The sequence below is a fragment of the Electrona antarctica genome (genome assembly GCF_951216825.1).
Source record: "Electrona antarctica genome assembly, chromosome: 16".
NCBI lineage: Eukaryota > Metazoa > Chordata > Actinopteri > Myctophiformes > Myctophidae > Electrona > Electrona antarctica.
In genome coordinates this window covers 29773939-29834886 of record NC_136797.1, presented here as the reverse complement: position 1 = coordinate 29834886, position 60948 = coordinate 29773939, and the positions used below count along the sequence as shown (strand labels likewise).

The following is a 60948-nucleotide window of genomic DNA, read 5'->3' as shown; positions in this document are numbered from 1 at the left end:
ATCTTTATGTGGTTAATCAGGCGAATCAATTTAATAAATTATACAAAAATCAATATTCTTTTTTTTTATGTTGATTCATTGATACGTATATAACAAATAAAAAAAGCACACTTCAAGTTTAATTGGGTAATCAAAAAAGTCATCCATAGAATAATTGCTAATAAAATAATCGATAACTGCAGACCTAATATTGACAATACTGATAATGCTGTGCGTCCGCCCCAGGTATTTATTTCTAATGGCCAAATAAGATGGCTTAACCTTCTGACATCTTGAAATATAGCACCAATTAGTAGTTTGCAAAAACACAGTGAGGAGGATAATTGCATGCTTGACCCTCTGGCTTGAAACAGTCTACTCTGCAACCCAGACGCCACAGTGAAGGCTCCAGACAATTAACTTACCTCTGACTGTGCATGGCTTGAAACAGCCATACTGTATCTTGACAGTTCAGTAAATGGAACCTTTAGCAAACAGCACGTTTTTGCCACCGTAGTCCATACACTTAATTGCACTGTGGTGCTGGAAAACGTGCTCAAACATTTCACTTAGAAGCAGGGTTAGATTTCCTGGTGTGTGTGTGTGTGTGTGTGTGTGTTGGGAGGGGTGGCAGGGGGTTTGCACACTTGAATAAAAGTCAACAGCATGAGTGAAATACAATGTAAAAAAAATATTACAAATACATTTTAACCATAATTGTTACAAAACCCCTAACCCGCACCAAACGTGCACGGCTTATGTGCATAAAATTACCTCCGGGGTTAGGTTGGGGTCACGACTCGCGAGTGCCTGTGAAGACAATATAAAAGAGGAAACCAAAACTCATAAATTCTAGGTTTCATTTTATACCAGAACTTTGGAAACCTTTAGACTCTGTGTTAGCAAACTTGAATCTATTCTGGGCATGTCATAGTCGAGGTCAAGTTTGTACATCGGCTAATTTCGGGGAAGAGATTTGTTGTACTGGGACAAAGGAGGGGTCTAAGTACAGTCCCCTGGAGGACGACAGTCAACAATGTTTTATAGGGTTTAAATTCCTGTTCACCAACAAGTACGCAAGTGTGTAATTATTTTATAAATTAGACACAGAGAATTATACTTTGCAGACATGCTTTATTTATAAGTCATGCTATGCATCAACAGTCCAAATATGTTGAAATTGCTACTCTTGCATAATGGTCTGCTGTCATAATCATTCTTCACATGTCATGTATTAATTAATGTATAAAACTCTGTCTGTATAAAAAGGTGATGCAATGGATGCCAGTTTCTGAATAAATGGTAAATGGTGCATTTATATAGCGCTTTCATCAAAAGCGCTTTACATAGATTGTGCATTACAATCATCCATTCACACACACATTCATACACCGATGGTGGAGGAAACCATGCAAGGTACCAACCTGCACATCAGGAGCAATTAGGGGTTCAGTGTCTCGCTCAAGGACACACTGGGGGGGCCCGGGATCGAACTTCGGCTGCTCGGGAAGTTCGATCCGGCTGCTCTACCGCATCATTCAAAACCCTACACGGCTTGACACGCTGTGATTGGTCAGTGCACTTGTGCAGGGACGCACTGCGATTGGCCAGAAGCCACTTTTTTGGTTCATTATTTTTGCCCACGATTTTGTAACCCTTTTTTAGGGCAACGGACTGACCTCATGCTTCCTTAAATGCATGAGCGTCCAAGCCACTTCTTTTCACCTGACGGGGGAGTTTCCCCGGTTGGACGTATGTGGAAGGAACACGTTATTCCAACCAGTTTAAGAGACCAGGTTTACTGCATGTTTTTGTGAAGGTACCTACCCTAGGGAACATGCAAGTAGGCCAGTAGCCACTTTGAGAGGCAGTCGGGGCAAACACTCCCGCCAGAACATGATTTACTATTCTGTGCCTATTGGGTCGCAACTCCAATGGCGCTGAGTCGGCTCCATCGAACTTCGCAACTCAAGTTCCCTTGAGACCCCCTCGTGGTCAAAAACTATTCGACCAAAAAAACAGTCTGCAGTTGTTGTAGGTGAGATGCACTTCCACGTTGGCCACAGAAGCGGGGCGTGGTTATAAGCACAAGCCGTCTAAGATTTAGAATGTCGCTGCTCTACCGGCCACTCCACCCCTGAGCCACTGCCACCCCCTGAATAAAATAAATACCTGAATTGTCACCATATATCGCTGCGTTTTTCTTTTCTCATGTGGACACCCGTAGACAAATGTAAGAAAAGAAAGTGTGGATTTGTGAACACAAACATGAATTAGCATAAATGCTACACACACACACACACACACACACATACTCTGCGGTATGTTAATGTCCCGTGCTAAATATAGCAAAATTACTAGCTCAAAAATGTACTACTAAATAAAGAAATTTTTTTATAATAATAAAAAAGGGAAAAGAAATCTAATATAACTATAACTACAACTGCCCACATCATACATTTCACCATTAGTATTAAGATGCATCGTGAAGAATTTACTAGGATTATTTACACCTTAGAAAATTGCATAATAAGCATGTCTGTGTATCAAAAATGCCACGTGTAAATCAGATGTTTGTATCAATACAAATCCATATTATAGATTGATAACCAATAAAATCATACCTCATGCAGAATGTATCTTACAAGCCACATTTATATAATATTTCCTCTTACTTACAGTGAATCAAAAATACATTAAATACAAGTAAGAAACCAACATAAAAAAGACTAAAACATGAGATACTACTGGTCCGTGGTCAGACTTAAAACTGCATTAACTAACTTTCCTCTTCCACCCCGGATTTGAACCCGGAGTGGATCTTTTTTTTGTCAGATCCTGTGTCTAGGTGAGACATGACCTTTGACCTGTGTCTAGGTGAGACATGACCTTTGACACAATCTAAATGTCTCAAATAGAAGGGCAGGGAGACACAATACAACCACCGCAATTATATAAGTTATATTGTATTAACATACTCTACCATACAGATTGCATAAGGTATATTGTATTAACATACAGATTGGACAAAATTACATATTATTAATTAAAAAAGGTTACATAGTGCGGCTCTAATGAATAGAAGGTTGCATTCAAAAACACATTTTGAAATGGAAATACATTTCCATTATTCAACAATAAAAGATGGTGTAAGTGATTTTAGGGTTAAAACTCAATGTCTTTGGTTTAAAAGCGCTCTATTGTGATAGTAATCATTGTTATAGAGTGTTTGTTCAGTAACAAGAGTCTCTCCGTCTCTCCAGGTCTTTAATACACATAAAATACTTTTATTTAGGTGGGTTGCCATTTTCACCCAATCCGAAGAGATTGCTTCAATTTAGGTAGGGTTACTATCACAATATAGAGCCATTTAACACTTACTTAACCCCAAAACACCACTTACAGCACCTTTTCATGCATGTTTACATTCCAGTACTAAGCATCGTGAACAGTCCGCCTCTCTAATCTTTGCATAGTTGTAATAGTCTTGAATGTTGGAAGGAAGACAAAGAGGGCCAAGAGGCTAAACTAATTAAAGCCTAAGTTATGCATTGTCGTACGACGGGGCAGCGCGACAAAGTATGAACGGGAATTAATTGTACGTGTCGTAATAATACTCCCGTAGCCTGGGCTCCACGACAGCAAAGGAAGGCCTCTCTTCTGAGCTGGAACGGACAACATGTGTACAATTAGTGCCTGTTTGTTATAACGTGAATGCTGTGCTCAGCCATTAAAAGGCGAAAATACTGGCTCAACCGTCTGGGCACCTAGGCTGCCAAGCCAGCCAGATGGCGTGCCGCGGGTTCGACTCCCGAGCCCGACGGCCTTTGCCGCGTGTCACTCCCCATCTCTCTCCCCCTTTTCCTGTCGAATTACTGTACCCTTTCAATCAAAGGCAAAAAAATCTTAATAAAAACAAATCACACTCTTGTGAAGTGAGGGGCTCCCACTGTGGCTGATCGTCCCAGATCATTTCCACTGTCATACGGTCTAAAAAGTAAATTTCCTTCTCGTGCTTTAGTGGTGTTAATACGTGTTAATATATGAAACAAAATTACTTACAAGTTGTATTTATATCGACCATATGAGGTCTCACGTCGTTTACAATAAAGTCCATGGACTTGGCTGGCACGCGTTTTTTTTGTAAAAAGTGCTCTAAACAAACATTAAAAGTCCATAGACTTGGCTGCCACATGACGTAATTTCTGTAAGCGATGCATTGGAAAATGCCAGTTTGAAAGCGTCACTCACCTGTACGTCCAGCAGTTCTTCATGAGTTCGTATATCTCCTTTGGACTGTTGGATGGGGGGTCCAGCCGAAGGCCTTGTTCGAGCATCTCCATCACTTCTGTCCCCTTCTTGCCCTGTGGACATACAGTGATGAGGTCGTCACTGATGTCAACACCCAGAAAAGGTGGGATCTGGGACCCCTAGGGGGTCCTCAGAGTTACTACAGGGGAGAGAGGGAGGGAGGGAGGGGTGGTGGTGCTGCTGCTTTTTTTTAGGGGTGCTAGCCCCTCCTATGCCCAGCTTTCTGGGTTTGTGTAAACACAAACATTGAAGATAAAAGCGAAGACGGAAAAGTGAGCACTCAAATTGTGATCGGCCAGATTGAGTATGATGATGTATGATGAGCTCCTCACTTCACTTCACTTAACCACTTGAACCCTAGCATCTCTATTCTGTGGGGAACATTATCCGAAAATAATCTACAAGCTCACAACAGCTTGTTGAGCTTGTTGATCTGCTATCTTCGGCAAAAAGGTTTGGTGTAGAGGGAAAAAGAACAGACCAAGTACAGAGCCAAAGGTAAGTTTACCGAGGACTGAGAGTTTTAATGTACAATAATTCTACACTTGTATGGTGTCTGTCCATAAGAGTAGGCCTCCTACCTTGTATGGTGTCTGTCCATAAGAGTAGGCCTCCTACCTTGTATGGTTTCTGTCCATAAGAGAAGGCCTCCCACATCAGCACCCCAAAGCTCCAGACATCACTCTTGGTGGAGAACTCCAGGTAGTTCATACACTCTGGAGCGTACCATTTAATGGGCCACTTCCCATGGTGGGTCGGCTGGAACGGAGGAGGGCACACAAATCTGGGAGTCAGCAACTAAAAGCCTACAAAAACACGCACCAACACACTATTAAGCCGCATGAGCGTTGGATATTTCGAAAATAGCAGATTGACGCTTTGTGAGCTTGCAGATCGGCCATTTCCAAAAGAAATCTTGAGAAATAAAAGTGAAACATTTTGAATATGTTTTGAAACCTTTCAAGAGCACAAATCTGGTACAGGGGTTACCCTAACCCTAACCCGAAATACCTTTAGATGGTAGTCCGCGGACATGAAAATGGTTTGAGAACCAATATTAGGAAACAAGCCCAAATAAAGAAACTACATTTTAAAAACAAGCCCAAAAACCTGCAACAAAATTTGCAAGCGACATTACAGGAAAAACAAGCCCAAAGTCGCTTAAAACAATTTTGGACGAGTTTTAAGCAAAATCACAGATCGCCTAAAACAACTTTGGACGAGGTATTAGGTTATTACAGTATTAATCCATAATAGCCTATTTTATATGTACCGTATAGTAGCGTTCCACATCGCTAGGCAACGCTCTGCTCTGTGTTTTGGACCTCACCAAGATGGTCACTACATAGACTCCTGTAATGGCGGCGATCGTTAGCTGTGTTTTTCTTGGAATTGAGGCTCATATTGAGGTAATTGAACAAAACGTCGTTGTTAGGAGATCAATACAAAACTCTGCGGTAACTCGCGGTTACTATATTAGCGCTTATGATGAAAGAGAAAGTACCAATCTGGACATCAGCAATGGCTCTTTACTTCCAGTCAATTTGGGCTGAATTTCAGGGTTTTCAAAATAAAAGGAACCTTTTCTACGGCCGGCGGTGTAGGGACATTTGACTGAATCGCGGGTGTCAGTCAAAGTTGATAAGCAGACATGGCAACACTGGTTGTATACCTTGTAGATGTCCTGCCCCTCCTTCAGGGCCTTGGACAGACCAAAGTCACTGATCTTGGCGTAGTGCTGAGTTACCAGCAGGACATTCCTGGCCGCCAGGTCCCTGTGCACAAACTTGTTTTCCTCCAGGTACTTCATGCCCATGGACACCTGGTGCACCAGCTCCGTGATGTTCTTCACTGTTAGATGCCTGTACAGAACAATGATGGCCATCGTTAGGGATCCGCGATGAAGTGGTCAACGAGCAGGCAGAACAGACTCAGGTGCCAAGGAATCTGCGCTGGATGAAGTCTCTCCCACAAATCTCTTAAAAGGACCCCTGGCTAATAAGACAAATATGCCTTGATACATTATAAGTGCCCTCTATAATTCAAATCTAAAAATTAAAAACACCTTAAATAGTTTATTTATTTTAGAATTAGGTCATTTTTCACTCAATAGGAACAACTCCCGTCGCAACATTGATGATGTAATTTGTCCATCTGTGGTCCAGCCCTATGGAATATATGGAATGCATGTGCTAATAAATAGTATTTAAAATATTGCTTTGATGCTCATGTTATCCTTAGGAAGAATTAAGTTGTTGAGTGTAGCATTTTACGCTCTCAAGAGTTAAAGATCTAATAAGGGTCCATTTGGTTACCAACTCTCCATCATTTAGCTGGGGACCGCCTGGAACCCCCTCGGGGACCACTGGTTGAAAATCACTGAGCTAGGGGGGACGGACGGACGGACGGACGGACGGACGGACAGACGCAGCACTCACTTGTTCTTCTGCAGGAACTTGTTGAGCGGGCCCAGGTCCGCCAGCTCCATGATGAGCATGAGGCTCTCGGCCTCGCAGATCCCGATCATCCTGACGATGTAGGGGTTGTCCAGCTGCTGCATGACGTCCGCCTCGCGCAGCATGTCCTCGCGCACCGCCGGGTCGTCGTTGTTGTTCTTCAGGATCTTCACCGCCACCGTCACCTCCTTCCTACAAAAGGACGGACGAGTAGTGTTGATTTTGACACGCAACATTTTGACAACATTTCGTCTCTTGAATAGTTTTCATTTAGATTTTGTCACATTTTAGTCACTTGTCACATGTTTTAGTGTTAATCTCGTTTTAGTCGACAAAATATACGATTTTAGCCGAATAAATCTACAGTTGATTTAGTCGACTAAAATGTATTTTTGGTGGGCCTTGATGCCGTCGTAATGGCTGATTTTACACTTGCTGAAAAAAGCTGATCAACAACGCGTCGCAGTGTGAGTCGTTGCAGTGCAGTGCGACACGTTGTGAGCTTGTAGATCGGCTAAAGGTTGTCGTGAGGTATCTGTTTTCAAGCAGCAGTGTCAGGAGTGTTGAAACTAGGAATGGAACCATAATCGTTATTATCGTTTATCGTGATAAAAGAAAGCGTCTGCAGTTTTTGGCGCAAGTTCCTCTCAGAACAGGGATGGAACTGGGGGTTCAAGTGGTTAAACAACAGTGGAATTTTGAGTGTTAATCCATTCAGGATGGGAACCCTTTTGGTGTTTTGAGCTTGTAGATCTGCTATTTGTTTTTAAATCGGGAAAATGTGCCTCAAATCTTTGAATATATATTCTTTCAGAGCGAAAGTTTTTAACTCAAATCTTTGCTTCTGGGGGGTCCCTGGAACAACATATTTTCAGATGGGGTCGATGGCCAAATACAGATAATTTTGTGGTCGAAATGGGTTAAGCATATTTTGATTATCGCGATAATAATCGCGTTAATCGCAATTACTTCTGCAACAATAATCATGACATGATAGCTTCCCGGGAAGAGAGCACCCAACTCCATTTTTTAGGTTTCTTTTTTTGCATAAATCAGTGCTATTGAACACCCTTTATGTCTGTGTGTTGGTTAAACAATATTGAACCAAAGAAAAGTAGTAAAAAGTGCTTCAGACAAAACCTCAACAACCTCACAGCTCTCATGCAAGTAATTAACAATATATAAAGTCACACTCACAACACCAACGTTGATGCCACAGTATTGCTTTGTTTTCAAAATATACGGTTTTCTTAATTTCCTGAACATTTTATATTTTTCATTTTCTGAACATACTTCCTCATCTTATAGACGCCCCGTATGACGGTGCCAAAGTTCCCGGAGCCCAGCTCTCTATCCTCGAGGATGATCTGGTGGCGTTCCACCTTGGCACTCCTCAGCTCGTCAGGGTCGGCGTAGGGGCTCTCATACACCTCCGTGTCCATGGGCATGGCTTCCGCTTTTCAACACACACACACACACACACACACACACACACACACACACACACACACACACACACACACACACACACACACACACACACACACACACACACACACACACACACACACACACACACACACACACACACACACACACACACACACACACACGTTAGGGAGGGACTAGTGGAGAAGAGATCCAGTGGAACTAAATGTATTTGAAAACAGCAGACCTACAAGCTCATTGTGAGCTTGTAGATTAGCTATTATCAGCATGCTACCAAGTGTAAAATCAGTCATTACAACACCAGCAATGATGGAATATTCCGTCAATGGCAAGTGAATGTGTTTCATAAATAAAATTAAAAAGATCTATTTAAACAAATAGTGAAAACAGCAATCTGCAATTTTCACTAGCTTGGGTCTCGGGCAAAAGTCTAATTTCTCTTTTGGGTCAGAAAAGCTCTTCGCCAAAAAAATATAATAAAAATAAAATGATATATTTATATATATTAGTGTCCCCTTAAAATGCATTCATTGGACCACAATTGCAATGAAAAATGGTGTTGCACAAAACTGCAGTGTGTGTGTGTGTGACACTGTGTGTGTGTGACACTGTGCGTGCGTGCGTGCGTGCGTGCGTGCGTGCGTGCGTGCGTGCGTGCGTGCGTGCGTGCGTGCGTGCGTGCGTGCGTGCGTACCTCTGTTGGCCACCCTGATAGCATACGGGTTGACGCTCTCCATGGGTTTGTGTGAGGGTTTCCAGTTCTGTGTCACAATATTAGACGGGATACAAAACAACACAGAACACCTTCACGCGTCAAGAAAATGTCTGAAAATCGAATCTATAATTATTTGATTTTATAAGTAATATAATCTCTTAACACGACTTCTGCCAAAATATGTGTTTACCCTCAAGATTGAGTTTTATTCATTCAGTATTCTATGGTGAAAGACACTACATCGCAACTAGTAATCAATCAATCAATGAATCAATCAATCAATCAATCAATCAATCAATCAATGATAATCAGTTACAGCACCTTTAATCGAGCGGCTAAGGAAGAGGGCATGAATCTCTCGAAGAGATCTGCGAAGGGTCCTCCCTGCAGAGAAGCACCAGGATATTATGTTATTGAACACATTCATATGAATTATTCATTTGGATTCATGTATTAGACAAATGTGGGAATCCGTCATGAGTCAAGTAGAGTTATTGTAACATGTTATGTGTAAATGTATGAATGATACTTACAGGGTGGTCGCCTGGAATCCCAGCAATACATTTAAAAAAAAAAAACACAATACATATATAGTCGTTAATAGACAACACAATGATGATCTATTCCATGACATTTAAAATTAGACGCCAGTTTTTTTTTTTTAATATATATTTTAATTTAGTGGATCCACATTTATTTTGTGGATAAAAATTGTATTTTGGCAGCACCTTGATGGCGTCACAATGCCTGATTTTCCACTTGGTTGCATGCTGGAAAACAGACGATCTACGTGTCGCCGAAATGTATATAGGGCTGAAGTGGTTAATGTATATTTTGTAATAATAATCCAAATCTAAAAAGTAACTAGTAACTAATGTTTTCAAATAAATGTACTGCAACGACTCGCACTGCGACGCGTTGTTGATCGGCTATTTTCGGCAAGTGTAAAATCAGCCATTACGACGGCATCAAGGCCCACCAAAAATACATTTTAAATCTTTGAACATCATGAACATCACATTTTAATATAAAAATGGATATCCGATGTTTATTTGATCTAAAAATCTAAAAACAATGTTTCAAGTTATAAAGTGTGTGTGTGTGTGTGTGTGTCTTACTTCGCTCAGGTCGTGCACATGGCTCTGTCAGCACACAGAGGAGACCGTCTGGTTTGTAGGAGTAGTGTTCTACCAACTGAGAGAGAGAGAGAGAGAGAGAGAGAGAGAGAGAGAGAGAGACACACACACAGACAGACAGACAGACAGACAGACAGACAGACAGACAGACAGACAGACAGACAGACAGACAGACAGACAGACAGACAGACAGACAGACAGACAGACAGACAGACAGACAGACAGACAGACAGACAGACAGACAGACAGACAGACAGACAGACAGACAGAGACCGACAGCAGGGATTAAAGCAAAAATGTAATCTCACGACTGTGAAAGGAGCCCTACACACTAGTGCTGTGTTTCATAAACAATTGGCACAATATGTAACTGATGTTTTAATATCCATACAGCCGACCAGTTGAAGAAATCGCAGACTGAGTTTTTAACCTATAACATTTGCATTTATGAAATGTCACTTCAGGGGTTTCTGGAGGATACGACATGTGCTGGTTTGACCACTTCAAATACTCTTCAATCTTCAAATAACTAATAAAAACTAGCCTAAAATAGCCTATTTTCACTGGCTCTCTAGCTGGCAGCAGAGACGTGGAGTTCTTATAATTGTCACTGTAGAGCTGTCCTCTGAATGAACCTCTTCTTGGCTGGTGGTGGTTGCATTGTGAACAAGTGAGCAGGGTACAGTACTGTATGCATCTTTTACCTGGCAGGTTAAAACAAAGCCTGAACTGCACGAATGTAAAAGAGCACACTCAGGACGGGCAACGACCACCCCCCACCACCCCCCGCCCCCAGACAGTGAGGACAAAAGAGGAGTTACAAATTCTTCATGGGGGCCCCAAGCCCTCCAGCACCCACAGAGTTGACGTCACTGGCTGGCAGCGAGAGTTTTATTCAAAAACTAAAACTATGTCGAACATTATGTCACAACACTGGTGAGTTGTGAAAGCCTGAAAAGTCAAACGAATCAATCCATTTACAAACTGGGCTCATATGGGTATACTATATATACAGTTGTAAGGTGTAATCTACTGACCTGCCACAAGGTGTCAAACTTCTTCCCGTCAGGAATGGACAGCTTGTCTTTTCGGTCTCTGTCGATGCGATAGTGTCTGACCTCTTCCTCGTGAAGCAGACACAGAGCGTACGAACCCTTCTCATCCCTGGGCCGGATTCTACACGCGCACACACACACACGCACACACACAATTCCCATAATGCTTTGGTACACTGCTCCTCCATGTGGATAGTGGCGGGGGATGTCTTACTGAGACAACATGTAGTCCAGGTAGTAAGTGAGCCCAGTGTCCATGACATCATGGACACTTTGAAATACTAGTCAAATATCTAAAAACACATATTACCCACATACAGTATAAACCCCAGGAACGTGTTTCTTGTCTCCCAAACATCATTAAAATAAGACCGGGTTGCAAAAGGGGCGAAGTGTTACTTTAAAAACAGCTGGAGAGACTCTTACATGGCCTTTCAGTTTGTTGCCGGATATAATAATGTGTAAATCGCACAAATCGTAATACATTTTCATAGTAACAATAATACATAGTACGGATTATAAACCAAAGTACACATGAAAGTAAAGTTGTGAAGCACAACAGTATTTAATGTCTTTCTAACCATAGTCAACCCCATCACCTTGGTTTCGAAGTGAAATAACAAATTCACAGAACGCAGAAAATCAGGCTGGAAAGCAGGCCATTTCCAAACAGCACTTCTGCTTTTTTGTTATCTATCAGAACAGGCCAGCGAAGGTTCCGCACATGCCATCTTGATGAGACTTTAGCTTACATGAATAGAAATACGAGTGACGTTAAAGAACGCAGCGGAGCGGAGAATAGGAGAAGAAACACCAGTCCAGCATCATTCGAGTGTGAGCTAGTCAGGAGGGGAGGGACTGCGCTGTGTATGTGTAATCTTGTGTTGTGTGTGCATGTATCGGCGCTGGCGTATGTCTCAACCAACGGGAGAGGTAGACTATCGATACACCGGAACTATGGAAAAGTCAAGAATTCAGAATTGAAATGACCGACAAATCTATATTTTTGACAACACTAACGTGAGCCACTGTGCTACATATAATGTTTGGAAAATCTTGAAATCTTGATTATTATGGCAAACATTTTCACTCAATTATTTGCTTCTGGGGGGGTCCCTCTGGAACAAAATATTTTGAGATGGGGGTCGGCGACAAAATACATATAATTATGGGGCTCCTTGACACAAAGAGGTTTTTAGCAGCAAACAAATCCTGTTTTTCAGAAAACTGACATTTTGTAGAATCGGCCTCTGCAGGGCAGCTCCATTCTGGTCTCTAATATTGTCAGTGAAAATATAATGCAATGTATATAGAATATCTCTACCTATGAGGAAGTCTCACATTCAGTTCCATAAACTCAGTTTACCGACACTATTTAGCAGCCTGCCAGCCAAATATAGTGTTTTCAGCCGTTATCCCCAATAAGCAATCACCTGAATGAAGAAATAAGTGAATTAATAAGCACTGTGGTGTGGATGACGGCTAACGTATGCAGTCACCTAACTTCTTTCGCGCCAAGGAGGACCCCCAAATCGATATATATTTGGCCGTGAAACAAGTTCAACAACACAACTCTTGTATGGTGGGGAACTGGGGATCGCTGGCACAAAATATTTTCAGATGGGGGTCCTTGACATGAAAGTCTGAGAAGCACTGATGTACAATGTACCCACATGAAGCCAGATTGTGTCCAGTGTTGTCATGTCCGCTTTATAAGCAACTTTGGGCTTCTTTTTCTGTAAATATTGGTAGTTGCATGTATTTGTCACTAACCCCCATCTGAACATGTTTTGTGCCAGGGAGCCCCGTACCAGATTTTGTGAAAATAGTCGATCATAGACAGTATAGGTTTAAAGTGCTCATGTGGCCTATTATAGTGGCTTCTTTTGTGCTTGTTTTCAAACATGCTTTCATGACAGCCAGTTACAGTTAGCTCATTAGCATGTATTTGGTCACTATACAGGAAGTTATTTGCAACCTGTCACAGCGGAAACCACAGTGCTTCTGTACTGTATGTCTCTCTGCCACCTCCCACTCACTCTCTCTTGTTGGCACCACACACACACACACACACACACACACACACACACACACACACACACACACACACACACACACACACACACACACACACACACACACACACAAATGTAATACGGGGGAATAATAAGGGGAAGAGTTACTACAGGGGGGGCGGCCAATCTTTGTGTGAAATATATTTTTACCTTAACCTGTTGAACCCTAGCAGATCTACAGGCTCACAATGCCTTGCACTACTTGGTGTTGTGAGCGTGTAGATCGCCTATTTCCAGCAAAGAGGTTTGGCGTAGAAGGAAAAAGAGCAGGCCAAGTTTTGAGGGTTTAAGTGGACTGTCTGAAAATACACATTAACATTTATGCAACACAACACTACACAATGATAGTGCTAGTCTATGAAGCTATCTATGAAATCTATGAAAATATTTAATCTGCAACATAAACAAATTATGTAGTGGGGTTCTCTGCTTCATCTCTCTCTCTGCTAAGGGGTCCTCAGCCCGCAATCGTTGAAGACCCTTGCTTTAGAGGGTGGGTGGACGCTGGTACCATGACTTCCGCACCAAACTTGGCACAAACACTGTTCAGGGGTCTGCCATCAGAGGGACACACCAGAAACATCTGGTTTAAAACGACATATTTAAATGTATCGTCATCAGTGAAAGTACAGCTCTAAACTTAGAAACTCAAAACCAACAGGCCATACTTTAGTGGAACTCTATTCCCAAGGGACACACTGCCGAACACAGTTAATCTACCAGCTCACAACGCGTTGAGAAAAGGGATGCTATAGGGTTCAAGTGGTTAAAGCCTAATTTTATGCTTTGTAGAAAAGTGCTCTGTGTCTTTGATTGAAAATGAGTTGATGCTACGTTGATGCTACAGTTGGAAAAAAAGGGTTTTTTTGGGTCACTGTCGTAGACATCCTTCCAGGGTAGTGGTTCTCAACCGGTGGCTCTGGATCCCCAGAGAGATCCCCACATGATTTTGGGGGGTGCATCAAATGTAATCAGAAACTATATAATAAAAACTGGTTAAACATCGGCCAAATTGTCAAATATAAGAAAAAGACAAAAACTGTGAGAATAGCCAATCTGCTATTTTCACATTTTGTCGTCTGTGGAACCGAATCATACTAAATGTAATGCCTCAACTCCTACAAGTCCAAGTGCTTGTCAGGGTGGGGGCTCCCCAGTTCACATATGATTATTTTGGGGCCTGCCTGAAAAGGTTTAGAACCAATGTTCTAGGGCACAGAGGGAACGCCTTCAACTAGGGATGCACCAAATATTCGGCCACCGTAACTATTCGGCAGAATAGTGGCAAAACAATGCATATTCGGTATTCGGTTCGGTTGATTTTAGAGCCGAAACCGAATAGTCAAAGAACCCTGGGTTACCTTTCGTAACCTACCGTTTTGTTATTATCATGTAGCTCTACAACAAAGGTACGGCCATGACAGCAGGAAAAATGATATATAATATTAATCATATTCGGCTATTCGGCATTCGTTTTCCGGCCAAATGTTTCCTATATTCGGTATTTGGTTTCGGCCAAGAATTTCCCATTAGGTGCATCCCTGCCTTCAACTCATTATGAACTGAGCCACCATGAATACTGTAACAATACTATTATCATGAGGCTGGCTATTATGTGTGTAGTGTATCTACCGGTAATTTAATATTTATTACTCTGGCCCATTTCCACCTAGGTTGAACCGGTTCCGTTATTTTGAAACCAGTTCAGAGTTTTCATGAATTGGTTAAGAACCCTAAAAGTTGATTCAGAACTGGAAAAAAAACTGAAAACTGAATCCCTGAACTGGGAACCATAGTGGGCGTGTCACTATTCTACAGGTTGGAAGTTGCAGATGGGATTTAACCCATGAAGACCTTAGACCTTCTACAAAATGTCTTCTAAATCCTGACAGTTTTCTGAAAAACCCTATGTTCTCAAAGTATTTCATGTCAAGGTCCAAGAACCCCCAAAATTATATGTATTTGGCCACCGACCCCCATGGCCCCATATGAAAATATGTTGTTCCAGGGAATATTCGCTGTGAAAGATTATATATTCAAAGATTTGCACCACATTTTCATGATTTTTCAAAAATAGCAGATCTACAAGCTCGCAGCACGATGAAAAATCATCATAAAAAAAAGAAAAGCGGTTATCAGCATAATAACCGTAACAAGCGCCACATTTGTTCTCAAATTAACACATCAAAAAACGTAACAAAAAAACAAGGGAATGGATAATTATCTGAGAAATTCTTACAGGAATTTTCCGTTAGTGCGGGAGCCATTTTGTAGGCGTGGCTCTGCGTCCGTGCGTGAGATGGCGCTGTGGAACCAGGGCATCTTTTCGTGGGCGGTGGTGGCAATCAGCTTCTCCAGTTGAGGCCTCTGGCTGATGATGGCCTGCTCCAACGCCGGCCCCTGTACGCACAACACAGTCATATCCTTCATGTTGGGCAGAAAGGAGCCTCTTATGTCCATATCTTTTTACTTTTTGTGGGGTTTTTTCCCCTGTAAATTAATGCCCTACTTGATGACTAGTGACTACAGTACAGCATCACACAAACGTGTCAAAAGTAGCAGGTCTACAAGCTCGAAACGCGTTTTGAATTTTAATCCCGAAAGTAACAGTTTTGGACACAGAGACCATTATACTCACTGTTCTACTATAAAATGAAAATAAAATGATACAATGGTGGTGAACTGACCACAGGACACAGTCTAAAGAAGGATAAATGTTGTGAGGGTGGTGAACTGACCACTGGCCACAGGACACAGTCTAAAGAAGGATACATGTTGTGAGGGTGGTGAACTGACCACTGGCCAAAGGACACAGTCTAAAGAAGGGTACATGTTGTGAGGGTGGTGAACTGACCACTGGCCACAGGACACAGTCTAATGAAGGGTACATGTTGTGAGGGTGGTGAACTGACCACAGGACACAGTCTAAAGAAGGATACATGTTGTGAGGGTGGTGAACTGACCACTGGCCACAGGACACAGTCTAAAGAAGGGTACATGTTGTGAGGGTGGTGAACTGACCACAGGACACAGTCTAAAGAAGGGTAGGGAGGGTGGTGAACTGACCTGCAGGTTCCAGGTCTGCTTGACGTACTCCTTGATGAGCTTCTCCTTCAGGTCCTCAAACGGACCCACCTTGGGCTGCATGTTCTTGGGCCGGCTGCACGGCCTCCGCAGCAGACACACCAGGCCATCTGGCTCCTGACAGGTACAATATAGGGGTCAGAATCGAATCAGCTTTATTGTCACATCGCAGGTTCACAGAAGTAAAAAAAACAAAACAAGAAAAGAAAACCGAAAGGGAAGAAGAAGGGGCAAGGTGGGAGAGAGATCATTCAAAGAAAAGAAACCAACGGGTTATCTACATATTTAAACATAGTACCTGCGCTAAGATGTAAATGTATCAAGTACGGTCGCCCCTAAACCATCTCACCCGACCTCACGCCGACCACTCGGTGCCACGGTTCTTGTATAGTCTTACTGGGGTTAAGTTTAGGTATAGGGTTAGGTTTAGGCATAGTTTTACTGCGGTTAAGGTTAGGAATAAGGTTAGGTTTAACCGTTTAAGCATAATTTACCTAGGTAATTTAGGAATACCAGGCCGCGCAGTTCCGCCGGCTGTACGCCCGGGGCGAGTTGGTAAAGGGGCGACTCGTCTGGTTTTCATATAAAAGATGTGTGAGCATAGCAGCAGATGATATACCGTACTGTGGGTTGGGGTGTAACTGATACAGTAACTGCATTGATATATATATTGAGTATATTGATATGTAAACAGCAAATTATCATATCGTTTGACTTTGTATCGTAGTGGTTTGCAATGGAAATAGTCGGTATAAATGCAATGCAAATAATACATTTGATCAATACTAAGTAGCCTACGTGTGCATTATTTTGCAGTTTAATTACTTTTCCATTCCATATCGCTACTGGTCTATCGATAAATGTGTGTATTCTCTGCATTCATGTCCAAGTGCGGGTTCGTCCATATGTGTTCAAATACAATGTCCATGTACTGTATATGCCAGATAATCACTGTGTTCATGCTGCCAAACCTATGGGTTTTTTTCAGGAATTGAAAAATATATTTTTTTCAGGAAATGAAGAAAAACCTTTTTTAAATTTTAAAACAAAGCTATACTGCCTCATCAAAGTTGGTGTTGTGACTTTATATATTGTCAATTACTTACATGAGAGGGGGTGGAGTTAGCTGGTTTTGTCAGAAGCACTTTTTAATGCTTTTCATTGCTTCAATATATTTTTAACAACATAATATAAAATGTAATGCCTCAACTCCTACAATGTCAAGTGCTTGTGAGGGTGAGGGAGTCCCCAGTTCAAATATGATTCTCCTTGAGAGGTTCGTTGGGGAACCTTTGCTCTATAATACCTGCGAGTGGTAGTCGATCACGCCTATGGGGTCACGGTGGCTCTTCCCTCCCACGATGGCAAACTTTTCGTTGGGCTGCCTCTCGATGGTGTAGTGGTAGATGGCCTGCTTGTAGGCCACCGACAGAGCGTAGCCGCCCAGGTAGTTACGGCTCTGTCGCAGCAGGTACAGGCCGTTGGTCATGCCACCCTGTGTCACATCACACAGGCAACCGTCATTGTCAACAGTTGGTGGAAAGTAACTACGTACATTTACTTAAGTACTGTACTTAAGTACAATTATGAGGTTTTTGTACATTAGTTGAGTACTTCGGATTTCCAGTACTTTTACTTCCACTCCACTACATCTCAGAGGCAAATATTGTACTCCACTACAATAAATATTACATTGCAAAATATTGTACTCCACTACATATATTTGAAAACTTTGGTTACTAGTTACTTTGCAGATTTTGATTAATATTACAAAACATACACTAACCATTTCAGCCCTATATACATTTCGGCAATTTGAAAATAGCCTATCTACATTAAAGCTCACAATGCGTCACGATGAGACACATTGTGCGCTTGTAGATCTTCTATTTTCAAAAGATTTGTTATTTGAAAACTTGAAATGAGACATTCTGCATAATGAGTACTTTTACTTTTGGTACTTTAAGTACATTTCAATGCCAAAACCTTTGTACTTTTTTAATTCCTGACTTTTACTTAAAGGGGCATTCCACTCATTTTCAACATTTTACTATGTCATTAATGTACCTTAGAGCTGTTGTGTGGACATAATAAAAAAGTTCCCCCATTCTGTGTTTCCTAGAACTAGAGGTCTGAAAAAAATCATTAACATGGTGAAACACATCTTGATGATGTCATCAAGATGTGTTTCACCATGTTAATGATTTTTTTCATAATTACAGTTCTAGTTAATACAAAATGGGGGGACTTTTTTATTATTTCCACACAACAGGTCTAAGGTATATTAATGACATAGTAAAATGTTGAAAATGGGTGGTTTTCCCCTTTAAGTAAAACATTTCAGTACTTTTTCCACCACTGATTGTCAGACCACAGGTTTAACAGGTGCAAAGCATTGGTTCTCAAAGTGGGGTGCGGGGAGTCCGGGGACCGCCCAGGGGGTCCCTGCGGCGGTTGTTCCCGGGGGTCCCCGGCTAAATGTGTTAAAGGAGTACAAGCTTGTACATCTGCTTTGGCAATGTTGTTAGTCTGTTTTCTCAGGGGCGGTAACCGTCACAGGTAGATCATCTACCTGTCGCAGGTAGTCCTCGGCCTCCTCCCGCGTAATGTTGCCATAGAAGAACGGGGCTTTGTCGGCCATCTTGGCTCGCGAACGTCTCTTTTTGACGGAGCTGGAACGACTCCAACTTGAGTCACCTGGAAATAAAGAATTACAGAATTAAGTGACAATAAATATTACCCTGTTTGTTTTGTGTGTGTTTTTAAACTTATTGCAACTGTATAGGGTTATGATGTTTACAGTATTTTATAACGAGGCTCAAAAGGTCAAGCACATGACCCTAGCATCCCTATTCTGGGGGTGAACATTCGACATAAATTGTTAATCTCCAAAATCCAAAATAATCATATTTGATCTGGGGAGTGGGGACCCCCAAAAATAATCATATTTGATCTGGGGAGTGGGGACCCCCAAAAATAATCATATTTGATCTGGGGAGTGGGGACCCCCCAAAATAATCATATTTGAAATGGGGACTCCCCCACCCTGACAAGCACTTGGAATTGTAGTGCATTACATTTCGTTTGTTCCACAGATAAACATTGTGACAATAGCCGATATAGAAGCTTGCAACTCCTCATAGGCACCCTTTCCACCAAAAGAACTTTGGTTCTAGCACTGCATGGTTCTGTTCTAGAGTCTTGGAACCTTGGTGCTTTCACGGAACAACTTTTTGGTTCCAGTTTCAAACCAACTTTTAGGGTTCTGAACTCATTTCATTGTCAACTCTGAACTGGTTCAATATTAGGTGGGAAAAAATAAGCAAACCGGTTCAACCCCAGTGGAAAAGGGGCCACAGTGCAAGGTGTTGTGAGCAGCATGTCGAAGATCGGCTATTGTCACAATGTTTGCCTCTTTCTTAGGCAATATTTGGCAATTTGGCTTTTTATTGTATTAAAAAGGTCTTAAAAGTCATGAAATGGTAACTTTAGAAATATGCAGATACCCTGTACTGTATGTTGGTTAGTTTGGGAACCACTGGTTTAGACGAGGGGAAAGGGGAGGGGACCAAGGATGGAGCCCTGAGGAACCAACTCATTATTTAGGGTTAGCGTTTTTGTCTATTATTTCCCCACATCTCTCTCTCACACACACACACACACACACACACACACACACACACACACACACACACACACACACACACACACACACACACACACACACACACACACACACACACACACACACACACACACACACACACACACACACACACACACACACACCATTTTTGCCTAAAAAAGCTTAGTCAGTGTGGTTATTGTGTTAAACAAACTGAGAACTCCAGATCTGCAGACTAACACACTTTGGTGCCCACAGACACGCGATACATGATTAGATCCATGTTCCTGTTTTCATTATATTTCATTTCTGTATTACTGGTTATTGCTATTGGCGTTCTCTTATCAAGCCTATACTGTATGTAGTCTGAAGACTCACCTCTTCAGACTACCCTTCAGCACTTGACCTAGCCCTGACCAGACAGAAGCCAGGTTCATTTGTTGACCTGGCATTGATTGATTGATTGAAAAATGTATTAACAGTTTGCAGAATTAGAGTACATTTCAAGCACAAACTCAATACAAAGGCTGTTAACTGTGAGTGGACGACCCAATTAAGCATTACACTTGTTTACAACAGGGTCCACCATGTTCAATTCATCAAAACATTTAGAGACGTACAAATAGACACTTCATCCTATAGTTTGTAAAGTTTAAATAGGCAGATTTTTTTTATTCTTTTATATTACGGTAAAATGTTTAGACTAGGGATGTCCCGATCACATTTTTTCGCTCCCGATCCGATTCCGATCATTTGATTTTGAGTATCTGCCGATACCGATTTTTCCCGATCCGATATTTATAGTTTTATTATAGAACACTGATATCACAATAGTACAATATCCAAAATCACAGACAATATCCAGTCTAATATCATGATATGGATGTAATATTGATAGTAGGGATGCCGCGATCACGTTTTTTGCTCCCGATCCGATTCCGCTCATTTGAAAATGATGTGATCTGCCCGGGGGGGTCCACGGCCAAATACATATACATTTGATCACCAAAAACCAAAAACGTTTTTCAGAAAACTGTTGGATTACATTGGTCTTAATGGGCCAAGAAAGAGTGTCTGCTAAATGCATACATTGTAAATTATAAATTGTAAGCCCCTCGTCTAAGGAATCATCTCCCCATCCATCCACATCCCAGAGTCTAGCTCAGATCTTGAAATAATCTGGTCCAGTAGGTCTCAAACAAATAGTTATGGGTGGTTCCATTTGTACACTCCCACACACACACACACACACACACACACACACACACACACACACACACACACACACACACACACACACACACACACACACACACACACACACACACACACACACACACACACACACACACACACACACACATTTATATAGCACCTTTATCCAAGGCGCTTTACATAGATTGTGCATTACATTCACCCATTCACACACACATTCATACACCGATTGCGGTGGAAGCCATGCAAGGCACCAACCAGCACATCGGGATCAATTTGGGGTTCAGTGTCTTGCCCAAGGACACTTCGACATGTAGACAGGAGGAGCCGGGATTCGAACCACCGACCCATGGATCATTGGACGACCTGCTCTACCTCCTGAGCCACAGTCGCCTCAAGAGTTACAGACCTATAAGGGTCAATTTTGTTCCATTTGTTCACTCTCAGAGTTACAGACCCATGTTATTAAAATGTTATTAATGTCATAAAGCATATGGAGGCTGATCAAAATAAAAGAAAAAGAAAATGGCACAACTTTTACCCAACCCATCTGATATCATCTGGTGGACCATGAAGGGATGATTAAATACAAATGCATCGTAGTGTCTATTCTATTCAAAAAAGAATAAAACGTTTCATACATCCCCTGTACAATATTTATAGATACAGTAATTTTGGGTAGTTTAAAGAATAGGAAATAAGTATGTTTAACCACAGATACTTTTGATAGCAATATTTTCATGGCTGGAGAATGGCTCTTTCATCCGAGTCACTTTAGTCCTTGTTTTAATTCTTCGGCAATTCCAAAATAGCCGATCTACAAGCTCACAATGCATCGCAATTGTGACACGTTGTGAGCTTGTAGATCGGCTATTTCCAGTGATGAAATGAATGAAACGTGAAGAATATTTCCAAGCTATTACAAATAAATAAATAAACATGCCAAAGCAAGCCAAAGCAAAAAACTAAGTGTACTCACAGTATCTGGTGTGGAGGTCAGTGAGCTGAAATAAACGCACCCTCTCCCCCTGTCACTTTGTATAGTTCTTTCAACAACATGCAAGTCGGTCAACCTTAACAGCCTTTTGCATCCTAAACGACTACCTTTATGCTGAAGAACAGCTTCCAAACGGGCCAACAAAGTGAAAAAGAAGCTGGACTTTCTTTACAGGCGATGCATGAGATGAACTATCCTTTTTAGAGTCAACCATGAAGTGATGCTTCCTCATTTCAACGCACTTCCTTGAGTTGTGAGTGGCCTCGACTTCCCTTAATTTATTTTAAAACGCTGCAATAGGCCAAATACTCCCTCAACACCACAACAGGAAAAAGCGCAGACACCAATTAATTGATAACAGGGCCGGCTAATGCCTATACACACAATTCTACCTTTATCCTTCTCAATTACTCAATGTACTTTGTTACAACTAACTATTGATAAAATAGTAAAATACCTTAAAAGGATCCCTGGCTAATAAGACAAATATGCCTTAAAACATTATACTTGCCCTCTACAACTAAAATTAAAAAAGAAACACCTTAATTATTTAATTTTTTTCATAAAATCACACCCGTGTGAAGTGAGTGGTGCAACTCCTTGTGGGGGTCCCGCGTCCGAAACGGTTGAGAAATTACAGAGTTACCGTGTGGGGGTCCCCAGGCGGTCCCTCTACTGTACTGTACTGTCGGTGTACTGTACTCTCGTACTGTCACACCCGAAATCACGTAATGGCCACTAAAAACCTAGCTTCCCATCTTGCAGCTGTGCAGTGTGAAGCCCAAGAGGAGAATTAGCAAGAGAGACCACTTTGCTTTACTTCCTGTATCTGCGTGAGGTGGGCGGTAACATTATTAGGAGACAGGAAGAATGTTGGAGTCTATTCATTTCCAATGGGAGAGTGAACGTGAACACAGCTTCTGAACCATTCCTTAACTCCATGGTCACTGAACTAAATACTGGACCAAATCATCACAAGGCACACAATATTTACAAGATATTCATAGTAAAATGGCTTCTTTTAGCGAGACAAATCAGGAGAAAATCGACTTTGTTAATGACATTTCTTTATCCCAGCAACAAACTCTCGCGAGATTTGAGATGAGTCCGGAAGCCTCTCTCTGTCCATCTGCAATTTCACGGACAACACATAGGGGGCTCTGACCCCATATTTAAGATGATAATATGTGAATATTATAATGTGAAATGAATGGACATATTTAAAACGATTAGAAATGATCCTTATGTGCCCAAATTAGAGCTGGCATACTTGGTCTGCATATTGAGACAGGCAGATATGTAGGCACGGTTGAGGAGGATAGATTATGTAGTCTGTGTGATCTAAAGGAAATTTTTATTGTCCATTCTACAACTCTATTAGGGAGAGACTTTTTAATGAGATAGATACAAATCATGAATTTATATGGTTGGAGGACTTCGAGAAACTAAAACGACTATTTCAAAAGTACACCTTGTCAGTTGTTTTCAATGTACTTTGTTAAATGACTTGTCAGTGTTGTTGTCTTCTTCTTCTATCAGGTTTCATGGCGGTCGGCAAACCTAAATGGTGCATTACCGCCACCTACTAGACTGAGTGTGGACTGGAAACAGTGTTGTTGTCAGGGGGGGAGGGTGGAGGTCGGGGAGAAGCAAACCACGCCTACTATATTTAGGAGACCATTTGTAGGCTTTGTGTACCATTTCGCCTCTAGTGGTTCCAATGAAGGTGGCCCATCTTCATACATAAACCATCTTTGGTGAAGCTCAACAGTGCCATATGGCTGCTAAAAACTCAGCTTCCCATCATGCACCTGTGCACAGTGTGAAGCTTTTACAGCACCACTTTGTCACCTGTTGGTACTCTAAACAGACATACATATACACGTATACAAAGGGACATACATTGCTGGGCATTGGAGTTCTGCACCCTATGGTTGCACCACACAAAAAGAGAATCTTTCACTCAATAGGAACTGCTCCTGTCGCACGTTGATGATGTCATATGTGGTCCAGCCCTATGGAATATATGGAATGCACATGGTAATACAAATATTTAAAATATTGCTTTGATGCTCATATTAACCTTAGGAAGTATTAAGGGCCTTTCAAACGTGAAGCGATTTAACGCACCTATAGTTCGTTTTCAATGAGACCTGAGTTTTTGCGCAGAGCACTGGGGAGTTCCTATTGAAAGAAAGATTCTCTATTTATAAAATAAATAAAATATATATTTTTGAGTGGTCCAACCACTCCCTTACGGACTTATGTGTGTGGGTGGCTGGGTGGGTGCCTTCCTGCCTGCCTGCCTGGCTGGGTATGAGCATGAAAATATTATGGTTGTTTTTCACCACCTGTGCGCAACCACAGACACAAACACACACGCACATATTAACTGTATATGATGATTTCGGGTAATGATTTTATTTTAGTTGTAGAGGGCAAGTATAATGTTTTAAGGCATATTTGTCTTATTAGCCAGGGATCCTTTTAACATTGTCTGTAACTCTGATTTACCAATTTGCCAATGAGATGTAAATGGAGATTTATAAAAGAAATACAATATATATTTTTTTATTTTAGTTGTAGAGGGCAAGTATAATGTTTTAAGGCATATTTGTCTTTATATTAGCCAGGGATCCTTTTAACATGGTCTGTAACTCTAATTTACCAATTTGCCAATGAGATGTAAATGGAGGAGAAATGTAAATGTACTCAAGTCATAAAAGTACCTAAAAGTACTTTTAAGTCAATGGTTTTCAAAATAGGTTAGTAATAGTATAGGCCAGGGGTGCCCAAACTTTTTTCACTGAGGGCCACATACAGAAAAATATAGGAAGGGCTGGGCCACCCACTAGAGATGAGGTATATCGCCTCACCTGTCGTGTATTAAAGTTAGCAAAATCAATGAAATGTAGGTAAATTATGCTTGATAATTGAATATGCTTACAGAAATAAAACAGCCTACATCACAACTTTCCATAAATGGGTTTTCATTTATTTTGTATCCAGCATATGGCCAAAGCATTAGTAGTGAGTATAGGCCTAGTGTCACAATCATTTTAATCACCTTTATACTTTGGCTATTCAAAGATAGCAGAAAATAGCATTAATTGCGTTAAAACAATCACATTAATTTCACTAACTGAGTTAACTAACTCCATCAACTCAGTTATTTTGACAGGCCTAGATTTCACACTGCTATTTTCAGCATGTAACCAAGCATAAAATGACATCTTTTAGTTCTACTGGATCTCTTCTCCACTACTAGTCCCTCCCTAACATTTTAGTCTAGTATTTATTTGTTGACAACATTGTCAATCTATTTAGTCTTAGCTTTAGTCATTGTAGATTCGTTTTTGTCAGTGAAAAAAAGGTAGCCGACGGATATTTTTTTCGTCACAGTTTTTGTCGACGAAATCAACCCTGACAGGCCGTCAGACAGTGATGGTGCAACAGATTGACTTTTTTTTTTTTTTTTTGATATTTTTTTTGCGGCTTACGCCTTTTATTGGTTTTTGAAGGGACAGACAGTAGGCTGACAGGAAACGGGAGAGAGATGGGGGAAGACATGCAGTAAAGGCCGTGTCGGGCTCGGGAGTCGAACCCGCGGCACACTGCGACTGGATTACCAGTCGGGTGCCCAGACGGTTACGCCACCGCCTGGGCAACAGATTGACCTTTATTCTACAGATCTTTACATGAACCCATTTAGACCTGAGGACGCATCTGTGTCACCTCATATGTAACGGTTGTAACCACTTTAACCTTTATCTGTTGAAAAATTGTGAAAATGTGTGCACATCTTTGAATATGTTCTTTTCTTTCACAACGAACGTTCAAATATTTGCTTCTTGGGGTCCCTGGTAGCAACATATTTTCAGATGGGGGTCGGCGGCCAATTACATATAGTTTTGGGTCCTTGATAGTGCTGCACGATTCTTGCTCAAATGTGAATCTCGATTTTCCTACACAGAATTGAGATCGCGATTCAACATTTTTCCCTGAAAATATGTATTAAAGAAACATAAACATAACTAAAATGAATTGGACAGCCAACTAGTGCTGCACGATTGTTCACAAAATGAGATTGCATAGGTGTCTGAATCTACATCTCGATCTTTTTTCGATTAATTCTGCAGCACTAGTCCTTGACATAAAACAGTTTGAGAACCACGTCTGATACAGACATTTGTAGAATCTGGTATCAGGTCTTAATGGGTTATACAAAATAGCCTAGCTAGCAGGGCCTCTGTTCTCTTCTCACCCAGATACATCATCGCGTTTATCCTTCCAACGTACGTCGGCCGTACGTTGGAAGGATAAACCAGGTCAAGGGGTCGTTGTGTTGTTTCAAATCTTATCTTGTTGTAGCAACATCGTTTTTTAAGTGGTGCAACCACTTCCTTAAGTGACTATGTGTGTCTCTGGGTGGGTGGCTGGCTGGGTGGCTGGGTGGGTGGGTGCGTCTGAGCACGAAAACAGCATGGTTGTTTTTCACCACCTGTGCGCAACACACGCACATATTTAACTGTATATATGGTGATTTCGGGTGTGCCAGTACAGTACAGTACAGTGACAGTACAGTACAGTACAGTAGAGGGTACAGTAGAGGGACCCCCACACGGTAACTCAACCGTTTCGTACGCGGGGCGGTTCGCCGGAATCGGGCCAGCACCCTGAGTGAGTTCCTGTGGGTCTGGAACCCCGCCACCCGGGGACCCCCACACGGAGTTGCACCACTTACTTCACACAGGTGTGATTTTTTATTACCATCTGCACATCTGTCATTTAAAAAATAGAGTGAGCTTTTGAAAACACAAATCTTCTCGTTAAGATTGGATTGTCCACACGACCAAATACATATAATTTTTTTGTTTGGGGGGGGGGGGGGGGGGGGGGGCTCCTTGGCACGAAAACATTTGAAAACTACTGATTTACATTAAGGCATCTGTAGAATCGGCCTCAGGTCTTAATGGGTTAAATTGTAAAAATGGGGTCACCTGGCTTGCTTCTACGAATCTACGCGCTCTCCTAAAACGCTGAAAGGTCACGTTTTGGGGGGAGTCGCCGTGAGAACCCAAGCCTCACGTCTGAAGCTGTGATTGCTCGTCTCGTGGCCTCGACCAGCTGCCGAGACACACTTTGACCAAGTCGTCAGAAGTTTTGAACCAACAGGAAGTGGAGGCGCTCGAGGCAGTTGCAGAGCGGTTGTGTTTTCCACTGCGTTTGTACACACACACACACACACACACACACACACACACACACACACACACACACACACACACACACACACACACACACACACACACACACACACACACACACACACACACACACACACACACACACACACACACACACACCTCTGAGGACATGAAGGTGTGCGTTTGTACCACGGAATGTGATGATTTGATTGGCTGAGCACGGAATGTGAGGATGTATGATGATAAGAGCGCTCCTCACTTCACACAAATGTGATTTTTCTTGTTAACCCATTAAGACTTGAGGCTGTAAACCTCATATGTCCAGACCAGAACTGCTACTTTTCGGGAAGACTCCTGAACAATTAAAAACTTTATTTTTGCTGACTTAACTGTGTGCTGCTGTAGCAGAGCATACGAGCGGAGCGGACGAGTGAGAGCGGAGTGGGATGAGATTGATTTGAGCATGGAGCTGTTTGGAGCCGTTTTTAAAATGGCTTAGAGAGGCTTTGGAGCGAGGACCAGTCCACGTACCACTCCAAGCCGCCTTGAAAAAATAGCCGATCCACATTTTCAAAATAATGTTATATATATTGTATACATAAAGTACATTTTGATACCATTGCTGTTGTACTTTTACTCAAGTAAATTCAGAATTCCGGACTTTTACCAATTTTTACATTGTCAGTATTGAAAAGAAATTAGAGTTGGGTTTTTTTCATCACTGGAAGCTACACACCTGATGTACCAAGAGCCAACATACATTCAGTGAAAATAGGCAGAGTATCTAGGAGTTGACAGCGATGCTAGCATAGACCCCTGGGGAACTCCAGTCAATGACGCATGCTACAGGATATAGGGTTTAAGAGGCTTCCACTTCATTCAATGGCAACTGATGCTTTCACTTAATGGCCAGTGTTGAGAGAGAGAGAGAGAGAGAGAGAGAGAGAGAGAGAGAGAGAGAGAGAGAGAGAGAGGAGAGAGAAGAAAGAAAGACAGAAACACAGGGTCAAGAGAGAGATCGGGAGATAATGAGAGAGAGAGAGAAGGGGGGAGATGGGGGGCATAGAAAGGGAGGGGAGAAAGAGGGAGGGGAGAGAGACAGACACAGGGGAGGGACGGGTTAGAGAGAGAGAGAGAGAGAGAGAGAGGGAGAGAGGGAGAGAGAGAGGGAGATGAAGAGAGCGAGCGAGAGGAAGAGAAAGAGAGAAACACAGGGTTAGAGAGATGGAAAAAAGGAGAGAGAGAGAGAGAGAGAGAGAGAGAGAGAGAGAGAGAGAGAGAGAGAGAGAGAGAGAGATGGGGAGATAATGAGAGAGAGGGGGAGATGGGGGGCATAGAAAGGGAGGGCAGAAAGAGGGAGGGGAGAGGCGGAGAGAGGGAGGGGAGAGAGACAGACACGGGGGAGGGACGGGATAGAGAGAGAAAGAGAGAGAGAGAGAGTGAGAGTGAGAGAGATCGGGAGATAATGAGAGAGATGAGAGAGACAGAGAGAGATGAGGTGGGAGAGCTGGAGAGAGAGAGAGAGAGAGATAATGAGAGAGATGAGAGAGACAGAGAGAGATGAGGGGGTTAGAGAGAGAGAGAGAGAGAGAGAGAGAGAGACCCCCACATCGTGACGCATGCGCTGAGCCTCCAGTCAGTCAGGTTGCATGCATGCCTTTGCATGGTGTTATTATGGTCAGGTGTGTCATCCATTCCATCCTCCACAAAGACATCAAACAATAACATGATGAAACATATAGCTATACTCACCGTCCATGATGTGTGCACTGTCCCCATCGGCCCACATGAATACACCTTCATGTGCTCTGTATGTATCCTTATTAGAAAGAGCAACAAGGCAGCAGCTGGCAGTATCTGTATGATGATCACATCATCACTGCTTCACAGCCAATAGCGTCGCAGAATGCTCAGTGTTGCCAGGTTCTGCGAAAGAAACAAGCAACCAGGTCATTGGAAACAAACCCAAAAGAAGTGACTATAATAGGCCAGTGGTTCCCAAAGTGGGTCCCCCAGGGGTCTTTCAGGGAGTTCCATGGGGTCCTCAACTAAATGATAGTTTGGAACCAAATGGACCCTTATGGATCTGTAACTCTGAGAGTGTACAAATGGGTCCATTTGGTTCCATTTGTACACTCTCAGAGTTAAATTAACATTGTACAATATAAATTGGGGGTCCCAGAGATAGAAATGCCCTTAAATGGGGGTCTGTAGACTAATATGCATGCCAAACGGGGGGTCCTTGAAATTAAACGGGTTGAGAATCACTGCTAGAGCCATACAAAAATCTTCTCTTATGGGGGTCTCTGGCATATCTTTTCAAATGGGGGTCCGTGGGCTAATTAGTGTCAATTTGGGGGTCCTTGACGTGAAAGTTTGGGAACCACTGCAATAGGCCACATCATAGAGCACTTTAAACCTATATGCATCGGATATTTGAAAGTAGCAGGGATACACTGCCACACGGTCAAACACCGTCTCCACACCATAGCGCAAAACTTTCTTAAGCTGCGCACTTCTTAAGCTGCGCGCAGCTTAAAGCTTGAGTTTTTAGACAGCTGGTGGATGGAAATTAAGCTCCACCTCCGCGGAAGACTTGAGCGGAGGAGAGCGTTTCCGGGAATCTGGCCGTCGCGCAAGTATTCGGCGGAGGTGGAGCTTAATTTCCATCCACCAGCTGTCTAAAAACTCAAGCATTAAGCAGCGCGCAGCCGAGAACGTGCGCAGCTCTTTTGACCGTGTGGCAGCACCTAATAGAGCTGCGCACGTTCTCGGCTGCGCGTAGCTTAAAGCTTGAGTTTTTAGACAGCTGGTGGATGGAAATTAAGCTCCACCTCCGCCGAATACTTGCGCGACGGCCAGATTCCAAGGACAGTCTAAGAAGGATGAGACGCGAAGACCGTACGGGCGACGCCATGTTGCTTTGGAAGGAAAGAAACATGCGCAATGGGCTATATGCAGCCAACACTTCCGCGTTCAGCTTCCTTGGTCTCAACTGCGCATGTTTCTTTCCTTCCAAAGCAACATGGCGTCGCCCGTACGGTCTTCGCGTCTCATCCTTCTTAGACTGTCCTTGCCAGATTCCCGGAAACGCTCTCCTCCGCTCAAGTCTTCCGCGGAGGTGGAGCTTCTTTTCCATCCACCAGCTGTCTAAAAACTCAAGCTTTAAGCTGCGCGCAGCTTGAGAAGTGCGCAGCTTAAGAAAGTTTTGCGCTATGGTGTGGAGACGGTGACAGCCGTTGTGAGCTTGTACATCTGCTATTTTCAAAATAAAATCTTGGAGAAAAAAAAACATCTGGTAGGCTATATGCCTGTAGCCTATATCACAATGGTCAAGAGGAGGACGCATATCCACACATTTCAACGGGTGCAGGATCCAAAAGGTAACTAAGAAAGGAGAGAGGAGATCCGCACACCGTTTTAAAAGCTCCCAAAATAATTAATTGACAACAGAGCGGAAAAAAGACAATGTTTCGGCCTCAGGGGCCTTCGTCAGGTAGGCCTATCTGACGAACAGTGTTGGAACTAACGCCCTTACTTTTAGTTACTTTACATAACGAAACTACTTTTTGCTGTAACTTGTAACGTAACTCTTTACATTTTCACATTCAGTAACGCCATTATAGTTACTGTGTTTTCAATGGGTGAGTTAGTAGTTACCCACGTTATGTAATGTAATCCAAAAGAACCGTCTGCTAGTGCGGAGTCTGTCATGTAAACTGACATGATGTGCTGAGTGCGCTCCCAGAGTGAAACACGTACATTCCACATGAAAAAGAGAAAGTGGCTTCCACAGGGCATAACGTCATCATAATGATGATGATTGATTGGTCAGCATAGGGTAACATAGGGTCATTTCTTTAGGCCTGTCTGTGCATGGGCAGGGCATCAGTACTATATCCATATCTTAGACTGGATATTGTAGATATATATTGTTCTATTCCTGTTTTTTAGTACAGCTTAAAACAAACCACAACTGGACCAGTGACATTAGGGAATATTTTGTCTGAATTGTAAAATTGAACAACACTGCTGACCAAGGCCTTGGTCAGGTATCTGACCAATGCCTTCGTCAGGTATCTGACCAAGGCCTTCGTCAGGTATCTGACCAAGGCCTTCGTCAGGTATCTGACGAAAGCCCCTGAGGCCGAAACGTTGTATTTTTTCGCTCTGTTGTCAGTAGGCTATAAATCACCCAGATTCGGTTTAAACAAGGGATTAAATTAATTTAGCTCCTATGCCACTAAAATGTGGAACGCCCTACCAACAGCCACTAAAACATGTTAATCCCTTGACTCCTTCAAAATCGCTCTTAAAGAGCACCTACGGACGGCTGCAATTCAATCAATGCAATCAATCAATCAAAAATAGGGTCCCTGGCACAAATATTTCAAGATGGGGGTCCGTGAACAAATACATAGCCTACCAGTAAGACGCCCTGAGGGCGAGGTCTCGTGCACGCATCCGCCTGTGTGACGGAAGACTGCTGGGCGAGCACTGGCGCTTTGGCATGGGGGGGGGGGGTCAGATCAACATATGGAATGAATTCTGTACTGGGAGTGTCTTGAGTGTACAGGGTTTGATGAGGTCAGATCAACATATGGAAACAGGTCAGTTCCATATATGGAGATCTAAAGTTTGAGTCTTGGGTTAGGTGAGGTCAGTGTCGTAATCTTCATATATGGAGATGGCCATATATGATGGCCTGATGTGTCATGAGGCGTGATGTCACGAGGTGTGGCCATATATGGAGGCGTGATGTCACGAGGCGTGACCAATATGGAGGCGTGGGTGACTAACTGACAGATGGGAGATGCAGGTTTTCATAATAAATATGACCTATGGTCGCAATTAATTTGGGGGCTCCTTGATATGAAAATGTTGAGACCCTGAACTACTGGTTTAAACAACTAGGAAGCAAGCCCAAATAAGCAACTACACTTTAGAAACAAGCCCAAAAAAGCAAGGCAACGACCATAAAAACAAAATACCAATAATTTACAAGCAACTTTACAGAAAAACAAGCCCGAGGTCGCTTATAATAAGCAGACATGGCAACACTGATAATGCTTCAAGTCAACCACTCAACACTCGGTGTCCGATCTGGGACTTCAAAATAAAGTGTGTGTTTATTTGTGTATTTTTCTTCCCCGAGGCCAGGGCTATATATATCATGATGCAAAAACAGTGTTCTTTTTTAAATCAAGGGTAGCCTTAAGATTACACAAGGGTTATGATGTTACATTATGATTTTGTAAAGATAATTGTGAACAATGTTAATCAATGATAACTGAGGGGAAGTAGTAAAATGCTCAGTGGCCGCCGGTTGCACGCATCATGCTGTGGTTATCGTAATTAGCCTGAATAAACACTGTAGCAATTCGAATAATTTATCATAATTATAAAGCCCAGTAAGCACAGACCCCAACATATAGAATTCATAGAATTATATGTCTACAGATTCGGCACAAACAAGGGACTAAATTATTTTCGCTCCTATGCCACCAAAATGTGGAACGCCCTACCAACAGTCATTAAGACATGTGAATCCCTTGACTCCTTCAAAACCGCTCTCAAAGGGCACCTACGGACGGCTGCAATTCGAAACTGGCCCTCGTAAAATCTGAATCCCCCCCCCCACCGCCCCACCCTTTTCCCCTCACAGTATGTTTCTTTTCCCTTTTTACCTCCTTTATGATGAATTCCTGTTCTGTTATTTGACTATATAGTAGTGTCTATCTGTACGTCCCTAAATGTTTTGATGAATTGAACATGGTGGACCCTCTTGTAAACAAGTGTAATGCTTAATTGGGTCGTCCACTCACAGTTAACAGTCTTTGTATTGAGTTTGTGCTTGAAATGTACTGTAATTCTGCAAACTGTTAATAAATATTTCAATCAATCAATCAATCAATACATATCCAGTGGTGAGCTGGCGGTAGGACAATCATCTATTTAAAGCCTATTTATAGCCTACTTCAACTTCCAACTATAAGTTAAGTATTGTTATATAACTGTTATTATTTGAGTTCTGCCTTTCTTTTCCCTTGATACAACAAGCACATCTTTATTTAATGTAATCTAGTCATTAATGACTGTAGGAAAAAATAAGGCATATTCAATCTAAACCTATTTGTTGAATAAAACATTTATAATGCAGATTTTTACATTATTCGAGTGTATTTTGGTTATTGTGGGCAGTGGCCCAACAAGATTAATATTAGTCTCCACTGGTATGTGGGAGAAAAATGTAAATAAAAATGTAAATAAAATTAACAGATAGGTTTGCCACCACAGATAGCAATGACCACCACAATCCACCTGGGGGAGGAGTTGAGCTTCTTGTTGGTTTAGAATAGTTGAGCTTGTTGTTGGTCAAAACAAACTAACTAACCAGACAGATAATTCTACTCCACTACATGATCTGATCTCAGAGGCAAATATTGTAGTTTTACTCCGCTATAAGAATTTTAAAAGTTTAGTTACAACTTACTTTGCAGATTTTGATTATTACAAGGCTATTACTGTCTCTCCAGCTCTTACACAGAAGTGACAGAAAGTACATTTTCAGGTGAAAATCTCAAAAGTGTTGGCCGCCCACGCATCACATGGGTTGGCCTGGCATTTCCAGAGCATTTCGTTTATTTCAACGATTAATCGACCGATTGCGTTCCGGTTTGAACCAATATAGTCTAGTATATACTGTAAGAAGTTCCTATAGAACAGGGGTCATCTCCATGCTGGCTTCAGTGGCTTGTGGTGGACAAATGGACCATATTGGTCCATTTGGTTCCATCAGAGTTAGGCCTATATGGGGGTCCTTGAAAATAAAACGTTTGAGAACAGCCATGTCTTGATTTTAGTTTAATATTTAATATGTTTAATATGCCAGTTTAATATGCCACATAGCGTAAATCAGTGTCATACATATTCTGATCTGTCCCCAGTTCAAATATGATTATTTTGGGGGTGTCACGGCCTGCATGGAATGTTTGAGAAGCACTGATCTAATGGACGCCATGCAGTTTGCCACTGGCAGGCAGTGTGTCCTACTCCCTACCAAGGTAACAGGCTTCACACTGATCTCACAAGTTCACGAGATTAGACGTGTTAAGCTGCTTTAGGATGAGAATAGACACTATAAGCCACAATGTGGGGTTGTCTCGAGCGCTGCAGTTCACCATCCACCAGCGTTTGGATTTCTGATACTGAAGACATCTGGTAAGCAGACACATTTAAGTGATGTATAATGTGTTTATCATTTCTCTGTAAAGGCATATAGGCTATTATCTAGACGTATAGACTTTGACATTCTACCATGCTCATGAAACCCAAAGTTTTGATTGTATAACTTGTTGCCAAATGCATATACTGTACATGTTAGAAGGTGCATTAAGTGATATGTTTTTGTTAGAATAAGTGGCTCTATATTCTGCTCTATATTGTGGCCCTATATTCTAGCCCTCTGAAATCAGTCATTGAGTGTGTGTTCAGTAACAGGGGGTCCCTGTCTCTCTATCTCTGTAGTAAACAAGAAAATGCATTTTCAGGTCGGGATGTCAATGTTATCCAAACAGGAGTGAGACTCATACAGGATACAGAATTAACACGTGCAATTGGTGCTTTAACACAAATAGCCAAATTGGAACTGGAACTGTATCAAATCAATGCTGATAAATGAGTACTCTCTTGATTGGCTGAAATTTGGCACTTCACATACAAATATTTTTTCTTTTCACTATAGGTATAGAGCAGGGCTTTTTTTTTTAACTTGAGAGCTACTTTCAAAATGACTAAACAAGATCTACCCATTGCTGAAAATAGTATAAAAATAAATCTGCGGGGGCTTTGGAATAGCGGCGATGGTGTTGCATAAAAGACAAATCCACTTGGAATGGGAAATAGAGGGGAGGAAATATAACTTTGTAATGCTACTACTGAAGTTTGTGCAAAACACTCTTGAAAATACAGTATTGCATTGTGGGTTTGAGCTGACAGGCCCTTTTTGATGTCAATCAAGTCAACTTATTTTTTTTAAATATATTTAAATTATATATTTTTAGGGGAATGTCATGTGATCTACATCTGCCTTTGTGATCTACTGGTAGATCATGATCTACATTTTGGGTACCTCATAGAGCTTTTATAGAGCTTAGATTGTGTTGTTGTTTATTTACAGATCTATTGACTGATCCATTAGACTTTGAGCTGCCAGACTGATTCAATAATCTGATCAATGGTTCATCCAGGAACGCCTGCATAGGTAAATACATTATTTTTGACCAATGAGTGTAAGCACATTACAGTAGTAGGTCATGGAAAATGCTACCTCATGTCACCAAAGCTTTCTGCCGTAGGCCTACCTCTTTACCTGTTTGGTTGCTTGAATACTTATTAGTCAAGGCTAAAAGGATACCACAAACTCTTTGTGTTATCCTTATGCTTTGAATCACCAAACCAACACGTAGTGATAATTTGTTTTGTTTTGCTGTCCAGTTGGTGGGAGGCTGGCTGGTCACTGAGCTCCAGTGGATAATGAGCAGGCGTGGGCGGAGGAGGAACAGCAGACGGAAGAGCTCCGGCGGCAGTAAACGTATGTAAGAGACTTTAATGACATGTGCATGGGGGAGGTTCATCTCATACTTAGCACACGGCTTCTCAAGCTTTTTCGTGCCAAGGACCTCCACATTGATATGTATTTGGCTACGGACCCCCAGCTGAAAATGTTTTGTGCCATAGGGATGAAGCGACGCAACATTTAATTTAATTTTGTTCTTATAAGCTGGTAAAATAAATTGCAAGTTAATGTTGAACTATGCAATAGCATCATATACATTTAAATACTCTTCAGACTGTTTTTATTGAGTCAAATCAAACCAAATGAACAATTTAGTAAAAATAATAAATATGTCTATATCATTTTTACATTTCTTTATAATAATTATGATCAGCCTAACCATGCTTTTCATTTGCTTTCTTTTTGCAGGGGGCACTTCCCCACTTGCCTTTCAAAGGAACAGCAAAAGCAACAGTGTGAGTTACAAAGATGATGTAGTTGAAAAGGGTGAAACAGACTCCTTCACAAAGGAGAACTTCACATCCGAATCAGGCGACGAGGACAACAAATGTGACAAACTACCAGAATCAGACGAAGAGGACAACACATGTGACAAACCACCAAGCAAGGAAAACAAACACCACCAGCACCTGGATACATCTGAAAACAATGTGAATCCTCCTGACCTCACAAAGCCAGAGGCCAAAGTAAGGACGATTAAGATCACAACAACGGTGTCCGTTGAAAACCTACAAAGGTCATCTTCGAACGGCACATTGCAGCAAACAGATCATTCCTCCAGTTCACCATCGACAGTCACTAACATACGAAAAATTGAGTGCATTGGATCGAGTGTGAAGTTTGAAATTCAGGAAACTCTAGAAGTTGATACATCGGGCGTTAAGGCTAAATTGGTTCTCCTGAATCGAAAGACTGATGGTACGGAACCTTGTCTACAGAGCAAATGTGATAGCGTGTGCGCACCAAATATCTCTTTGGAGCGAAACGTCATCAGTAAAAGCCAGAATGAAAGCACCATCAGTTATACTTTTAGCTTCAGTGAGGAATGCCAACAACATGATGTACAGGAAGACGCCAGGAGAGGAGTTGGTGACACGTCGATTTGTCGCAAAAGTTGTTGCACTAACAACCCAGACTTTATATCAACACTGCCCCCACTCTCGTATATAAGGCCTCAAAGAAAAAGACAGTTTTTATACAAGAGTTTAAGCTGTGACTTTACGCAAAACATAGCCTCTTTAAATATTGCTACCAGTCTTTGTACCGGCAAACAGGAAGGGTATTTCTACCCGACACTCAACATTAGGAAGAAGGATACATGTTGCCCAAATTCACTGGATGAAGGACAGCATCTTGATATAGCACCTTGCTTCGATCAGTTATGCATATCTGACAATTTGGAGCCAATGCTCGTCAGACACTCATCCTCCATTGGCAGTTTCAGCTTTACCAATGACTTCATCAACAATCACGAGATGAAGGCGTGGATGCGAAGCAATAGCATTGCTACTGTGGAACGTAGAATGTGTTCTGTGCCATTAAAAAGGCGACAGACTTTCCCCGGACTCTACGAATGCCCGAAGTCCATGCTAGAGGGTCGACCTTATAGGATATTTTTCTCTGTAAGTAGCCTGTCTTCCTTAATAATGCGGGACGACATGTTTTCTTTATTTGGTACAGGATGTCAAAAGTCTTGTCAAACTGGCGGTAGTCGCCGGCCTAGTTCAGAGATTCAAAATGACCACAATGAGATCCAAAGGCACCTCAGTCCCTTCAATGATGCAAATTTTGAGCCAAAAGCCGAGGACGTTTCCACAGTCTATGCTCAAGAAAAGAGAGATCATCCCGCAAAATACAACTTGAGGACTGAGAATATTGAGGACATCACTGCTCGAGGAGATCATGACAGCAGTGAGCAGCAGGTGCTGGAAAGTGGAATCGACGAAGACATTGGCGAGGTAGCAGCATCTAAAGCGGACAAACTCTCTAAAGGAAACCTACTCATACAGGTCATCCCTCCATCTCGCTGCGGCTCCGAAGAACACATGCCCAAAGAAGGCAGCGGCTCAGCAGTTGCCGCTTCGAACCAAAGTCCTCCGGGAGCGCAGGCGGCCGTCGAATCGTCAGCGGACGGTTCTCTGGAAAGAAGAGGTCAACTGGACAGTCAGAGTTTATGTTCAGGAGAACCCACCGTGTTATGGGACAACATGGCAGAGAAAGATTCACTAAGCACGAATGACATCACAGAGGATGATGATCACATGAGAAAGCATCTCGCTGTGAGAGAAAGCATCTCCAGCCCTGCGATCTCACAGGTTACTGAAGAACCTAATGGCCAACGGCTAGTTAATGGAAGAAGAAATGGCAGCGAAGGAACAAACGGCTCCTCGGTGGCTGCTGTTCTACATCTTGCCAGCAGCCCAGGGCACCAAGAGACCCAGTCCCACAGCGAAGTGCAACTCTGTACAGCCGAGGAGACGGAAAAACAGGATGCATCTAAATGTGAGTCGCATATCATTATACTACAGCGTGTACAAAAGCACCAAAAGTAGCTTTCGTGTGACTACTAACCAGTAAGACGCCTGGCACACATCCGCCTGGGTGACAGCAGACTTTGGCATGGGGGGTCAGATCAACATATGGAATGAATTCTGTACTGGCCATATATGGAGCGTGTCTTGAGTGTACAGGGTTTGATGTGGTCAGATCAACATATGGAATGTCAGAACAGGTCAGCTTCATATGGAGAGAAGGGTGGCAGTGGGGGCAGTGTCTTGAGTGTACAGGGTTTGATGAGGGCCCAGGTAGGGCCCGGCCTTAATTTTTGGGTCTGTTGAGAACTCTAGTTTTCGCCGGCTGCAAGGCGCGGCTGCACTAATAACTTTGGGGCAGGCCCGTCTAGAGTTTAAATGGACAGGTATCAGTCAAAAGGGAGACATCGAAGAGGAAGTATGGATGGGGAAGGATCAACATATGGAATGTCAGAACAGGTCAGCTCCATATATGGAGATCTAAGGGTTTGAGGTCAGATGTAGAGTTGCTGGCCAATATTGATGACATCAGGGATCTCCATATATGGGCATTCATGGACTTAATATTGTGATCTCCATCCCTGATGATGTCACGTGATATTTTTAACAGCTTCCTTCTGGGTGAACAAGTGCCTGAGATCTTCTCCTCATAAAGAGCAGAACAGTGGTTCTACTGACCACTGGGCCAAGAGACGCAAGTTCTTCAAGGAGAGCAGGGCGTGGAGCTCTACCGGAGCAGCTTCTAACACCAGCGACATTGTGACAGAAGACTCGGGTAAAGTTTAATGAATGCACAAATGTATTTGGTGATAAAAGTAAAGAGCACATTGTCAGCACTCCCACAAAATCCAGCGGACACAAGATCGCAGAGGATTCATTCAAGCCTTTATGTATTCTTGAAAGACATTGAGGTTGCCCTCATTTGCAGTGTCATAGTACAATTTCATTTTCACATACATTTTCACATCAATGATAAAACAAAACAAAACGTTCCCATATCGTGTGATACAACACAAGTTTAAAAGCAGCTGCAGACTCAAATGTTTTATGGTCATGATTCACCAGGGAAAAATGAATGGGGTCTGGTATGGATCGATGGAACCAGAAAATGGCCACCACTCCTATGCCCTGTAAAGAATGTTGGACTCACTTCTGAAGCAATTTTGTTTTCTTATTTTGTGCAGTGTCAGAAGAAACGCCCCCGGTGGACCTGACAGTGCAGCACCTTGAAGACAGAGGGTTCTACACGGAGACGTTCCACTCGGCTCCCTGGTTTTTCAGAGGAGACAAGGCCGGTTCAGACACCAGTCCCCCCAGCGGCCTTGCCGCCACCAGACCGCACCAAGTGTCAAGTAAGTATAGTCTCGCGAGCCAGACTGTTGGCTCCCACAGTTTTATTATTATTATTATTAGCTTATTTTCTTTTTTGACACAATTCAGTAACCCATTTTTCACCCGGTGCCAATTGCCTACGCTGTGGTCCTGGGTGCTACTCTTCCTCTGCCAGCGTGGGGAGAGCCCCGAACTGAGCTCATGCTTCCTTCAATGCATGAGGAGTGAATTCTTGTCACCTGACAGGGGGGAGTTCCCCCGGTAGGACGTAGTCAATTCTGCCACCTCCAGCTGAGCTTCCTGTCTTTTCTTCAGTGCTATACCGTTTCCAAGCCGTACAGCATAGCTGGTCTCACTACTGTTTTATACATCTTCCCTTTCACTGGAATAGTGGAGTTAAATGAACAGTGTGGATGGTGGTTCTTCTTTCTTTTAGATCGAGAAAGGACCATCAGAATCAATAAAGGGATGGGGGACTACCCATGGGGCTTCCGAATCCAGTTCTCCAAACCAATTGTGGTCACTGAGGTCGACACAAGTAAGACTTTCTTTCCATTATTACAAGATTAATTGAATGCAAATGCATTGTGAGCTTGTAGATCTGCTATATTCTCGAAAAGCTAAAGTATAAATTAGGGCTAATGACAGATTTTTATGTAACGTAATTTTGCTGGGGAACCTATAGCTGGAACGCCCTCAAGGACCCCTGGGAGTCCCAGACCAAGACTTTTAGAAATCGGATGTGTCGGGCGGAAACCTCATAATTATGTCCAAAACGGATTCAAATTCCTATATAGCAAAAGTAGCAGATCTACAAGCTAAAAACACATCAATCGTTTATTTTATTTATTATATGTCTGCTGTCGGGAATAAACCACCCTTTATATTTTATAAAAACATTTCATGAACTGAAGAAAACCTTATATTTTGAAAACAAAGCAATACTGCCTCATCAAAGTTTGTGTTGTGACTTTATATATTGTCAATTACTTCCATGAGAGGGGGAGAGGTGGTGGAGTTAGTTGCTTTAGCAGACAGTTTGAGGGTCCAATGGAGTTAAGAGTTTTTTCCCGAAGCGCTCTTTACTACTTTTCATTGGTTCAATATTTGCAAAACAACACACAGACGTAAAGGGTGTTTAATAGCACTGATTTATTCAAACAATCCAAAACCTAAAAAATGGAGTTAGGTGGTTTCCTCCCAACAGCAACAGAATATTTTTTTCCCCCTTCTGAATAACATGTAATTTCGTCCAATCTCCATGTAGAGTGCCGGTATGTTGTTAATATAACTTACAATCTGTATGGTAGAGTATGTTAATATAATATAACTTATACAATATGGTAGATTATGTTAATATAATTTAACTTACGTATACGTATATTTTAAAACAATATAACTTATACAATCTGTATGGTACAGAAAACAATATAATATATAATATATATAAAACAAATATAATAATATAATATAATAAAATATAATATAAAACAATATAACATACAGTTGGGGTAGTTGGTTGTGTTTTGTCTCCCTGCTCTTCTATTGAGACATTTAGATCGTGTCAAAGGTCATGTCTCACCTAGACACAGGATCTGAAACGAATTTCGACCTCATGGTCAAGATTCAATTTATCCCCTGAGCAAGCAGGCAGGCTCTATTTGGTCAATGTTTATACTTTTTTTTTAAAAATTTATCAGCACTGGCTCTTGTAAATGATTTTCTTTCCATGGTTTCAGACGGACCTGCTGAAGAGTCCGGCCTGACAGTGGGAGACTATGTGATGGCTGTTAACGGGACAGATGTAACCAGCATGCCTCACTCTGAGGCGGCGGAATTGGCCCAGACAGGTATGTATTGTAGTGGCAATATTGTGTGCCAGCCTGGACCTCCTGCAAGCAGAGATTTGAGTTTAAAATGGTTGCTTAAAAAAAGAATTCTGGGGACCCTATGAGGCTATAATACATGTTTATTGTAAATTACAACAATCATTCTCTAATGGCCGTGGTTCTCTAACCAAAGCAGGTCCCCATCTAAACATACAGTATATGTGCCATGGACCTCCATTCAAGATTTGTGCTTGTGGGTTTTTGAGTGGTGCAAACCACTCCAACAACCAGCTTTGTCTGTACCCGTGTATGTACCCGTGTACCTGTACGTGTGTGTACCTGTACGTGGGACCCAAACAAAATGAGCATGGTTACTATGGTCACTGACATTACGTCAGACCACATCTGATCAGGCTATATAAGACCTTGCACCACTCAGTTCACACGGGTGTGATTTTTTAATAACCACTGTATATAAAGTAAAGTATATCTTGTTTGTAGATTTTGTAGATCTGCTATTTTCATTATTATTGCATGACAGCATTGTGTGGCGATGTATAACATAATAATGCTTAAATGGTTAACTTGTTGATTAGATTACCTCGCGTTTTCTTTGCTTACTGTAATTGCTCTGAATTAAGAGCGTCTGCTAAATTGTAATTCCTGTAAATAACCTCCACCCCTTGAATTACACTGTTAATTTTTAGAATCGTATGTCGTATTACGGTAGCCTGCAGTTCAACCACTCAATGTGATTTCAAGGTGTGGTTAAACCAGGCTAATATTTCGGTACGTACATATGCAAATCTTTCCCCACTAAAATACAGTATATCACAAAGAATATTTTAGAGAATGTCTGTTTCCATTATAGAACCAATTGAAAGTAAGTTGACGTTTAACCACTTGAACCGGGAAGCTCACTCACAATGCGTCACGTGACGCTTTGGCTATTTTTGGTTAGAGCTTTGGTGTAGATTGAAAAATAACTCACTAAGTAGTAAAGTACAGTGCAACTCAGGTCTGTTTTATTTAGTCTAGAGAGTCTAAGAAGTGGTTAAACTGATGTGATATCCATCCATCCATTCCATCCATCCATCCATCCATCTTCAAGCGCTTATTCGTAGTCGGGTCGCGGGGGCAACAGCTCCACCAGAGAGCTCCAGATTTCCCTCTCCAGAGCAACATTAGTAACTTCCTCCTGGGGGATCTTGAGGCGTTCCAAGGCCAGTGAGTCGATGTAATCCCTCCAACTGCGCCTTGGGTTGTGATGTGATATAGATAAATAAAATATCAACGAAACCCTGCTATAATCTGTACGTTTATGATGCTGTGCTGTTTTGGAACAGGCCCAGACGTCCTGACTCTGACCATTGGGTCAGACATCGCCAGCACCCCCAACACCCCCAGACCCACATGCAGGGGCTACCTGTATAAGCGCACCCACTGTGGGCTCATCAAAGGCTGGAGGAAGAGGTGGTTTGTGCTCTCAACCGACGGCTGCCTTTATTACTACACACACAAACGGGTGAGTTATTATTACTAGGGATGGGGGCGATAATCGTTATCATTTCTTGTGGGTAAAGAAATAAAACGTGAATAGTCGTGAATTAGCTTTTGTTGAGCTGCAAATCCAGGACCACTTAAACACAGTAAACACTATACTTTCTTTTACACCTTTTGTGTAGAGAGCGCACTTGGTGTCTTATTTCACTCTACACAAATCAACTCGCCAAAAAAATGCTGATCTACAAAGCTCACAGCGTGTTGCAACGCGAGCTTGTAGATCAGCTATTTTTGGCGAACATTATCAGGGTTCAATTGGTTAAACAAAAGTGGCATTTAAAGTTTTAAGATTATTAATTGCGATTTCGTTAATCACAATTATTTTTGCCACAATAATCGTGACATTTTCATATCGTCCCATCCCTAGTTATTACTACAGACACAAACGGCTGCTATTCTATAGAGACATTTTTTATAGATGGATGGGTGGATAGATAGATAGATAGATAGATAGATAGATAGATAGATGGATAGATAGATGGATATACGTGTCAATATGTATTATACATTTCTAAGGTGATTGAATGTGATTCCAGGATGAGGGAAGACGGGATGCTTTATCGGTGGTGAAGATGGAAGGAGCCGATGTGAGACCAGACGTGACCCTGGGCAAACCTTTTGTGTTCAAGTGTTGCCCCCTGTCTGCCAGCCGAGCGTATTACTTCTGTACCACGTCCAAACTGGACATGAAAAGGTACTGTTTGAAGAAACCCTGTTTAGAGCAGCAATACTTTGAGTGTAGTTATAACCACTTATTTTATATTTTAAACTAGCAGATATACAAGCTCATACGCTCATAGTCACTTCATGCCGTGCAGCTGCTAGTTTTTGACATTCTTTTTAAGATGTATGCAAATCTTTTAATACAAATATTTTCTTCTGGGGGGTCCCTGGCACAAACACTTTTCAGATGGGGGGGTCAACGGACAAATACAGTATGATAGCCTATAGGCCTATATAAGCTTACACGCCACTACATTCAAAGCCAAATATTGTGCTTTTCACTCCACTATAGGACTCAAACTTACAACAAATACATTATGAATTAACCACTTAAGCTCTATTTAAAAATAAATTGTGAAATTAGCCAACACATCACCATAATGTCAATCATCAGGTTGAGGGATATGATTCCGACACATTTCAGAAAAGATTTAGCGCCATTTAATCATTCATGTAAAACAATCTATAGGCTACTCAAGTAGTACAGTACGCCTAATAAATATACTTTGTTGCTGTCCACTATACTAACTGCGTGCCTGCATGCATGACATAGATATTCCACTGTTAGGTTCTTAGCATACGTATGATTCATGATGACATTTGATGTATTACCAACCATGTCTTTTGTTCCTGTAAGTCGCTCTAGATTCATGAGCATCTGCTAATTGCCTAAATTGTAAATTTGCAGGTGGTTGGAGACCATGCAGAAAGCTGTACATCCCATTATTCAGGTAACAGCCACCTCTTTTTTAATATTGCCCCTTGCGGGTCTTCATTTTCAATTTGTACTTAATCAACTACAGGAACCAATCACTTTTCTTATCCAATTGTTTGAGATATAGGGAGGGGACAATGTAGAAAGCCATTTTACTGTTTTTGTTTATTTTAATATTATGATTGCTGTTGTTATAAGCCTTATATTATGTGCATAGGTTTCGTTTCGAGGAATTTAATCGAGAAAACGAAACATTGTTACACAGTTACACATGTAAATCAAGTAAAATTAAATTGAAAGGCTAGTCATTCTTTTCTAACTCTTCAACGAACTGTGTGATTGGCTCAGAGTCAGAACCATGTGTGGGTGGATGTGACCCGACACAACTCCAGTCTGCCCCCGCTGGCCGTGAAGCACCCCGACTGCCTAGGACTCCTGCACCAACTGGACAAGACCAAAGACGTGTGGGTGCAACGCTACTGCATTCTGAAAGACGGCTGTCTCTACTTCTACAGTGGCATTCGCTCCACTTGTGCAATAGGTAAGTAAGGGCTTTACTATTGGACTGGACCCCAGCTGTCTGGCATCTGGCATATTGTTTTAAAGTACAAAATGACTGATGATCCTTTTTTTTTGTCAGGGCAGGTATGGCCGACTTTCGCATCAATCTGCAATTTCTTCGACACTAATATTGCTTAATTATGCCTTATGCTCTATATATCCTGTCTTCAACAGGGGGTCCTCAGAGTTACTACAGGGGGGCCACCAAATATTTGTTCTATACTTTGACTCAAGTGCTGGGGTTGAGCACCACTGAATCTACAATGGAGATACAGTAAAGTTAACTGTCATTTATCTCCAGGTGGAATATATCTTCATGGATATTCAGTAAAGGAGCCGCCACTTGGATTCAGAAAGTCCACGATTGAGTTGAAACCTCCGTCCGATGAGTTCAAAACCTTCCACCTGTGTGCTGAAAATCCTACTGATTTGAACCGGTAAGGTTGTGTACAAGTGAATTCCTTTGAATCGTTAATAGTTGACAATTTTTATATAGATGCTAGTTATGTTACTAAGTTACTAGTATACTCTCTCTCTCAGAGTATGCACATGCATTACTTTTCCACTGGGACACGCCCCCCCCCCCTCATCTAGACTGAGTGGCAAAACATTGGGTGTACTATAAGCACACTAAAAACACAGCTGGTGGATGGAAATGACTGCACGCGGCTGCAACTTGACGTGTCGGCAAAAAAAAACGGAAACACTTTGCCGACGCTGCAAGTTGAAGCCACGCGCGAGCGTCATTTCCATCCACCCGCTGTTAAAAACCAGGAAGAGATGCCTGGATTAGGCGTCTTCTTGCAGCTTCTTGGCATGTATGTGCCCATTGAGCAGCATGGAGCATTTGGAATTTGGAAGCGCTCTGCATACCACCTGTTTCTAAATTGCACATAATGCAGGAGGCAGCAGGACGTTGTGTTGTTGAAAATGACCCCTTATACACTAAGAAAAATGATCACCTGCACAGAATTTCTTGCCAGAAAGTAGCTCTACTCATAACATGTCTATGGTGGATTTTTATGAAACAAAAACTTAGAAAAAGGATAATTCAAGCTTTCCATATACAGCTGCAATGTTCATGAGTTTAATACAATCAGATAGGACTTTCCTGTTTGGATGGTCTGTCAAGGCCAGAAAGTAGTTTTTGCCTGAAGAAGGTCTTTGACCGAAACGTTGCCTAAATAAAGTTTGTATTGCAAGTGCAGACGGTGTGCGGGTCTTTGTGCACTCAGAGCATAGGTGTGCATAAGACTTTGTTGCCCCTTGCCACTCAGTAGGCAATAACTCCAGGTAGGATTATGTCACTCAAAAACATATACACCGTATAAAATGATTAAAGGTTGTAGATAGAATGTTAATAATGATAGTTTTATTGCCTACAGATGGATAATGGCTATCAGAGCATCGATAAGCAAGTGGTCACCTTTTCACCAGGTCATTCAGGACTTCATGAAGCAAAGTCAAGAGGAGACCAGAATGTGATGCTTCTTCAGTCACCTGGATGTATACATCCAGGTGTATGTTATATTCTTCCTGCCCACCCAAGTGGGCCAGGCTAGAACCGCCCCTGTATTGTATTAACATACTCTACCTATACAATCTGTATAACTTATATTGTATTAAAGGTCTCATGACATGCTGTTTTTCAAACATTTAAAGTCTTTATTGTGGTCCTTCAAATGTGTATTAAAAGGTTTTAACAGAAAAGTCCACTCCAGTGAGCCATGGCAGTTTTTTATTGTCTCCACCAGGTCGAAGGCATGGGGAGAGAGTATGTTTTGCACTCCGTCCATGTGTGTGTGAGTCTGTGGACGTGTGTGTGCATCCGTCCGTCCGTCTGTTACCAGCTAATCTCCGGCACCGTTAACCCGGTTGATGCCAAATTTTGTACACACACTCCCTGGATGCCAACGATGAACCTCTTCCCCAAATTTTGCAGAACGGCCTGTTCCAGGAGGCAGACTTGTAAAACACGTTTTTTGATAATACTCCTCCAGATTCTGTCCAAAAATCCCACAAATCGTTACACAGTATCTCTATAGTCATGTGTTTTTAACAAAAAGCCTCAAATCATGAACGCAGCGTGCAATTTACGTGAAATCTTTCACAGACTTTATTACTAGGCTGAGGAATATATCCCACCCTTTTCACATTGGCCTGTTATAGCACCACCAACAGGTGGATTTTTGCAAAACACTTTTTTGGAACAAAATGCCTCAAATCATCGAATTGACATCCAAGGCGTAAGAAGAAATGGCACCCTTTTAACACTGTGTGTGTGTGTGTGTGTGTGTGTGTGTGTTAAGGCTGTACCTTAGCCCTTTTTTTAGGACTCGAACTTCGGCAGGAATTTTCGAGCGAACATCCGGACCATTTGTTTCTAATTAATTTAAAAAAATAACCTTTGAGATATCCGTCTCGATCAGAGCGCAGCGCGTCTCCCCTGCTCTTTATCAATCTCTCTCGTCTCTCCCAACACACACACACACACACACGCACACACCGTCAAGTGGCTCCGCGAAAACAGCTGATCTGCAAGCTCATCACCTGTGTATCCGTTTTGCAATGATGAAACAATGATCAGAGTTCCCTGCTTTTTGTGATGTGATGCTAGAGAGCATAATGCAAATATATCATGGCTGCTAAGAACGGTTCCCCTGTCAGCGATCATGCTGGTGTGTGTCCGTGTGTGAGAGAGACGCGTCAGACATTCCATTCAATGGAACTCTTTTGTTCTCACAGAACAAGGTGAGAAAGGTCAATCACCTCAGCTGTAGGCCAATCAGCAAATTAATGTGCACGGGAGATGGGACAGCAGAACTAGGAGTGTGTGTCAGTATATTGGTTGAAGATGTGTTTAACATGTAAGTGTACTACCAACCTTTAATTGTTGCTGTTTTGTCAAACGGAAGTAACGATGGCTTGTTGTCAGCCTGGATGCATTTGACACAGCACATAGCTGGAGATCTCTAGGGCTGTGTGCGAAGAAAGAGTGCAACCTGGCTGTGAGAAGTGGGCAAACTGACTGTGGAAAGTGTACTTGGCAATCAATTTGGCCCACTGGCAGAGCCTGATTGGTTGTGCCTCAATTGGCTAATTGGCTGAGGCTGGAAATTGCACAGGTGAAAGGAGTTGGCCTCATTAGGCCCACTGGCAGAGCCTGACCCAGCTGAAAGGAGTTGGCCTCAGAGTCATTAGGCACACTGGCAGAGCCTGACCAGAGTCTGGTGGTTCTGGACAACCGTGGGTCCGACTGACACGATACCGGGCACTGCACTGCGGGGGTGTGGAACGTGTGTGTCGAATTTGAAGTCGGTGGGGCAAACGGTTCTCGAGTTACGTGCATTACACACACGCACGCAGACAGAGACGTGGCACATTTATAGTAGGATGTGAAAATAGACGATCTACAAATATGGTACTTCCAAAATGTAAAGAAAATCATGAACATGCATCTGATCATTATCAGATCTCTTCAACTTCTTGTTTAGGCCTATTATCCCCTAAATCTCATGAATACAGTAATACTGGAGAGGTCGCCTTTTTACCAACTCGCCCCGGGCGTACAGCGATACATTGTATGAATTCAAAATCAGAAAATCTAAACATCACATCAAACTAGAAAAATGGAGGTTCGGAGAGGGAGTGGGACTGGGCAGTTCACCAGCACCTACCTGTTGTAGTTACGCTAAACAGCCAAACATCGCATGCAGTTCAAGCCTTTTCTCCACAAGAGGGCGCAGCGTTCCCTCACACGATATGTGACATCATCATAGTCAACTCATAGGACTGTATACACTATACAGATTTAGTTTTCGTTCATTTTAACAGTTAACCAGGGGAGAGCGCGAACGCAGTCCCCCACTACCACAAATTATGCAGTCGAGATTCCCACATTTGGGGAATTCGTAAGTATATCAGCTCGACCGGAGTGCAATGGCCAAGCCTCAACCTAGGTGAACCACCTTCATGATCATGGTATCTCCCCTGCCAGGTAAGTATGAGTTGTTCACAGAGAGATGGAGACAGCCATTCACAGACGTACTAGTCGCACTGACGGTTAGTGATTACAACAAATATAACGTTCACCCAAAAATACACTAGGCTACTATGTTGACATGTTGTAATTTGTAACATAGGATGAAATTTGGGAGAAATGTGCTACATTTTGACTAGTAGGCCTATACGTTGTTTTGGGGAATTAAAATCCTGTAGGCCTACCCATCATGCATTGCATGCAAGTAGCATATATTAGCATATGAGACAGCCCCCCTCCCCCAAAATAGACGAACTGCCCCCGGAAAACAAACAACACCCCAACAGCAATCAAACCAGCCACCAGACACTAAATCTAATGATTGATTGATATACATATTTTATTCACAGTTTGTAGAATGGGTAGGCCTACAGTTTAAAACGATCGTCCAGGTCAATACAACTGCTACAGGATAAAACCAGAAAAGGCACTATACATCAGGGACAGGGTCCTCCATTTTCAATTAATCAGAACATTTAAAGAATTCTATGAAAAAGGGAAATCATCACAGATAAGACAGTAAAAAAAGGGAAAAACGTGTAGTATGGAGGGAGAAGGGGGGGGGGGCTTTACCTTTTCTACAAGGGCCAGTTTGAGAGCAGTTTTGACTTTTGAAGGAGTCAAGGGATTCACATTTCTTAGTAGGGCGTTCCGCATTATGGCATAGGGGTGAAATTCATTTAACCCATTGTTTAAGCCGGTACGTCACAAGCTTTGTTGAACTTTGCTGACATTAAGGAAGTATTTTGACAGGTACATGATTTTTTTAGTGGTGTAGTGAATCTTGTAGACCAGGTCCATTGCAAGTTGGATGTCGAACACCCTAATTCATTCCAGCCTATTAAAATTGGCAGGTGTGAGGTGGGTTCTGGGAGTAAGGCCAAGTAGTAGCCTGACCACTTTGTTTTGGGATGTCTGGAGCCTGGGCCTTTGAGGTGCTGTGGTACCATGACGTGCATGCATAGTCGAAGAAACCTTGTATGGGGCTCCTGACTGTTTTGCTGACCAGTCGTGTACAGCAGGGGTGCCCACACTTTTTTGACTTGCGAGCTATTTTCAAAATGACGAGCTCAATAAGATCTACCCACCAAAAAACAGTATCATCCCAGGGGAGGAAATGGAACTGGTAGGGTTTTAAAAGATATAACTGTATAATGATACTGACATCTGCGCAACACACTTGCACAAAACAAAGACTTGCATTGTGGGTTTGAGCTGACGATCAATCAATCAATCAAGTCACCTTAATTCAAGTGGCCGGTGCAAAAATACATTTTTATATTTAAATTATATATATTTTTAGGGGCATGTCATGTGTTATATACCTGCACAGCCTTTGTGATCTACTGGTAGATCACGATCTACCTTTTGGGCACCCCTGGTGTACAGGAATCTTGTTCTTTGGTTGACATTTTTTATTACATCCTTGAACCTATGGTATACATTTGTGAGTTTGGTCTTTTCTTGTGATAATATTGTCACCCACTTGAACTGCTTTTTTTGACACACACACACACACACACACACACACACACACACACACACACACACACACACACACACACACACACACACACACACACACACACACACACACACACACACATAAATACAGCAAATTACTTCCGGTTGCGGTTAAAACGAGACAATGATAAATAGACAGAATGACAAATTGAAATTGACTCCAAAACAGACTTTAGCCAAAAGTTAGAAATTTGTAAAATGAGTCCATTATCCATTTTTGTCTTGCACGTTTTAGAAACAACACAAAACAAAAAACAAGTGATTTTTTCCATCATTCATTTCGGATTTTATTTAGAAAAATCTTCCAGTGGGACGTGCTTATACAGTGCAGGCTGCACACTTTAGCGTCACGAAGATGCCATGCGAGCGGCAGGCGTCTCTTCCTGGTTTTTAGACAACTGGTGGATGGAAAATGAAGCTCGCGCGCGGCTTCCATTTGCCACGTTTCCGGGAATCTGGCCGACGCGACATTCTGCCGCATGGGTGGAGCTTAAATTCCATCCACCAGCTGTCTAAAAACCAGGAGGAGACGTCTGCCACGAGCGGCTTTTTGCCGCGCCTTGACGCCCAAACTTGTGTGCTTACACCCATAGTGAGACGCTCCAGAGGCATCCTTACCAGATGCCTGAACCACCTAATATGGCTCCTTTCCAAGCGAAGAAGCAGCGGCTCTACTCGTGTGACTGAACTTCTCACACTATCTCTAAGGGAGATTCGCAACTTTATTCTTTCGGTCATGACCCACACTTCGTGACCATAGGTGAGAGGAGCGAAGATTGCTCGGTAGACAGAGAGCTTTGCCTTCTGACTCAGCTCTCTTTTCGTCACAACAGTGCCGTACAGCGACTGCAATACCGCCCCTGCCGCTCCAATTCTCCGGCTGATCTCCTTCTCTGTCCTCCCCTAACTCATGAACAAGACCCAGACATACTTAAACTCCTTCAACTGGGGCAATGTCTCATTCCCTACTTTGACTGCACATTGTGTACAATCCATCGGTTTCCTGCTGAGAAATGATTCCGATTTGGAGATGCTGATCCTCATCCGAGCCGCCGTACACTCAACTGCGAACCGGTCCAGCGAGAGCTGAAGGTCTCGGACCGATGGTGCCATCAGGACCACATCATCTGCAAAAAGTAACCCTTAGCTCACCGAACCCTCTCCACCACAACTTTGCCTTGAGATCCTGTCCATGAAAAGATCTGGAACTCCTACCAACATTTAGACTTTGTTAGGCCTACTGAGTATTATAATGTGCTTTGATACTGCAGCATAGTAATCTGTGTACTTTTCGTTCAGTTGATTTTTCAAAATAAAATCTGAAATGAATACTACACACACACGCACACACACGCAGACAGACGGTCGGTCGGTCGGTCAATTGAATTGAATTGAATTGAATTGAATTGAATTGAATTGAATTGAATTGAATTCAATCCAATCCAATCCAATCCAATTCAATTCAATTCAATTCAATTCAATTCAATTCAATTCAATTCAATTCAATTCAATTGAGCTTTATTGGCATGAGAAAACATATTTTGACAGACAGACAGACAGACAGACAGACAGACAGACAGACAGACTATACTCTGTCTACTGCCAGTTTCCTGACAGTAGACCTACACTCACTGTATATACTACTAGCATTTATTTATGTGTGTAGCCTATTTATTTATTTACTCGTAAGAGTCAATGTTTAGTCTATGACTCTATAGGCCTATAGAGATCCAGCCGCATATACATTTTGCATCACACCAGGATATAATAGATGATATGCCTTGTTGTTGCCTTCAATGTTTTTTTGTTTGTTTTTTCCTAATAAAAAAAGTCGCAAATCATGCATTGGTCAACAATTGGGACTTTTGGGAGGAGAGAATTTTTAACTTACTTGTTTGAACGACAGGCTCATCCTGATTCGTTCACGGCTTTTGTCCCTAGATGGTGCATGTCCACATTTCCACAACAGGACACACTCCTCCGTGTGTGTGTGTGTGTGCGTGTGTGTGTGTGTGTGTGTGTGTGTGTGTGTGTGTGTGTGTGTGTGTGTGTGTGTGTGTGTGTGTGTGTGTGTGTGTGTGTGTGTGTGCGTGCGTGCGCGTGGAGGAATTCACTCCTTCCTTTCAGTTTTTTGAAGCTCGGGGCAGCAGCAGCAGCAGCCAGAGCCCACCTCCATGCAGCAACAGAGGAGCGGAGTTACAACTGGTCGTGTGTGAACTGAACTGCGGGGAAAGAAAACACGCCTGGACCTAGCAGCTACCATTACGCACCAACGCACACTGCACACACACACACACACTCACCATCGCGCACATAAAGAGACTCGGATTGAAGTTGTTTTTTTTCTCCCCTCCTCCGATAAAAAAAACGAAAACTCTCACCCTGGATTAGATGAGAGCAGGAATGCACCAATAATAATCCCATGGTCCGGGGATCGCTCGCTGGGAGTTGTTGAGTAAACTAAACTTCTACCGTTACGCAGCAGCAGGAGCAGCGATGGCAGTGGACCAGGCTCTGAAAACTCTGCTCCTCATCGCGGTCTTCTCCTGGCCTCAGAATATCCGATGCCAAGGTAAGCATCGCAATGATCGCATCCACACACTTCTTATCTGATAGATGCAAACTCAACGGAAAACTTCATTCAAATGTAACGGCTGGCGTTTATTGAGAGAAATACGAACAGGGCAAAATGCCCTTCGCTTTGTAGTTGCAGAAGTGGTTCTTTCTGTGTGTAAAATGGCTTGATGTTCAAGCCCCCCCACCACCACCACCAGAAACTACATCTGCACTTAGTCTTAGTCTTAGGATATTTCATTTGCACGCAGGGAGAGCTTGCAGGCATGGCGACGCACTCTTTTACTTGTGTAATAACCACGTGAAAATAGCTGATCTACAAGCTCACAGCGCGTCGCGTAGGGACGCGTTGTGAGCTTGTAGATCGGATATATTATTTTCGGTGGAGAGATTTGGCGTATAGTCTACCCCTGGGAGAGGGGGGTAAATCAACTATGTTAACAGTTGAAAGACAATTGAAATTATATAGGATCTATTACACATGATTGTGTCTTTTCGGAAACCTTTTGGCCTGTTTATAGATGTTGAAATTGTAGATATTAAGGGAAATGGGGGGGGGGTCAGTATGTTTTAAGTGAGAGAGCAAAAAGACCATTGGAACTATTTGTTATTTGGTTCTATTCGGAAACCTTGGCTGTTTATATTCGCAAAATAAAAGCTCCCTTGAGTCTCCATGACTCCCGTCCCATGCACTGACCCGTTGTGTGTGTGTGTGTGTGTGTGTGTGGGGGGGGGGGTTGCAAGAGGCCAGAACCAAAGTCGTGACTTTCTGTTGGTATGGTGGTATCATCTCAGACCTGAAGATATTAAGATAAGGCAACTATTTGGGCGTGTTGTTAATTAGATTATTCAACGGCTGGAGGTTGAGTCTCATGCTAATTAATGGACCCCCCCCCCCCCCCCCCCCCCCCCATGGGGGTGACGGACAAGGAGGTTTCCTGTTTTGAGGTCGGGGTCTACTACGCTCCATTTGGTATTAAGCCATGGCAAGGGGGATGGGCCCACATGGAGTCGTTGGCACTTTACTTCTAAAAAGAAAGTGTGTGTGTGTGTGTGTGTGTGTGTGTGTGTGTGTGTGTGTGTGTGTGTGTGTGTGTGTGTGTGTGTGTGTGTGTGTGTGTTTTGCCGTTGCTATCGTATGCAGTTTCATTGATATTTAGGAAGAGGCATTGTCATGGATGCAGCATGCAGTCAACCGTGAAGTAGCCTAGAGCATGAAACTCTTTAAAAAGGGCATAGATCATGTTTGAAATAATGTCTTGATTATAGTTTATTAATGTAACAGAATCATCTGCACAATCAGGGATTTCGCCCTAGATTATGACTGATGGCAACTAAATAAATCTGTTTTTATTCCATTCAATAATTGTAGTTTGAGAAACTGCAGTTGAAGGTTGCATGAAGAGGCACTACATAAAAGTAGGCTATACTGGAATTCATGTGAAATTCTCGCAGTCATCATATTTTAATCAAATTGGCGAAAAAGATTTTTGGCACATCAAAGTGAAAGAATGGTGTCCTGAAGTGTGATTTATATTTGATTGAATGGTCAATAGTTCATTGGAATATACATATGTATCCAATCCAATGCACAAGCTCACAAGCCATTGTGAGATTATAGATCGGCTATTTAGGCTATTTAATCATGAATACAAATCATTACATGTCGGTCCCATTTTCAAATGGGGGTCCGCACAGCCAAATACAATACGAAATCTCGCATTAATACTTCAGAACCACTGTCATTATTATTAAGTAAGAGTAAGTACATGTGAGGTACATAATATGCTGTTATTAATAATAATGGCAGTAAAGCAAGCCCCCTTCGGAAGTGTGGTCAATCATCTTGAGCAGGACCATAAGGACTAAGGAGGGTCCCAGCTAGTCTTTGGCTTCAGGAAGGAAAACAACAGATCACTGGCTGTGGAGTGGAGCCTGATAAAAAGGTCTGCCTGCCCTCTGCACACTTGTTGGAAAGAAACTGCAACTAGTATCCATACCAAATATCATTGTATGAATACGAAAATAGCAAAACAAAAACAGATTGTCAAATATTCCCCAAGAAAGAGGCAACGAATTTGAAAATAGCCAATCTACAAAGCTCTTAGTTTGGCTATTTTCACAATTTGCATCTGCTGAACCGAGTCAAACAAAGTGTAATCCCTTATCCCTCAACTCCTAACAACTCCAAGTGCTTGTCCGGGTGGGGCCGTGGGGGGTCCCCCCCCAGTTCAAATATAATCATTTTTGAGCGGCCCGCAGCCTGAAAGGGTTGAGAACCACTGGTGTAGGGTCTCTCCACGGGGACAGACTCCCTCCCTATGTGCTCTCCATTTTATCAAAAGCTGTCCCAGCCAGGCCAGCTGATGATAAGTCATGCCATTGACACGCTAATCAACTCTCATGACAACAACAATGGCTGTTGTCTCCCCTAGTCTAAAGAATGGAGTCCCTTCTTTCTGGTTCTTTTTCTCTTCCACAGGAATGGAATCTGTGTCTGTCTGCGTTTATGGCCAGGCTGCTCACTGGAGCAACTTGGTAGTAAACTTTACTGTCCTTTTATACATTGTATGGCCTGGCGTTCACACCCTGTCCCTACGAAGTATAGGCTTCGTCCCACTGGTGGGAAGTAACTAGGTACATTTGCTTACGTATATCGTCGCTGTCAGGCAGAAAGCGTTTATCTCCATATTTTAACTTTTTGTGTTTTTTTGTGAATTAGTGCCCTACTTGATCATACTACAGTGTCACTCAAAAGTAGAAGATCCACCAGCTCTAAGCGCGGTGCGAAGTGGGGCGTTTTAAGCTTGTAGATCGGCTACTTTCTTAATTTGAATCCTGAAAGTAACGAACAAGTAGGACGTATGGTTTCCACCAGACAGAGACTGCATAGTTTTAGACAGTACTTTCACCTGACTTATTTACATTTATTTTCACCTAACTTAAGTATTTACATTTTTCAATGCTTTTTACTTCTACTCGGCTAAATCTGAGGCACACATATTTTACTCCACTACATTTATTTGACATTAGAATCGGCCCTCAGGTCTTAATGGTTTAAGTTAAAAAAAAAAACTATACTGCCACCATCGCTTGATTCCAGTTTCTCCCTGAAAGAATGTTTTAGTTCTAGCCAGTTTCTCCCTGAAAGAGTGTTTTAGTTCTAGCCTACTTACACACATGTGCTTGTTGTAAAGGATGTTGTCTGATACTAAGAATTTGTAGGCTACACTCAACCACATGGAAGCAGCTTCAGCCCCGAGGCCATGCAGGCCAGTCAGTCAGTTTCACAATCACATTATTTATGTCTTTGTAAATTGCCAGCCGGTGACAGACAGGCCTGGTGGAGGAGAGAGCTGGGTGTAAAAGACTCTGCTGTCGCTTTGTTGACGTGCATGGTTCCACCGGGGAGATTTTAGAAGGAGTTGACAAACATTTTGGTTTTTTTTACGAAGGTCCTTTCATCATGGAACTCCCCCTCACACCAGCTGAGCTGCAGGTGAAGGCTCTTTGTTCACTATAACACTCCGGGAAGGTTGACAACGGTGACTAAAGTGAGGCCAAATGATCCCACTGCATTATGGGAGTGGACAAGACAGACAGATGTAGACGGGAACGCAATGTCCCCCCACTACTTGTGTGTTTGTTTACGTCAGTGCTTCGCAAACAATTGTATGTCAAGCCCCCTCCCCCCGTCCCCGAATTGATACGCATGAAGCCACAGCCTTTGAGATTGAAAAGATTTGGTTGGTGCCAGAGATCTCTGACACACGAGAAGATGGTAGTTGTTAGATTTGGATTAAATACAGAAGGAGGGGAGAGAGAAACCTATGATCACTCTGAATATAGGCTAGCTGTGCATAACTGTAGTCCTGGGCTTTTAGAAGGTGGCATGTACACACCTGTTTCCTGTTCCAGTTCATTTTCCTCACCATAGCTTTGTTTCATTGGCTCACCTGTGTTTCATCATGTTTAAATTTGCCGCTTAGCCAATCAAAGTATCAAACTAAGCTATGGGAAAATGAACTGAAACACGAAAGAGGTTATGCCTCTCTCTGAAGACATTAGGACTACAGTAAAATGTGGTTTATTTAGAAAGATATAATTGATATACAGTTGGTCTCCTAAGTGGGCGGCGGCAGATCTTGCGATCGTACTGGTGCTAGATCCCGCGGGCCGCGGGTAACATGTAATTGTTTCCGACCTCCCGTTAGTCCGACCGAGTACTAACACCAAACTCTTACCCTAACCCTAACCTCAGTCTTAACCGGCCACGTAGGTTGCTAACCTCAGTCTTAAGCGTTATTTATAGTCTGGATTTTCGGTGGTGAGGTGACTACAACATGACGTCACGAGCCGCGGTGAAGAGCAAACCACCGCCCCAGCCCTTCTCTCTGTTTTTACTCACCACCGCTCAATATTTAGGTAAATGACTATGGGGCTAAAAAGGCACCTACTTCATGCAGATATGGGAAGTAAAACGGAGATGGCATGTATTTATTTTTTTCTTTTTTTTGTCTTGACTTCAGAGTCTATTGTCATTATACATTCTCTGACTTTCTGGCTGATGAAATAATTATCTAAAACAGTTTCAACCATGGCTGCACTATTCTGTGCATGTTATAAGACAAAACATTTAAAAATGAGCGAAATAGCTGATTTTGCAAGCTTGTGGATCTGCAATTTCTGAAATGGGGCTTAAGGGCTGAGAGAGAGATGAAGCAGGGACCACCACTACATGTTGTATAAAACTGGGATTAAACGTTTTCATAGATGGCTTATCTTTTCTATCAACATGTTGGATTCAAACGGGGCACTGTGGCACAGCCGCCTCACAGATAGAAGGTCCTGGTTTTGATTCCTGCCAGGGATTCTGTGAGCGTTGAGGGCGTGTTCTCTCCTCTGCGTCATCAGCGCCCATACCCTAGGTGGGGTTGGCGAAAGGGCCTTTCTGTGTGGAGTTTGGTATGGTAGGTGAAAAACATGCACACAGAGACAGGATTTAACCACTTAAGTCCTATAGGGTGAGAAGTTCAGTCACACGAGAGAGACTCGAAGTAGAGTCGCTGCTTCTTCGCCTGGAAAGGAGCCAGCTTAGGTGGTTCGGGCATCTGGTTAGGATGCCTCTCGGGTGTCTCCCTAGGGAGGTCCTCGGGACAGGTTCCACTGGGAGGAGACCTCGGGGCAGACCAAGGCGCAGTTGGAGGAAACACATCGACTCACTGGCCTTGGAACGTCTCGGGATCCCCCAGGAGGAAGTCACTAATGTTGCTCTGGAGAGGGAAGTCTGGAGCTCTCTGGTGGAGACAATACCACATACAACGACTCAAACTTAATACATACAGGTATGTTTTGCGTGTAACCTCTATTAATCTAACTCTATATCAAAGTCTAACTCATGTTGCTATGATTAGGTGATGTAATGATGATGTAAAACAAACGGTGTCAAAGCAAACATTAAATTCTCTTTATTGTTAATGGGATTTAATGTTTGTGTTAGGGACAAAACAAACATTAATTTATCTTCATTGTCAATGGCGTTTTTAAAACAAACAAACATTAAACCTATAGGAGGGGCTAGCGCCCCTCAAAAAAAGGAAAAGGGGCTGTACCTGCACGGGAAGAGATTTCCATCTCTGTATCTACAGTACTTTTACTTTCCCTGTAAATGTATCCTTAACTGCTGTGCTGCCTTTGGCAACCGCATTTCCCCCCGAGGGATCAACACAAGTCTTCTTATCTTATCTCATCTCTCAGCCTGAAATAGGGAGGAATGCCAGGTTGAAAGTCTTTCAAAGTCAGGACACATGATGGGCTGATAAATGGGTCACTCTACCTCTTCTAAATCAGTGGTTGGATCTGAGGACCCCCCAGGGGCAGTGGTGGACAGTTAGTAAGTACATTTACTCAGTGTTTGGATCTGGGGACCCCCCAGGGGCAGTGGTGGACAGTTAGTAAGTACATTTACTCAGTGGTAGGATCTGAGGACCCCCCAGGGGCAGTGGTGGACAGTTAGTAAGTACATTTACTCAGTGGTTGGATCTGGGGACCCCCCAGGGGCAGTGGTGGACAGTTAGTAAGTACATTTACTCATCTGGGGACCCCCCAGGGGCAGTGGTGGACAGTTAGTAAGTACATTTACTCATCTGGGGACCCCCCAGGGGCAGTGGTGGACAGTTAGTAAGTACATTTACTCATCTGGGGACCCCCCAGGGGCAGTGGTGGACAGTTAGTAAGTACATTTACTCATCTGGGGACCCCCCAGGGGCAGTGGTGGACAGTTAGTAAGTATATTTACTCAAGTACCTCAACCTTTTGAGGTGCTATTACTTCACTGGAATATTTCCAATTTCCAGATACTTTTACTACTAGTTAGTTGCTGCGAGAGTGAGGTCTAGCCAACACCAACTCGGGATTCCTGGACCGCTGCCCTCCACAATTTCCAACATCAGGTTATTGAGCTCTGCAGTTGTTGTTAGCCAAGCTGTCGCGCTGCAGCACGTCTATATAGGTGGTACGCTTCTTTCCCCTCCTGGCTTTGCCCTGGGTTGGCTCCCATAGAGTCGATTTACTTGCCTTTTACTTCTACTCCACTACATCTCGGATCCAAATATTGTACACCTACTGCACTACATTTTATTTGACAACCTTAGTTTCTATTTAATTTGTAGATTTTCATTATTACAAAACATACATTAACCACTTAATTTCTGCCATTTGACAATAGCCGATCTACAAGCTCATCTTGTAGATGTGTAGATCGCATCTCTTGCTATATTCAAAAGATTTGTATGCACTTGAAAACATCTGAATAATAAGTACTTTATATATATTTTCTTGCTTTTTTAACACAAAGTTTTGCTTCTGGGAGTCCCTGGCACAAACATTTTCAGATGGGGGATTCCGTGGCCAAATACATAGCATTCTGGGGGCACCACTGTTCATACGTTACTGTGCTGGTAGTCCAAGAAACACAATCTGCATCCATCCACACAGGACATATCAACGTTTCCCTCTCTCCATGTCTGCTGCCAACATGTGTGAAACAAATGTGTTACTGTTGCAGTGTCGAGATGTAATGAAGACTCACACCCCACCTTCTGCAATCTGCTTCTAATCTGCCTCCCTAAACAAAGGCCAGGACTTGGTTCCATGTGATAGATAGAGCGCTGCACGCGTACTGTACTGCATACGTATTGTACTGCATACGTATGTCCCCAAGTATTTCATTTTGTGTCAAGGTGACCAACTGGCTCGTTTCTGCGGTTGATGTTATATTTTCCACGGACTCAAACCCTTGTTCCAATTTACGTATCATTCTGACCCCCCCCCTCCCATTTAAGAATGTCTGTCTCTGTCTATCTCTGTGTTTGTCAGTAACTAAAAAAATAATTCCAAGTATGTGCAGTTTAATTAAAAATAATAATAATTGTCCCTTTCTTTCATGAATGTTCACAATGAAAACAAATAAAATCACAAATTGCAGATCTACAAGCTCACAACATATGAGCTGCGGCACGCCATGAGCTTATCTTCAATTTTAAATAGCCAAAGCATGAAATATAGGAGTAAGTGGTTAAATCCTGTCTCTGTGTGCGTGTTTTTTTTTCTCGCAATTTCACGCTGTAATCTGAAGACTCACCTCTTCAGACTCCACCTTATAGGCCGTAGCACT

General features: G+C 42.5%; 3 protein-coding genes across 3 annotated transcripts in view; 2 read left to right on the top strand and 1 right to left on the bottom strand.

Annotated features, from left to right (window-relative positions):
* Nucleotides 1–1137: 1137 nt before the first annotated feature.
* On the bottom strand, nt 1138–29170 carry syk (spleen tyrosine kinase). Its single transcript, XM_079523872.1, has 16 exons — nt 29057–29170; nt 18833–18957; nt 17567–17755; nt 16243–16377; nt 15416–15576; nt 11084–11222; nt 10029–10104; nt 9444–9454; nt 9232–9294; nt 8890–8956; nt 8040–8202; nt 6729–6938; nt 5963–6152; nt 4909–5049; nt 4231–4343; nt 1138–3644 (listed from the first exon to the last, which is right to left on the bottom strand). Exons 1-16 carry the CDS (start codon nt 29061–29063, stop codon nt 3572–3574), a joined length of 1863 nt encoding a protein of 620 aa, XP_079379998.1. The 5' UTR covers nt 29064–29170; the 3' UTR covers nt 1138–3571.
* Nucleotides 29171–37101: 7931 nt separating this feature from the next.
* Nucleotides 37102–46643, top strand: pdzph1 (PDZ and pleckstrin homology domains 1). The gene is made up of 11 exons (XM_079524257.1): nt 37102–38384; nt 39024–39188; nt 39598–39765; nt 40182–40283; nt 41485–41595; nt 42921–43099; nt 43674–43831; nt 44549–44591; nt 44930–45116; nt 45438–45573; nt 46522–46643. The coding sequence occupies exons 1-11, from the start codon at nt 37289–37291 to the stop codon at nt 46619–46621; spliced, it is 2445 nt and encodes an 814-aa protein (XP_079380383.1). The 5' UTR covers nt 37102–37288; the 3' UTR covers nt 46622–46643.
* A 6493-nt stretch (nt 46644–53136) lies between these two features.
* ror2 (receptor tyrosine kinase-like orphan receptor 2) overlaps nt 53137–60948 on the top strand; it is a 33366-nt gene continuing 25554 nt past the window's right edge. Inside the window, exon 1 of the mRNA XM_079523978.1 lies at nt 53137–53271. Coding sequence (XP_079380104.1) covers nt 53196–53271 — 76 coding nt within the window. The 5' untranslated portion in view covers nt 53137–53195. The remainder of the gene's footprint in view (nt 53272–60948) is intronic.

Bases quoted from the DNA above. Each gene is read 5' to 3' on its own strand.
- syk (XM_079523872.1), bottom strand. The intron at 6,153-6,728 runs GTGAGTGCTGCG...TGTTCTGTACAG, and splicing joins AAGTTCCTGCAGAAGAACAA to GCATCTAACAGTGAAGAACA. The intron at 4,344-4,908 runs GTAGGAGGCCTA...GTATGTCCACAG, and splicing joins ATGGACAGAAACCATACAAG to GGCAAGAAGGGGACAGAAGT.
- pdzph1 (XM_079524257.1), top strand. From the start codon at position 37,289: ATGCTCGTCAGACACTCATCCTCCATTGGCAGTTTCAGCTTTACCAAT. The intron at 39,766-40,181 runs GTAAGTATAGTC...TCTTTCTTTTAG, and splicing joins CAGACCGCACCAAGTGTCAA to ATCGAGAAAGGACCATCAGA. The intron at 40,284-41,484 runs GTAAGACTTTCT...CCATGGTTTCAG, and splicing joins GGTCACTGAGGTCGACACAA to ACGGACCTGCTGAAGAGTCC.